Raw genomic sequence first — 72,089 nt, forward strand, 5'->3', positions numbered from 1 at the left:
CCAAGAAAACTGCAATCTCTGTATCAGACAAAAATCTGAAATTTTGGAGAAAATATATGAAATAAAAGCAATAAAACAATTCAAAAAGTTTTGGCCTTGAAAACTTTGATTATTTCTTTATTATATTGGATTCACTCTATGATATCATATAATTTTAACTATCAATATGGCTTATCAATTTTTAGAAGGTTGGAAAGACCTTATCTCCATTCGTTTGAAATACTCAGCACGTTAGTTTCACATTGTATTTTCTTGCTAGACTTTCTTGCCATACCAATTTAGTTAATAAAATTATCCTTAAATATTTATGAACAAACGGGCAGGATATACCTAGAGCAACCATTACTCAACACACCTAAAGACAGCTTTCAAGAAATATTATGCTATAAAATGACACTGAAGAACAAAGCATTCACTCTATGGGAAGTAAGAAATACCTTTCCCTTTATAAGCCTAAGGCCAACAAATACTCAAACATGTTCAATTCCTTTGGAAGAATCTGGAGACATCTAGATGCCCAGATAACTGTTTTGAAGTTGAAGCCAAATAGCTGTATGTTTCAAAAATTCTGAAGAGTGGTGAGATTGCACTTCAAATAGCACCGAAATGGGGAAAAATGTAGAAAGAAATCAATAAAACCTTTTTCAAACATAATTTGTTGGGTGTAGTTAAATAAGCTTTTTTTTCCCCTTGGATCAGTTTCAGTGATTGCATTTTAATGGTGGTTCTGTTCCAGAACTAAAGATGACCCTTCCCAAGGTATAACTTTTCATGCCAGGTTTTGAACTGGTAGCTGTTACGCTCACAAACTAACTGAAATTATTGCCAAGTCTGGCTGAAAAGAAACATTATGTAGCATTGAAGTTATCCGTTTCTGCTTTCCCTGACTGTGTTCAGAAATAGCTAGTAAAGCTGTGCAACATGCTGCATTGGCCAAACCATTTATGAGCCAGTCTGAATGATGCCAAAAGCTTTTGTCTTTGTTTTGTTTTTCCATATCTTCTCTGTGGTAGCTCTGAAAAGTAGTGAGTATTCCCCATTCATCATTAGTTACATATTTAACTAATAGTAATGCTCCTATGGGGTGTTAAGCACTAGGGCAACTTATTAGTTATAGTCCAATCAGAAAACAGAAACCTTTCAGTAATTTGGACAGAGAAAATTTAGTAGAAACAACCATAAACTTTAGCAGGGAATGAGAGTAGTAATGAATTTACTAGTAAGAAATCAAAAGCAACGTCAAGGATATAGGAATGGCGGATTTAAAAATCATCCACTAAACTAGGGATTAGAGTGAGTGCTCAAGGAAGAGCACCCTCCCAAAGGCCAAGATGCAAACTTTGTTGGAGAAGGCATAGCTATGACTCACTGAAAGCAGAGATGTCACCATGGTGCCACATCAGTGGAACTTGATGAAAGTTCACACTCGAGGATGCCATGGAAAACAGTTCAAGAGAAGTTACCTTTCCATTGTCAATCTGAGAGAGTTGCTAGTGAAAGCTGATAACCACAGGGTGTGTTGACTGCCATTCACAAGAGCCAGAAAGAAGCTGTCCAAATTTGAAAAGCCTGGCAATGAAACAGCCTCCCACACAGTAGAAGCCTTATGCTGGTTTTCCATCTCCTTCTTGTAAACTGCTTCATGATTTTCTAAAGTATGTTATGCCATACATTATTTGCAGCAATCTTCTGTTAGGTATAGGTCCATGAAGAATATTGTCATGAAAAACATTGGGCAATTAAAAGTTCTCTCATACACACTCACAGACACACACACACACACACATACATACATCTTGAGAACTTTTAATTCTCAAGTAATATATATATATACACATACATACACACACACACATATATATATAACTATATAGATAGATATACAGACAGATAGATGCTAGGTAGAGGATAGGTAGGCAGATGATAGATGGATGGATAGATAGATAGATAGATAGATAGATAGATAGATAGATAGATAGATAGAGATAGATAGATAGATAGATCCCTATATATTTCGGAGCAGCTGCCATGCCCAATAGTGATAAAGCATTTGCTCTAGGGTATAAGCCATCAATATGGAGTATACAACCAACTGTTTTCATATGGGGTAATTCCCAAAACTTTTTCTGAGGTTTTCAGTTTATCATATAGGTACCATGTGCATAAGAATCTGCATAAATGTCCACCCTGACCTATATTTGTTAGTTATGTCTAGAGTAGGGTGGCCCAATGTATTTTGAGTAGGAGATTTGCCAGAATAGAATTACGACCTCTACTCTTTGGCATGTTGCATTTTGAAATAAGAAATATTACTGCTGTTTTTATTTCCTAATATCTATGAGACTGTGAAATTAAAACCATTAAATATAACATTCCAATCTTCCAATAAACCTTTTAAATACAATTTCCCATCCTTCCAAGATGTAAACTAATAGTTTCTGCTGCAAACTTCTGACAGTTGTCCCACAGTGTGCTAGGTTCACTAGAGGAATCTTCCATATGGGAATATGAAATAAGCAGGAACTCTTTATAAGTTTCCTATTGCTGCTGTGACAATGTGCCACTAATTTGGTGGCTTAAAAAGATTATTATCTCACAGTTTTAGGGATTAGAAGGCTAACGTGAGACTTTTAGGGCTAAAATCAAGGTGCCATCAAAGCTGCATTCCTTCTACAGGCAAAATATGTTTCCAGCTTCTAGCAGTTGCCTGTGTTCCATTGTTTGTGTCCCTTTGCTCCTCCATATTAAAAGCTAGCAGCATATCATCTTCCAATACATCTCTGTCTCTCTTTGTTTCTCTCTCTTTCTTTCTGACTTCTACTTTTGTCATCATGTCTTCTTTCCAACTTTGGCACTCCTGTCTCCCTTTAATAAGGACTCTTGTGCGAAAGCAGTTAATCTGCTATAATCTTCCCATTTCAAGATCTTTAACATCTTTAAAGTCTCTTTTGCATTGTAAGGTAATGTATTAGTCAGGGTTCTCTAGAGGGACAGAACTAATAGGATATACATATATTCAAGGGCAGGAAGCATCCAGGACAGGATAAAGCTATAGACTGGGAGACTAAGCCAGTCTGGCTTTTTCACATTTTTCTGCCTGCTTTGTATTCTAGCTGCACTGTCAGCTGATTAGATGTGCCCCCCCGCCACCCCAGATTAAGGGTGGTTCTGTCTTTCCCAGCCCACTGACTCAAATGTTCATCTCCTTTGGCAACACCCTCACAGACACAATCAGGATCAGCAATTTGCATCCTTCAATCCAATAAAGTTGACATTTAGGATTAACCATCACAAGCCCACCCCTTGTCAACTTGAATCCATATACATCTACTGAGATCATACATAATCTTCAAATAAAGGCAATAATATCATAATTACACCTAACATATACAACCATCTTTCATACAACCAGAAATGCACTAATCCCAAATCCAAATGCTGGTACATAAAGTTAATACTTAAATGCAGATATGAAGTTAATACATCTTATGTCACATGATAAAGAAAAAAGGAAATAAAATGAAAATATTTTCTTAGTACAAATGTATAAATGAACAAAGATGTTTTTAACAAAAGAAGGAGGAAATACTCATGACAATTACAGTTGTCCTCAATTCTGCAACTTGTTATATGGTCGTAACTGATACTGATGACTACCTTCTTCTACTACCATTCTGTATTCCCTTTGCCTTCAGCAAGCACCTCAGCAGGTCGTGTATTATTATTATTATTATTTTTTCCCTCATGGAGTGAACTAATCCTTCATTCCTGAAGGGCTATTTGTAATCCTGCCTGACTTGCGCTGTGGAAGTTCCCCATTGACCTTAATCACAAGGCATGGTAATACTAAGAGTTGTCCCAAGGGATCTCCTGTATTCCATGCATAATCTTCCTTACCTCCATTGTGGAGTAGCAGACTAATTTCATCTTGATAGTCTGGGTCAATAACCCCAGCAAACACTGTAACTCCCTTCTTAGCCTGTTGACTTAAAAGTAGGAGGAGCTCAAAGTGTCCATGGAGCAATCTTAACTTCCAGTTTAATGGAATCCCTGATGTATCTTCTGGTGGCACCATCCCTCCCTCTGGAACTAAGACATCTAGGCCTGCAGAACATAATGTTTCAGGAATAGGAAGCAAAATTTTTGCTAGTAGATCACTAGAAGTGATGGTGAATGGTGCCACTTCCACTTCCACCCGTTGATTCCTGGACCCGTGAATCCTGGCTATAGGACAAATAGTACCAAATATTGAACACTGAATCAAAGCATATATGACCTTCTGGAGATCTTTGCCCCAGCTCTGCAGAATATTGCCACTGCTTGCATTGTAACTATGATGTCAAAAGGCCATTCCACCATTCTATCAATTCAGCTGCTCCAGGATAATGGGGAACATGCTAAAGATCAGTAAATTCCATGAGCACAAGCCCACTACCACACTCCTTTAACCATAAAGTGAGTGCCTTGGTCAGAAGCAACCCTGTGGGAACACCATGATGATGGATAAGTCATTCTGTGAGTCCACATATGGTAGTCTTGGCAGAAGCTTTGCGTGCAGTGTAGCAAAACTATATCTGGAGTAAGGGTCTATTCCAGTGAGGACAAACCTCTGCCCTTTCCATGGTAGGAGATGTCCAATATAATCAACCTGCCACCAGGTAGCTGATTGATTACCCGGAGTATTGGTGCCATATTAAGCGCTCAGTGTTTGTTTCTGCTGCTGGCAAATTGAGCACTCAGCAGTGGACATAGCCAGGTCGGCCTTGGTGAATGGGAAGACATATTGCTGAATCCATGTGTAACCTCCATCGCTGCCAACCTGGCCACTTTATTTTTGGGTCCATTGGGCAAAGGCAGGGGTGGCTGCAAAAAGAGGCTGAGTCGTGTCCACAATACGGGTCATCCTATCCACTTGATAATTAAAATCCTCCTCTGCTGAGTTTACCCACTGGTGAGCACTAACATGGGATACAAATATCTTGTCAATTTTTGACCACTCAGAGAGTTCCATCCACATACCTCTTCCCCAAATTTCTTTGTCATAAATTTTCCAACCATGTTTCTTCCAAGACCATGACCATCCAGCCAAACCATTGGCTACAGCCTATTAATCAGTATGTAATTGTACATCTGGCCTTTTCTATTTCTACGCAAAGTGCACAACCAGGTGCCCTGCTTGAAATTCTGCCCTCCATGAAGATTTCCCTTCACCGCTGTCCTTCAGGGATGTTCTAGAAAGGGACTGTAGTGCTGCAGCTCTCCACTTCTGGGTGCTGCCTGTATATCGTGCAGAACCATCTGTGAAACAGACCCTAGTCTTCTCTTCCTCTGTCAACTGGTTATAGGGAACTCTCCATGAGGCAATCACTGCAGGCTGGGAGAGAGAAGGCAGGGTGGCAGGAGTTGAGGTCATGGGCATTTGAGCCACTTCCTCACGTATCTTACTTGTGCTTTTGGGACCTGCTCGATCCCAATCACATATATACCACTTCCATTTGATGATGGAATGCTGATGTGCAGGACCCACTTTATGGCTAGAGAGGTCAGAAAGCACACAGCTCATGATAGGCGGTTAAGGTTGCTGGTGTCTTGATGACACATAGTCAAATGTTCAGTCTTCACCAAAGCTTAGTAACAGGCCAAGAGCTGTCTCTCCAAAGGAGAGCAGTTGTCTGAAGAAAATGCTGGGCCTTTCTCCAAAATGTTAGAGGGCTTTGCTGTGATTCACCTATGAGATCCTGCCAAAGGCTACAAATAGCATCTCTACCTGCCACTGACATCTCAAGCACCATTGGATCTCCTGGGTCATATGGCCCAAGTGGCAGAGCAGCTTGCACAGCAGCCTGGAACTGTTGCAGAGCCTTCTCCTGTTCGGACCCCACTCAAAACTGGCAGCTTTTAAAGTCACTTGATCATTGGCTGAAGTAACACACCTAAATGAGGAATGTATTGTCTTCAAAATTCAAATAGGCCCACAAGGCATTTTGCCTCTTTCTTGGTTGTAGGAGGGGCTAAATGCAGCAACTTATTCTCCTTAGAAAGGATATCTCCACAGACCCCACACCACCGCACCCATAACGATTTTACTGAGGTAGAAGTTCCATGAATTTTAGTCAGATTCACTTCCCATCCTCTAGCACACAAATATCTCATCAATAACTCCAGCTTATTTGCTAGTTCTTGCTCATTGGATCCAATTAGCATAATGTCATCAGTGTAATTGACCAGTGTGATATTTTGTGGAAGCGAAAACCAATCAAGGGCTCTCTGAATAAGATTATGACACAAAGCCAAAGAGTTTATGTTTCACTGAGGTAGTACAGTAAAGGTATTTTGTTGGTCTTGTCAGTTGAAGGCAAATTGCTTCTGGGGGCCTAATGGACAGGAATGGAGAAAAAGATGTTTGCCAAATCGGTGGCTGCATACCCGTTACCAGATTTGTTAATTTGCTCAAGCAATTAAACCACATCTGGTACAGCACCTTCAACTGGAGTCACCACTTGGTTAAACTTACAGTAATCCACTGTCATTCTCCAAGATTAATCTGTCTTCTCTACAGACCAAATAGGAGAGTTGAACAGGGATGTAGTGGGAATTACCACCCCTGCATTTTTCAAGCCTTCAATGGTGGCACCAATCTCTGCAATCCCTCCAGAGATGCAATATTGTTTGTGACTTACGTTTTTCTATGTAGAGGCAGCTTTCATGACTTCCATTTGGCCTTTTCCACCATTATAACCCTCACCCTACCAGTCAAAAAGCCAGTATGGGGGTTCAACAAGCTGATAAGTATGCCTACGCCGATTATGCATTCTGGCACTCGGAAAATTACCAAAGGATGAATCCAGGGACCCGCTAGACTCATTTTAAGTCAGGCCTGAGCTAAAGCTCAATTAATTACCTGACCTCCACAAGCCCCTACTTTAACTGGAGGACCACAATGATGTTTGGGTCCCCTGGAATCAACATTATCTCGGAGTCAGGGTGTAGTAGTCCCTGAAATGTCTGATCATCTCCCTTTCCCCAGTGCGCAGTTACCCTGATATTAGGCCAGAGGTCTCCTTGGGGCAGGATGGGAGAAAGATTAACAGCATAAATTGTCAGTAGTGTAGTGGGGTCCTTCCTCAAGGGGTCCCTGCATCCCCTTCATTCAACTGGTTCTGGTTCATTTGTAAACTGGCTCAAGTCTGGAAATTGATTGAGGGGCTGTGCTTCTCTATTTTTATGGTTCAAATTATTCTTTTCTTCATCTCATCTGGAAGTTTTCTGCTTATATAAATTAAGTAGGAATGCAGTAGGCTTCCTATCAATTTTACTTCGAGGAAGACCGTAATTAACTGGCTCCTGCCAGAGTTCTACAAGAGTCAGATTATTCTGATTGCTGCTTTGTCTCTGCTGTCTATTATGGTAGCTACACCCACCTTGCCTTTGATGATCAAGTGCCACCATTTGGCCCCTGTCACCTTAGGATCCAATTAATCCCATTGCATTCAAATTTTATAGTTGAGTGACAGTGATTCTTCCTGTTAGATCTGGCACACAGGTACATCTGTACATATCTCTTCAAAGTGCTACCCTCACAAATGTGTTTGGCAAGGAATTTGTCAAGGGTATGTTATTCTGGACCCTCCAAGCTAGGATGAGTAGGTCTAAAGTGACTTATCCACTCCAGCATCCCAATCTCCCTAAACCTTCAGATCCCTTCCTCTACAGTAAACTAAGGAAGAAAAACAGACATATCCAGTTCACTCAGAGTGGGTCATCTTTTAATCCGTATTTCAGCTAATCAAGCAAATAAACTGTTAGAACATTTTCTAACTGCATGAGCTGCAACATTAAATGCAGAATCCCTACTTGGTGGGCCCAAATCAATAAATTCAGCCTGATCCAGCTCTATGTTTCTTCACCATGATTCCACATCCTTAATATATATTCCCATGCCTGTTCTCCATATTTCTGCTTATATAAATTAGAAAACTCAAGCAATTGTTTTCGAGTGTATCACACCTCCTTGTGGGTGACACTCTGGACCTCACCTCTAGGGTCCCACCAGGACTATAGTCTAGTTATAGGTCTACAAGCAAACAAGGGTGTTGGGGGTGGCTCCTGAGGAGAATTGACATTATCTTGCCTGGGAACTGCCTCAGGAGAGGCCATCACTATTGTCTCAAACAGCACAGAGATTATCTCCTCAGTCAAAAGTTGAAAGGCTGGGACAGGCGCAGTGGCTCAAGCCTGTCATCCCAGCACTTTGGGAGGCTGAGGCGGGTGCATCACAAGGTCAGGAGATCGAGACCATCTTGGCTAACATGGTGAAACCCTGTCTCTACTAAACATACAAAAAATTAGCCGTGTGTGGTGGTGGGCACCTGTAGTCCCAGCTACTGGGGAGGCTGAAGCAGGAGAATGGTGTGAACCTGGGAGGCGGAGCTTGCAGTGAGCTGAGATTGTGACACTGCACTCCAGCCTGGGTGACAGAGCAAGACTCCATCTCAAAAAAAAAAAAAAAAAAAGAATTGAAAGGCTGATGGCAGTGTGGATTGGGGGAGGGAACGTTGCCACTACTGGGCATGGGGAACCTGTTTCTTCTGACAAAAAAAAAAATGGTTAATCAGAGTTTGTAAGCTCAGTGTCGCCAGCTTCATCAGGGTCCTCACTACATCCTTATTCCAATTTAGGGTGTCATTCTTTTCCAATTAATGCCTTCACTTTAACAGTAGACATCTAGTGAGGCTGTGTATGTATCTTTCATTGCAGGACAGCCACTTGCATGATAAAAGCTTGTGTCTGTTTTTCCACAATTTCAGCTCTTTTTCTACAGGAGGTAAGATTCTCACTCAGGGCAATCTTAGGAGATTTGAGGCTCAGTATCTTTCTGAAGCTGGGAGTTAGAAGCCCTGAGTTTAGAGCCCGGGGCTCTCTATTCTGTTCCATTGGTCAATGTGTCTGTATTGCCCAGTACCATGCTCTTTTGGTTACTGTAACCTTGTAATATAGTTTGAAGTCAGGTGATGTGATGCCTCTAGCTTTCTTCTTTTTGCTTAGGAATGCTTTTCTTGTTTGTTTGTTTTTTTATATACTTTTTGTTTCATATAAATTTTAAAATAGTTTTAAAAAATTATGTGTAGGATATCATTGGTAGTTTGATAGAAATAGCACTGATTCTGTGAATTGCTTCAGGCAATAAGGTCATTAAAACAATATTGATTCTTTCTATCCATGAGCACAAAATGCTTTTCCCTTTGTTTGGATCATCTATCTTCTCTGATTTCTTTCAGCAGTATTTTGTAGTTCTTGTTGTAGAGCTCTTTCACCTTCCTGATTAGCTGTATTTCTAGGTATTTTATTCTTTTTGTGGTTACCACGGCATTCTTGATTTGGCTCTAAGATTGGACATTGTTGGTGTATAGAAAAGATACATGTTTTTTAAACAGATTATGATTTTTTATTCTATTAGGATAACATATTATATTAATTTATTTTAGGATGTTAAACTAACCTTGTTTAATTATAATAAAACCTAATTACTTTTGATGTATAATCTTTTTTTACGTTACTGGATTTGTGCTGCTAGTTTTTTTGTTAACAATTTTTTTGTCTATATTCATGAGGATTATTGTTCTGTAGTTTTCTCTTTTTAATGTGTTTTTTTCTGTCTTGTGATATTTCTGTCTGGCTCAACTAAAAGGATAATACAGACCTTCAGTTTGGGTGCTTTCCTCCCCTCTTTTTTCTGTAAGACTCCATTAAATATTGATATTAATGCTTCTTTAAATGTTTAGTAGAATTCACCAGAGATACTCCCAATTTCACTTCTATATATGATATTTTTATATTTTCATAAACACATTTGATTAGTTTGATCATAAGTGGATGTTAAAATTTTATTAACTTTTCTTCTATGTACCATGATGTAGTCATTTGTTTTTCCTCCTTTATTCCATAATAATGTGTTGTATTCATTGAAAAATTTTTGAATGTTCCAAATATGGCAATCATTGTGAAAGTATTCTTTTTACAGTGTATTACTATTTATATACAAATGAATTCAGTCAGCTAATATTATATTAAGGATGCTTGTCAGGACTTGAAATAAGATTCATGTGAATCACATACAAGTTTCCCCTTCTCTTTTCTGGAGAGGTTTTTGTATTTGATCTGTATAAATTCTTTCTCACATCTTTGACAAAATCCACCAGCAAAGTTATCTACATATGGAATTTTTATTATAAAAAGGTTTATAATTTCAATTTCTTTCAGGTATGTTGAGCTATTTAAGTTCTGTATTTATTCTTACTTTATTGTTTGTCTTTCAAAATGATCTATTTTATTTAAATTATCAAATTTATTGCTAGAAAGTTGTCTATAAAAACTTCTTATAATCTCATTTATTACATAGAGTCTGTACATATTTACTTTATTTCATTTCTGATATTGGTAACATACGTATCTTTTTAACTGAGCAATCCTGGTAGAGTTTTATTATTTTTAGTAATTGTTTCAAAAACAAATTTTTACTTTAATGAGTATTTATAGTTGTCTATTTTTTACTTAACTTTTATTGTTTTCTTTATTTACTTCTTACTTATATGCACTTCACCATTTTCAGCTTTGCAGAAATTCATGTCATTAATATTATAGCTTTTTTCTTTCTAATACAAATATCTAAAGTTTTAAATGTCCCTCTAAGCTTCCATGTTATACATACCCTATCAATTCAACATCTTATTTTGATTCCTTTTTGTTGCTGAAATTTAGAGGTATCCTTTTTCCCAAAAAGATTGTGTGCACATACTGTCTTACATTTTACTTTTACATATGCAAGAAGCCTGAAAATAGATTGTTTTCATTTTATTTTAAGTCATCTATATATAATACTGTTCCCTTTTCATGTTTTAAGTGTTAGATAATATTTCTAAGCAGCTTTTAACACAGGGAAAAATCTCATAAATGCTATAAAGCTAACATCTTAGTTACAGTGGATGAAACACCAAAATGAATGAAACAAAGTGAGTTTCTTCATGCTTAGATCAAAGCCCTCTCATGGGTCTTTGAATTTCGAGTAGGTATGTAGGTGACCACCAAGAAAATGGAAGGTTATATCTTATTTGATACGTTTTGGTTATTGTTCCAGTAAAAAACCAAGATAAAAGGACCCTTGAGAGAGTGAACAATATTTGCATGTAGAGAAAAGTGAAAAAATGGTTCTTTAGACTGTAAAATTAAAATATTTATCTCTAGATGACTTTTCCTAGAGGATCGTGCAGGTAAGAGATAACAGTTTTTGTAGCATCCTTTATAGTCGTAGAAATAAACAACTTTGTACAATCTATCTTCTTAGGAGAGTCATTGTGTTATTATTAGCACCAACAAGGGAAGCAAATTTTATGCTAGTAAGTTGTCAATCTAAATCACCTACTCCATTTTACCAAGTTGCATTATAACAGACAAGTTACATAATAATACACAGAACCTGCCTCTGTGAGTAATTGGCTTCTTGACAAAGTTCCAGATGATAAATACAGCTAAGTGCCATCAGTGATAAAGTATTATGTTTAAAAAATTAAACTCTAATATATATATAATAAATTATGTAACTTCCAACATGCTTAATTATTATCTTGCCTTCCTTGCTGTATTTATCACCAAATATAAATAGGTTTGACCCTTGACACTTAAGTCAAATGTCTTATGTAGCCTTGTTTTCTTATATATTTTTTGAAGGTCAAATTCAAATTAACTGGCATAGGGTGGGGGAACTGTTAGTTTTCTGTTTTTTTCTTACTATTTTCTGAGATGATTGCTTGTCTCCTTTTTCTTTCTCTTCAGGATTCCAATCCACCACATTTTCCTAGTTTTTAGCTGTAAGAACCGCTTTCCCTCAGTTTTCTTTCCTTAACTCCTCACCCGACAGAAAATCTCTCTGTGTTTTTTAGTGCACAAGAGCTTTGGCTACAGACATTTTCTCTTCTAATTATCTCTATGTTTAAGTGATTTTAGCTAGTGGTTTATGTTTAAATTACATATATGTACAGATACTTCTAAATTAATACTTTACCCAAAACTTTTACTATTATGATTCTACTTTAATATATCTCTGTTATATATCAACTTTGAAGTCATCTCAAACACACAATATCAAAGCCTGTGTTCTTCACTGAATGCCTCTGGTGAATACCAAGGATTTTCACTTGCAATTTTGACTATTCAGAGATCAAATGTCTCCAGACAATCTCTGAGCCCTAGAAATTTATTCCATACATCCCTGTTACTGACTTTTACTTAATTATTTTGTGTTATTAAGATATTATATAAATATTACGTTTTCACTTAAATGTTTAAAACTATGCCTTTCATATTCACTTCTTATATTCATCTAAGATGATATGATAAAATGTATGGAGATTCATTTTCTCTTTAATAACAACCAATTTCTCACCAAAATAATCAAATAGACCATTTTTCCTACTAATCTGCAATGTATTATCTGTCAAATCAAATTTACATATATGAAAAAGTCTAATTTTGGACTGTTTACTATTTCATTTCTTTTTGTCAATACCACACTGTGTTAATTACTAGAACTTCATAATAACTTTGTATTCTGTAAAGATTCACTCCACTAACAACTTGCTCATTTTAACTGCTATTTTAATATTCAGACTAGTTGTCTTCCTACTCTTGATCCTCGTGACATATTATAATCACCTTGTTTTTTCCATAACATGCTATCTCATTATTTTGATAAAAATTATCTTATATTTATAGATCATTATGGCATAATTGCATATATTTGTCAGTGTATCTTCTGTATTTCAATAAATTTAAAATTCAGATACTTAACTCCCTCATTGTATTAAACTTGAATATCTTTATTTTACTCTCACTCTTAATATTTTTTTTTCTGAGTAAGCTATTCTAAGGTGGAAGATAGACACTATCCTATGTCATTTAATGTCCATTTTTATTGTTGGAGAGTCCATAATATATTTTTGACCATAGTGTTTGTTTATCTGTTTTGTTGTTATTCTGCCTGCTGTGAAGATCTTCTCACTTTCTTTAGCATTCAATAATATGTATATAAATGTATGTTTACTTATCCTGCTGTGCTTTTGCACAATGTATTTGGATTTATATTTTCCATAGTCTTAAAAGTAGTTATTATTTCTTTAGGTATTGCATTATTTTCATTCTCTGTCTTCTTTACATCTAAACTTCAATGAATAGATGTTCTAGCCATTTAATGTAATCCTCTATGTCACTTAATAATTATTTTATGTTTGCTACCTTCTGTGTTTCACATGTATATTCAGTATCACTGTTTTTCAGCTATATATATATATATTTAAATTCAGATGTCCTTAGCGTTCTTAACTGTAGTGGTTGCATCTCTAGATTACACAAATTCTCTATTTTCTAACTGAATAAAACAATGAACAAACCAATGAATAAACAAGACGTTGGAATTATGTGAAGCAGGAAAGGCAATTACTGGAAAACAGACCACGCATATCAGAAAAGTAACAAACAAAATTTTAAAAATCTAAAAAATCTAAAATCTTCTCATCACCACATAGCATTTATTCTATAATTAACCACATCATCAGTAGAAAAAAACTCCTCAACAAATGAAAAATAACAGAAATCATAACAAGAGCAAACAAATTCAAAATATAGCTGAAGACAAGAACTAAGATCAGAGCAGAACTGAAGGAGATAGACACACAAAAAATCCTTAAAAAAAAAATCAATGAATCGAGGAGCTTGTGCTTTGAAAACATTAACAAAATAGACATATCTCTAGCCAGACTAATAAAGAAGAAAAGAGAAAAGAATCAAATAAATAAAATAAAAAATGATAAAGTGGATTTCACCACTGATTCCACAGAAATTCAAACTACCATCTGAGAATATTATACAAACCTCTACTCAAATAAACTAGAAATTTTAGAAGAAATGTATAAATTCCTGGACAAATGCACCCTCCCAGGACTAAACTAGGAAGAAGCAGAATTCCTGAATACACCAATAACAAGTTCTGAAATTGAGGCAGTAATTAATAGCCTACCACCACCACCACCACCAACAACAACAACAAAAAAACAGAACCAGATGGATTTATGGCCGAATTCTATCAGAGTTACAAAGAGGAGCTGCTACCATTTCTTCTAAAACTGCTCCAAACACTGGAAAAAGAGAGACTCTTTCCTAACTCATTTTATGAATCCAGCATCATCCTGATTGCAAAACCTGGCAGAGACACAACAAAAAAAGGAATTTCAGGCCAATATCCTTGATGAACATTGATGCAAAAATTCTCAGTGAAATAATGGCAAACTGGATCCAGCAGCACATTAAAAAGCTTATCCAACACAATCAAGTTTGCTTAATCCCTGGGATGCAAGGCTGGTTCAACATATGCAAATCAATAAATGTAATCCATCACATAAACAAAATCAATGACAAAAACCAAACGATTATCTCAATTGATGCCAAAAAGTCCTTTGATAAAATGCAACACTGCTTCATGCTAAAAAACACTCAATACATTAGGTATTAATGGAATGTATCTCAAAATAATGAGCTATTTATGACAAACCCACAGTCATTATCATACTGAATGGAAAAAAGCTGGAAGCATTCTCCTTGAAAATGGCAAAATACAAGGATACCCTCTTTCAGCACTTCTATTCAACATAGTATTGGAAGGTCTGGCCAGGACAATCAGGCAAGAAAAAGAAACAAAGAGTAATTAGGAAGAAAGGAAGTCAAATTATTGATGCTTGCAGATGATATGATTGTATATTTAGCATACTCCATTTTCTCAGCCCCAAAACTCCTTAAGCTGATAAGCAACTTCAGCAAAATCTCAGTATACAAAATCAATGTGCAAACATCACAAGCATTCCTATATAACAAGAACAGACAAACAGAGAGTCAAATCATGAGTGAAATCCCATTCACAATTGTTACAAAGAGAATAAAATACCTAGGAATACAACTTATAAGTGATTTGAAGGATTTATTCAAGGAGAACAAACCACTGCTTAAGAAAATAAGAGAGGATACAAACAAATGAAAGAACATTCCATGCTCATGGATAGGAATAATCAATACTGTAAAAATGGCCATAAGCCCGAAGTGTTTTATAGATTAAATGCTATTCCCGTTAAGCTACCATTGATTTTCTTCACAGAATTAGAAAAAACTACTCTAAATTTCATATGAAACCAAAAAAGAGCCCATATAGCCAAGACAATCCTAAGCAAAGAGAATAACACTGGAGGCATCATGGTACTTGACTTCAAACAATATTACAAGGTCACAGTAACCAAAACAGTATGGTACTGGTACCAAAACACATATATAGACCAATGAAAGAGAACAGAGGCCTCAGAAATTACACCTTGTATCTACAACCATCTGATCTTTGACAAACCTGACAAAAACAAACAACGGGGAAAAATTTTCCCTATTTAATGAATGGTGTTGGGAAAACCATCTAGCCATATGCAGAAAACATAAACTGGGCCCGTTCCTTATACCTTCTACAAAAATTAACTCAAGATGGATTAAAGATTTAAACATATGACCTAAAACCATAAAAATCCAAGAAGAAAACCTGGGCAATACCATTTAGGACATAGGCATGGGAAAAGACTTCATGACTAAAACACCAAAAGCAACAAAACCAAAATTGGCAACAACTTTGCCAACAAAAGCCAAAATTGACAAATGTATCTAATTAAACTGAAGAGCTTCTGCATAGCAAAATAAACTATCATAAGAGTGAACAGGCAACCTACAAAATGGGAAAAAATTTTACCATCTATCCATCTGACAAAGACTCATATTCAGAATCTACAAAGAGCATAAACAAATTTTTAAGAAGAAAAAGCAAACAACCCCATCAAAAACAGACACTTTTCAAAAGAAGACATTTATGTGGTAAACAAACATATGAAAAAAAGCTCATAGTCACTAGTCATTAGAGAAATGCAAATCAAAACCACAATGGGATACCATCTCACTCCAGTTAGAATGGCGTATGTCATTAAAAAGTCAGGAAACAACTGATGCTGGGGAGGATGTGGAGAAATAGGAACACTTTTACACTGTTGGTGGGAGTGTAAATTAAATTAGTTATTAAACTAGTTCAACCATTGTGGAAGACAGTGTGGCAATTCCTCAAGGATCTAGAACTAGAAATACCCCTTGACCCAGCAATCTCATTACTGGGTATATACCCAAAAGATTATAAATCACTTTACTATAAAGACACATGCACATGTATGTTTATTGCAGCACTAGTAACCATAGCAAAGATTTGGAACCCACTGAAATGCCCATCAGTGATAGACTGGATAAAGAAAATGTGACACATGTACACCGTGGGATACTATGCAGCCATAAAGAAAGAATAAGTTCATGTCCTTTCCAGGGACATAGATGAAGCTGGAAATGATCATTCTCAGCAAACTAACACAGGAACAGAAAACTAAACACTGCATGTTCTCACTCATAAGTGGGAGTTAAACAATGAAAACATATAGACAGGGAGAGAAACATCACACACTGAGGCCTTTTGTGGGGTGAGGAGCAAGGGGAGGGATAGCATTAGGAGAAATATCCTAATGTAGATGATGGGTTGATGGGTGCAGCAAAACATCATGGCACATGTATACCTATGTAACAAAGCTACACCTTCTGCACATGTAACCCAGAACTTAAAGTATAATAATAACAAAAATCCTGCAATATTATTTTTATGATTCTAGTAAGAATCATATTATTCATTAAAAAATTAGGGAAAAGTTAGATTTCAGATATATTTGTATTATATTTTTCCCAAATTTAGGCTTATTTGATTTCAGAATTTTAATGAGATTTTAACAGCTTTTTATAACTTATTTGCATTGTTTTAACTTGTGACAAAGAATGTTAAATAAGTTGTTTGTTAGAGATTTCAACACATACCATGATTTGGTCTGCTAATTAGCATTATAGAAGCAGAAGTGCTGAAATTTCATAGATGTGTTATTTATAGAGAATTTAAATTTCTTCAGAGTAAATTTGTTTACTATTAACTGTTCTTTGCAGAAAAAGTATTGCTATAGCTATATTTAATGAGATCCATAAATCATAACTAATGGACTGTGACTCAGATTACCATCAATTTATGATGCTAAGATATGGACTTAGGCATCTATCTTTCTATGACTAGTTAAGTATGGGTTGAAATATTTATAGATGAGAAGCATAGCTTTAATTTTTTAAAACAACAGCAATAGAATGTTATATGTCTCTTTCTTCTGTTTGGTTCATAAATATTGATGTAATAAACACTGCTGATCAAAACTGGGAAATGAAAATATGCAGACAGGAGAGCATGTTAACCTAGAAAACTTAGCTAACAAAAAAACGAAGAAAAGAAAAGGTCTGGGGATGAGGAAGATGAAGACAGAAAAAAAAAATATGTGTATGATTGCTTCACTAATCACATCAGTGCCCTATGCCTAGCCGCTAGTAATACTCAGGTCTTTGCTAGTACACCAAAGCCTACACCACGCTAGCACACAAATTCTTGGATCATCATAATGCTTGCACTCTTAAGAGCTAAAATGTGAATATCTTCAGTTTTGCTAAAAGGAGTGCATTTTAAAACATGACTAATATGATATTTTCTTTTATATATTTTAATATTTTATAATTTTCCCCTATTTTTAGACTTTTCTACCACCATTATAACTAAAGATATGTTCAGCTACTATGACACTTCACCCGAAATCTAAAGTGCTTCATGAGGACAGATCTTATTCCTTCTCTTTCTTTTCCTGTACATGTGATATGATAATTGATTAATGTCTTATTGATAGTTATTTAGATTTTTTCTAGCTTTTTATTTTATTGTCATATTGATTGTACATGGCTAGCTGGTTTGCATGTATATATTGCAGCAATGATGAGAGTGTGGCAAACATTATTGAATAAATGCTTAATATCAAATAAGTACTTTCCTATCTTCTCTTGCAATTAGGGTAACTCCATTCTAAACATCAGACTTAACTTAAAATCTGCTGGGCAGATTTTAAGTAATATACTTTACTTTCTGAGAGATATCATTGGTGTGCTGCTGTTCCATCCTCCTTCTTCTTTCCTGGAATGCAGATTTTAAATCTTCAGATTAATTGGGCATACTGAAAACATGAAGAAACAAGTACAAGGAGAAAAATACAATATACTATTGATGTCACAAAAGAATGAGAGAAAATCTTGAAACTGATCGGAGTTTGAACTAATTTACCAACACTAAATATTGCCTATGTCCAATTATCTGAAGAAAACATAAATTCCTACTTTTTTAGGCATGATTTATCAAGTTTTCAATTCCTTGCTGCCAAAAACATGTCTACATTACGTGGACTATTTATGTAGGATAAATGGTAGCAGATAATTTTCTCATCAAAAAGTGTATATATATACATACACACACACATATATATATATATTTAACTAAACTATAATTATTAGCACCAATTTTTCTACAAAGAGTTATTCAAACTTAATACCCTACCAACAGGAAATGGAAATGCTTGTTTTCTTGCAACATCTCTCTAATATAAAATGACATAGTTTATGTATTCACTATAATTTATTAAGTTCTTACCAGGTGCGTGGCACTGTGCTAATTATATGGATGGGAAATTAAAAATGATATGGTCCATACCTTCCATGTTTCTTATTTTATTTACATAATTTAATATTTTTCTTAATGAATCTTGGAAAACTAGTTTGGCCTTAGTATTTCATATTTTGCGTTATTCCTGTGATTGGGATCAAAGGAGAGTATAGGAAGAAGTTTAAAGAACAGATTCAGGAATTAACTGCTTCGGCTTAGAATCTTGTAGCTACTAATAGTTATGCAGTGATAGGTCATTTAAATTTCATAAGCCTCAGTTTTCTCACCTGCACAGTGGGGATTTTAAGAGTGACTATCACAACGCCTATGAATTTTAAGCATCTAGAAGAGGGTCTGTCTAAAGTTACTTGGTAGTGTCATAAGATTTTAATATATTTTTAAATTTGTATGTATTTTTACACATATTAGAAATCTTATCATACGAATTTTTGTGTAATTGTCTTACTGAAATGTGTACTGCTTACAGAATGTTTGTTGACACCATAGTGTTTCTAAATATTTCCATATTATCTGAAAATAATCATGTTATCTATTTCTTTCCAGTATTTATATTTCTGATCTTTGTCTTGTCTAGTAAAATTAACTAGAATTTTCAGAACAATATTATAAGTATTATGTTACATGGGTACCTAACTGAAATACTGTTTCACCTATTTTAACTCTGTTATTACTGTTAAAAGACACTCATGATACACTGCAATCTTTTTTGCAAAGCCTAATTTATTATCTAGTGAGCTTATTTTTAATCACATTTTTAATAAATTATCAGTTTTCTTTTATATGTTTTAGAACATAAAATTTCTGTTTTCAGAAATAAAATGACTGTTGTATGAAAAGTTTTTATGGCCTTCCTCCAGAATGCTTCCTGCTTATCCATCTTCATATCTGCATCTGTTCTTTCTCCCTCTTTAGATTTTACTACATTTTATTTCTTGTCATTTCTTGCTGTAATTTTTTTACATAGCTTCTATATCTTTAAAAAATGTTGTTCATTATATAGAATTAATAGTTTTAATTCAATTTATTAATTAAATTGTTAATTTAAATTGACTTTTTGTGCAAAATTAATCTTTGCCTACAAAAGGTTAATATTTAGTTCTTCTACATGCACAGTAATATTGTGTGTGAATTTTTTTTCTGAACTGTGTTTAGCAAGGCCTACGTGAGGAAACAAGATCAGTGGAACAGTCTTTTGTCTTTCAGGTATCTATTGCCATTGATACTACTGCATTAAAAGCCTGGTGAAAACTTACTGTATTAAAACATCACTTGAACCTGGGAAGCTGGGATTGCAGTGAGCCGAGATTGTGCTACTGCATTCCAGCCTGGTGACAGAGCGATACTCCGTCTCAAACAAACAAACAAACAAACAAAATGTATTTATCGTACTATTACATAGTTTGACAATTTGTATTCACCTCAGTTTGGCCTGCCTAACTTCAACTGGGCTATCATGCATCTGTAGTCACCTGCTAGGTTCGTTAGGGTTCACTAAAGTGTCTAAAATTGCTTTATCATTTACAACTTAATTTTTCTTCAACAGGCTACCCTCATCTTATTCATATGGTAGTCACCATATTCTAAAGAAGAAGGCTGAATCCCAGTTCAAAGAATTGGGAATTAGACAACACTTTTTGATGAGAGAAATTGCACATGAAGGTACAAGGATAATTGCAGTTATTTTTACAAATAATTTAACCATGTCTTACTCATAAGGGGTAGACTTCGTTTACAGTAGATTTCATTTTGCAACTTTTTTTTTCATTTATTTTCTCATACGTAATTTAAAATATTTGAGTCATGTAGAGTTTCATTTCAAAATAACCAGATAAAATTGTTTATAATTTGGAAATTTTAACACTACTACTTGTTTGATATATAAATGTTGATTTGAGCTTTCCCATATGTTTGAAACACATTACCACATCACTAGTTGTTAGACATTTCAACACCTAAATGCCTGTATAATTTTAATTTGATTAGTCAGTGTGGCAACTAAATACCTGGCCACCCCCCAGGTTTTCATGAGACTACATGCAGATTGTCCAAAAAAAAAAAAAAAGCTAACAGTATTCACATTTGGTTAGTACATACACTGGAACTTGCTGAAGGAGCATACTTTTCTTTTTTTCAGCCAACAGTAAATAAGCATATTTTGTTGATGATTCATAGGTTTTGGGAATGACTGTTTCTACCTCTGTAACCACTAAGTGCGTTCTGAGCTGGTGAGAAGCTATACACTTAAAAATCCCTTTGGACTAATTCCCCTGTCCCTGTTCCCACATCCCAACATTGCCACCAGATGCATCCGACCACACTCCAAATTTCTGTCTAGCAAATATTTGGAACATTATTGGCTGCAATAAAATTTGAATTTAATTTATAGTCCATACATTTGAATTTGTGTCTAAATGCATACATATGCATTTAGAGAAAAAAACTAATAAATTCCATCTTTGATGCCAAGAATAAAATAAAAATATTATTTTTTTCTTTATTATAGTTTAAGTTCTAGGGCATGTGTGCACAGCGTGCAGGATTGTTACAAAGGTATATATGTGCCATGTTGGTTTGCTGCACGCATCAACTCGTCATTCACATTAGCTTTTCCTCCTAATGTTATCCCTCCCCCAGACACCCACCCCCTGACAGGCCCCAGTGTGTGATGTTCCCCGTCCTGTGTCCATGTGTTCTGATTGTTCAACTCTTGCCTATGAGTGAGAACATGTGGTGTTTGGTGTTCTGTCCTTGTGATAGTTTACCAAGAATTATGGTTTCCAGCTTCATCCGTGTCCCTGCAAAGGGCATGAACTCATCCTTTTTTATGGCTGCATAGTATTCCATGGTGTATACATGCCACATCTTCTTAATCCGGTCTATCATTGATGGACTTTTGGGTTGGTTCCAAGTCTTTGCTATCATGGATAGTGCTGCAGTAAACATATGTGTGTATGTGTCTTTATATTAGCATGATTTATAATCCTTTGGGTATATACCCAGTAATGGGATCACTGGGTCAAATGGTATTTATAGTTCTAGATCCTTGAGGAATTGCCACACTGTCTTCCACAAGGTTTGAACTAATTTACACTCCCCTCAACAGGGTAAAAGTATTCCTATTTCTCCACATCTTCTCCAGCATCTGTTGTTTCCTCACTTTTTAAAGAGTGCCATTTTAACTGGTGCGAGATGGTATCTCATTGTGGTTTTAATTTGCATTTCTCTAATGACCAGTTATGATGAGCATTTTTTCATGTGTCTGTTGGCTGCATAAATGTCTTCTTTTAAGAAGTGTCTGTTCACACTCTTTCCACACTTTTTGGTGGATTGTTTGTTTTTCTCTTGTACGTTTGTTTAAGTTCTTTGTAGATTCTGGATATTAGCCCTTTGCCAGATGGGTAGATTGCAAAAATTTTCTCCCATTTCATAAGTTGCCTGTTCATTCTGATGACAGTTCCTTTTGCTGTGCAGAAGCTCTTTAGTTTAATTAGAACCCTTTTGTCAATTTTGGTTTCTGTTGCCATTGCTTTTGGTGTTTTAGTGATGAAGGTTTTGCCCATTCCTATGTCATGAGTGGTATTGCCTAGGTTCTCTTCTAGAGTTTTTATGGTTTTACATCTTACATTTAAGTCTTTAATCCAGCTTGAGTTAATTTTTGTATAAGATGTAAGGAAGGGATCCAGTTTCAGCTTTCTACATATGGCTAGCCAGTTTTCCCAGCACCATTTATTAAACAGGGAATGTTTTCCCCATTGCTTGTTTTTGTCAGGTTTGTCAAAGATCAGATAGTTGTAGATGTGTGGTGTTATTTCTGAGGCCTCTGTCCTGTTCCATTGATCTCTATATCAGTTTTGGTACCAGGACCATGCTGTTTTGGTTATTGTAGCCTTGTAGTATAGTTTGAAGTCAGGTAACATGATGCCTCCAGCTTTTTGCATTTTGGAATGCAATAAAAAGGCAAGTCTAAATCCTGGTGTTTAATTTCACTTTAATGCCTTTTCAGTTACATTAAACAAATCAATATGCAGGACAGAATGTTTCTAACGTATTGTTTTCAATATAATTGAAGAAGATTTAATCTAGTTGTCAGTTGATGGATTGTTAAAATGATTTCTAATGACTCATCATCTTGTGACTTTGGCATATAAATCTAAAGTTTAAAGTATTGTGAGACTTTGCTGCGAAAAGTTACTTAATTTAAATGTAATTTATTTATGTGAAAAATTTTTCAGTGCTTCCACATTATAGCACTTAGAAATTGTCATCCCAATATATAAGCCATGAGAAAAAATTGCTATATCTATATCCTTAGGTGAAGAACTTCCAATATGAAATGTAAACATTTGTAAACTATTTAATTTGTTGTACTTACAATATTTTGATCAATTGTCAACTGATAATAGCAAAGTCTCACAATACTTTAAATTTACATAAAATTTTAAAATTTAGAAAGAATTTTCACATGAATTAGAAAAACTTTAAAGATTTTAAAATTAGAAGACTTTAAAAAATTTAGAAAACTTTTAAAAATTAGGAAAACTTTTCACATAAACTACATTTAAATAAAGTAATTTTTCACAGCAAAGTCTCAAAGTACTTTAAACTTACATAAATTTTAAAATACAAAACTTTAACATAAAGCTTTAAAAATTAGACTTATGAACTCAACAATATAAAGTACATAAAATATTTATGTATATCCGTAGTTTTGTTTCAGAGAAATATGAGATGATAGTCACACTTTCAGGTATAAGTATTACTTCAGGATAGATCCTGTGGTCAAAGTGGAATTGACACATAAATTCAAGGTGAAAAAAAGATATGTTCTAACAATGTTCTAAATAAATGTTTTTCCAGTTTAGTTGTAATCTTGTAGGTTATATTATTGTATTCTTCAAGTGGAATATAATATAAAGTCTAGGAAGAAAAGGGTTAATTGGGGCTGTGCTAATTGAAAGGGAGAGAGACAAATAACAATAGACCTGTCCTTTTCTAATCTCTGTAATTTCTGAAATGCTGCAGATCGTAAGAATGTACTACAATTGATGATGTTTATATTTCTTTCCAATTATCATTATTTTATGAAACCTGATTAAAATATTTTCTTCAAATTCGAATGTTCACAAATTTTATCTTCAATATGTTTATAATTTAGTCATATAAGTTTGTATTCCTGTAGATTGTATTTAAAATTTAAAGTGGTATTAATTTTTTATTGTGTTTGAATACTTTGAGTAAATTTAATTTTAACACTTTAAATCATTTTAAATAATTAAAAATTTAAATTTGTATATTACAATGTCAATAAGTAGTTTTGTTTATAATTTAAATAATGTAGAAGTACAACATCAAATAAGAGCATCCATTTCATGTTAATCTTCATATCTACTTACAAATTCTTACTGTTAAGTTTTTTTGTGTATCATTCTCCATGTTAATGTGCATATAAATGTATCATTTTTATAAAGATATATAAAATTTTATATACTTTATATAAAGATAACATAAAATGTGTATTTTTCAAAAAGCTGAAAATAGTGGATAATATGCACAATGTTTACAGCAATGTTCTAGAATTACAGGAAAAATAGGAGAAGACTCAGGGTCAGTAACAAAGAAAGCACTGAAAAGCAGAATGCTGAGCTAAAGCAGGTGCAGCCATGAGAGTCGAAATTTACCAAAGTGGTTTAACACACCTACAAGGATGGAAGATGAAGACTGCACACCCCAAGCAAGAAGTTGCAACTGAAACATATACAGAAACGCAACTCTTGTATAGAAAATGTTAGGTTAGTCAAGAGCCATAATAATCTATGTTAGAACGAATTTGTATAAGTTCCAAGAGTAAAATGACCAATTAACTATGACAAAAATGTAAATAGCTACATTGCAATATTTATTCAAAAAACACAATTTACTAAAATGTTGGCAAGAAGAAATACAAAATATGAATGGTCATATGGATTAAAAAAATAAATTGTTATTAAGATCTCTCTGTTAGGAATAGAGATCTTCAAAACCAATTCTTCTGAAATTTAATCAAAGAAATTAGAACAATTTTGCAATTATCCTCCAGAGAATGGGAAAAAAATTAAATATTTTCCAACTTGAACTATGAAGTCAAAATTGCAATACTAATAAAGATAAAAAATTGATTGTAAACAAGGAAGCAATAGGCTAGTGTCCCTTGAAAACATAGCAAAAGAGTTGAACTGAAAAGAATAAATTAACTTTTCATTCTTTATAGACAATATAATTTTATAAGTACAAAACTCAGAAGAATCTACAGAAATAAATATTAGAGTAGTGAATGTACTTAATATTGTTACTAATGTTAAATATAAAATAACACTTACAATTTTACACACCACTAGTAAAAACTAAACAAATGATAATTTTACAGAAGCATCAAAAGATGTTAAAGACAATAATTGAGGTTGGGGAACCTCCACCTAGATTTCAAAGGATGTATGGAAATACCTGGATGTCCAGGCAGAACTTTACTGTGGGATGGGGCCCTAATGGAGAACCTCTGCTAGGGCAGTGCAGAAGGGAAATATGGGGTTGAAGCCCCCATACAGAGTTACCATTGGGGTACTCCCTAATACAGCTGTGAGAAGAGGGCCACTATCCTCTAAACCCCAGAATAATAGATCCACTGACAGCTTGCAGCCTGCATCTAGAAAAGCTGTAGACAATGCCAGCCCATGAAAGCAGCTGGCAGAGGAGATTTACCCTATAAAGCCACAGGGGCAGAGCTGCCCAAGACCATTAGAGCTCACCTCTTGTATCAGTGTGACTTGGATGTGAGACATGGAGTCAAAGCAGAACATTTTGGAACTTTAAGGTTTAATGACTGCCTTATTGGATTTTGGACATTGTGGGGCCTGTAGCCCCTTTCTTTTGGCCAATTTTTCCCATTTAGAATAGATGTATTTACCCAATGCCAGTGCCTCCATTGTATCTAGGAAATAACTAACCTGTTTTTGATTTTACAAGTTCATTGGTAGAAGGGACTTGCCTTGTCTCAGATGAGACTTTGCACTTTTGCACTTGTGTTAATGTTGGAATTTGTTAAGACTTTGGGGGACTGTTGGAAGGGCATGTTTTGAAATGTGAGGACATGAGATTTGGGAGGGACTGGAGCAAAATGATATGGTTTGGCTCTGCGTTCCCACCCAAATCTCACATTGAATTATAACCCCTATAATCCTCACATACCAAGGGCAGAACCAGGTGGAGGTAATGAAATCAAGGGGGCAGTTTCCCCCATCCGGTTCTCATGATAATAAGTGAGTCTTATGAGATCTGATGGTTTTATAAGAAACTGACATTTCCCCTGCTAGCACTCAGTTTCCCTTTTGCCACCTTGTGAAGAGATGCCTTCCATCATGATTATAAGTTTCAGAAGGCCTCCCCAGTCATGTGGAACTGTGAGTCAAAAAAACCTCTTTTCTTTATCAATTATATAGTCTCAGGTATTTCTTCATAGTGGTGTGAGAATGGACTAATACACACAGACAATTCAGATGTATAAAAATGACTCCCAAACATATGAAAAATTTCAATTTCCACAGTAAGAGAAATTCTTTAAAATAGCAATTAGATACAATTTGTCAAACATTTGCAAAAAATTCAAACACTTTGTTGGTGAGACTGTAGGGAAATATGTGCCCTCATGCATTGCCATAGAGCAAAAAGTGATTGTATCCCTAATGAAAAAAATTCATTGATAACTAACAAAATTACCTATTCATTTTCCCTTTGAAAAAGCTATATGACTTAGACATTACCTTGTTGATATGCATCTAAAAATATAGAAGTACATGTGCACAAGATTATTAAATGAAGAACTATTTGCAATAAAAATTATTGGATTTTACAATTTGGTATGTTTTTGCAGTGCCTGGTACTGGTTATTCCTTTTCACGTTTAGTGTTTCCTTTAGGAGCTCTTGTAAGGCAGGTTTGGTGGTGACAAAATCTCTCAGAATTTGCTTGTCTGTAAAGGATTTTATTTCTCCTCCACTTTTGAAGCTTAGTTTGGCTGGATATGAAATTCTGGTTTGAAAATTATTTTCTTTAAGAATGTTAAATATTGGCCCCCACTCTTTTCTGGTTTGTAGGGTTTCTGCAGAGCTATCCACTGTTAGTCTGATGGGCTTCCATTTGTGGGAAACCCGACCTTTCTCTCTGAGTGCCCTTCACATTTTTTCCTTTATTTCAACCTTGTTCAATCTGATGATTATGTGTCTTGGGGTTGCTCTTCTCGAGGAGTATCTTTGTGATGTTCACTGAATTTCCTGAACTTGAATGTTGGCCTGCCTTGTTAGGCTGGGGAAGTTCACTAGATGACGGGTTGATGGGTGCAGCAAACCACCATGACACTTGTATACCTATGTAACAAACCTGCACATTCTGCACAGGCACCCTAGAACTTAAAGTATAATAATAGAAAAGATTGGAAACTAAATGTCCAACTTTAGATAATTGATTGCATAAACTATAGTACATCTATATAATTGGATATTAGGTAACTGTACAAAAGAGTGAGACAGAATTTTATAACCTGATAGGAAGTGCCTTCCAGGATATTTCCTTAAATGAAAATTGCAAAATTCAAAGGAAACAAATTGCAGTATGTGACATTTTATGTTTCACCAAAAGAAGAATAATAAAACGTAAATACCTAACTGTAGCTTTTTTTTTTTTTTTTTTTTGCCTTTTTGTTTATCAAAATATTTCTATGGTAATTCAGTAAAACTGCAACTCAGTTACCCCTTTGTAATTATACCAGGAAAGGCTTGTGAACTAATTCTTTTATTTATTCAAGCAGTAGAATAGTAATTTACCAGGAGGACAACTTTTGACAATGGTTCTAAATCAGACTAAGTGTCCAACCCCAGGTGTGCTCCTGCTTTGTCAGGACTCCCTGCTCAACCCCAGGCCTTCAGATCTCTAAAGGGATGGGGCCTTGAGAGTTATTTTTTAAAAGTACTCTAAGCTAGTTAGATGACTAGTTCAGTTTGAAGAAAACTTGTCTAGTGGTCTCTTGCAGGGCTTCTCAGTGTCAGTATACCCTTGAAAAACTTTCAAAAGTGCAGATTTTGTGTCCAACTCCAAGGGATTCTAATTGCTGAATGAGGTGTAGAAATAGTCATTTTTAACAATCTCTCAAGTTGCTTTTGGAACAGGTTGCTAGTGTAACTCACTTTAGGGAGCATTGCTCTGTTCAGGCTTTGGTAAAAAGCAGGCACATGGATAAATAATGGGACAAATGTATGAAGTTTAACTGTTGCTTCTCCAAGGCCAGTTACAAATCAGTCCTCTAAACAATGGATGTACCTATGGCCAATGTGGTACCTATGTCTAGAGACTCCAGTGCTAAAGAGAGAGAGTGAGGGTAAAGGTGACTATAGGGACAGGGTGGGCTTTCTGGCATATCTTATTCTTCCTTTTTTTTTCAACTTTTATATTAAGTTCAGGGGTACATGTGCAGAATGTGCAAGTTTGTTACATAGGTAAATGTGTATAATGGTGGTTTGCTGCACAGCTCATCCCATTACCTACATGTTAAGCTCAGCATCCATTAGCTATTCTTCCTGATGCTCCCCATCCCCCCAGTGCCCTCTGGCAGGCCCCAGAGTGTGTTGCCCCCCACTTGTGTTCATGTGTTCTCATCACTCAGCTCCCACTTATAAGTGAGGATATGTGGTGTTCGGTTTTCTGTTCCTGTGCTAGTTTGCTGAGAATAATGTCTTCCAACTCCATGCATATGCCTGGAAATAACATGATCTTGTTTCTTTTTATGGCTGCATAGTATTCCATTCAATTCTAATTAATTGTCATTGGTTCTATCTTACTGTTTTCATTGTCATATTGATACCTTCTTTCTCTCTCACAGTGAGAATCCTCATATTCAATATACTTCAGTTCAACATCAATACGTACCATATATTGATATATGTACCACATATACGAAAAGTATAGGTACCATATTTTCTTTATCCGGTCTATCATTGATGAGCATTTCGGTTGATTCTAGGTATTTGCTACTGTGAATAGTACTGCAATGAACACAGGCATCCATGTATGTTTATAATATAATGATTTATATTCCTTTGGGTGTATACTCAGTAAGCAGATTGCTGGGTCAAATGGTATTTCTGTCTCTAGAACTTTAAGGTATTGTCACACTGTCTTCCATAATGGTTGAAGTAATTTACACACCCACCAACAGTGTAAAAGCATTTCATTTTCTCAGCAACCTTGTCAGCATCTGTTGCTCTTTGGCCTTTTTATACTAGTCATTCTGACTGGTGTGAGATGGTATCTCATTGTGATTTTGACTTGCATTCCTCTAATGATTAGTAATGTTGAGCTTTCTTTCATATGATGCATCATGTACATCTTCTTTTGAGAAGTGACTATTCAAGTCTTTTGCCCACTCTTTAATGTGGTTTTGTTTGTTTGTTTGTTTCCTGTACATTTGTTTAAGTTACATGGTAGTCTGCGCCAAAAAAAAAAATTAAAGTAAAACAAAAAGCAATAAATTTGCTTACCTACAAAAATTGAGTGATGAACTGGGATAGAAGAAAAGTGTGACAGAGTGATATATTTTTAGTATAACTATTTGCATAACTTTGCCTTTGGAAGCATGTTAAAGTTCTGCATAATTAAAAAAGATTAAAATATTAATAAAAAATAGGAGAAGAAAACTAGAAATAAAATAAAACCAATCAATAACAATACCATTTTAAATGAATAGCAATCCTATAATCCCAGCATTTTGGGAGGCTGAGGCAGGCAGATAACCCAAGGTCAAGAGCAAGAGTTTGAGACCAACCTGGCTAACATGGTGAAACCTTGTCTCTGCTAAAAAAAAAAAAAAAAAGTACAAAAATTAGCCAGGCATGATGGCAGGTGCCTGTAATCCCAGCTACTTGGGAGGCTGAGGCAAGAGAATTGCTTGAACCAGAGAAGTGGAGGTTGCAGTGAGCTGAAATCGCACCATTGCTCTCCAGTCTGGGTGTCACAGTGAGACTCTGTCTCAAAAAATAAATAAATAAATAAATAAATAGCAATATTGGAGGGATCAACAGGGGTTGGAGTACAGGAGAAAACAAATCTTTAATTCTTTTAAATAATTTGTTTTCTTAATTTTAGCATAAGCAAAGCAATTTTTAAACTATTATGAATATAAGATTGAACAAATACATTGATGTTGAAAGTGAAATACATTGAATGTGATGGTTCTCTCTGTGAGAGAGAAGGAAGTTATTAATATAAAAATGAAATGGTAAGATAGAATCAGTGACAAGGAACTAAAATGGAAGAAAGCAGTGTATAAACACATACTTTTGGGACTATGTGTCTTTGTATTTAGACTGGATCTTAGTCTAAAGATCATTAAAAGCTACTAGACCACTTTGAGCAATGACTCTCAGAAACAAGGGAACGATAGGTTTGAGATTAACAAGGAGGATCATGTCATACCAGAGAATATGGCTATATCAGAAAGTGATGAGGACATGTCACAAAAAAACAGAAGTCAAATTGAAGAAAATCCCATTGCCAAACCTGTGACAGTTTGACTATAAAGATAGTTAATTATGATAATAAAATATAAATTATTAAAACTTGGGAAAATCATAAGTGATAATAAAAATAAATGAATAGATGCATTATTTAAGGTGCTCTTGCTTAGAATACTGGATGCCAACTGGTAAAAGTAAAATGAGTCCTGTAGTTGGAAAATCGTCCTGTTTTGTCCATCAAAATTATAAAAAGGTATTCCATCAAGGATCATTAATAAATATGAACTCTATGCAAAAACATTGAGGAGAACTAGAATATTTTATGCTCTTAATGTATATTTCACAAGTTGTATTTATATCAGAAAATATACTAATTATATGCTGGAAAAATTGAACAGCACCACTACTGAGTGATGATACCTCAATTATGGACATCATAGGCCTCCAGATGTGACATTCTGAGAAGGATGTGCAATCACTTATATAACACTCACCCTGAGAATACATAACTTGAATTTAAACACAAGTAAACATCAGGCATAAAAATCCTGAATGAGAAATGTTCTATTTAAAAAAAAGTAAAAACAGTTTTCAAAATATCAATATCATAAAAGACAAACAATTGAGTGCTGATATTTTAAAAAGATTTAAAAATATGGCAACTATATAGTAGATGATTTCAGAGTATATTTGAACTGAAAAGGAAATCTAAAAAGCTATGAAATACACTAACTTATTTCCAAATTGAAATACTAAACACAGTTTAGACAATACTATTCATAATATTAAATGTACACAATGTCCCTAATCTTAGGAAGTAAACACTGAACTATATTAGAAAAAATGATAAAGCAAAAGTGGCAAAATATTAGTAATAGCCAAGACCAGGTAAAAGGTTTACAAGTATTCTTTGTACTACTCATATTGCAACTTTACTGTAAGTTTAAAATCAAAGGCACAGCAGTGAATGTGAAAATAAATTATCAATATGGTTGATTATCTGACAAATAACTCATCCAAAAAATTACAGAACTTCTATAAAGCAATGAGCAAAAATAGAAAACAAATGATCACTACCAAAATAGCATAAGGCTAAAAATTGAAAATGGACTAAAGCCTTGAACAAAAACTTTTTTAAAAGGCTATCTAAATGCTGAATAAACATACAGAAAAAGTGTTGTTAGGAAAATAATACAGTGACATATGCCTACATATCCATCAGAATGACTAAACTGAATAAATCTATTAATAGCAAATGTTAATTAACTTGCAAAGTAACTGAAACATCCATATTCTAATAAGATTGTGCTAATTGGTACAAACATTTTGGAAAGCTGAAATTGCCTACTAAAACTGAAAAGGTAAATTTCTGTGATCTAGAACTTTCACTTGTAAGTATATATACAGCTAAAATGAATACATATTTTCACCAAAAACCTGCATAAGAATGTTATTTAACTTGTTCACACTATTGCTGCAGTGAAAAACTAGAAACTACCCAAAAGTTACTCAACAGCACAATGGGTATATAACTTTTGTGATATGCATACAAGGGAATACTTATTAAACGAAAAGAAAATAAAAAGAAACATAAAAATGCACAATGGTATGAATAATCATAATGTTGAAGGAAATGAGCCAGGCACCAAAGTGTAAGTTCCCTGTGATATAATTGGCATAAAATTTTAAAGAACTGGCAAAATGAATTAATTACGTTAGATATCAGGATAATGGCTACCTAGAGAATAAAACTTGGTATGGGTGGGGCTTGCAAGATTCTTGGTATAGTATATATCTTTATCTGGGTGCCATTTAAATAGATGTGTTCACTTTCTAAAAGGTCAACAAATTTCCTGCTTATAATTTTTCTACTTTATTACATGTTATTATGCAGTTTTCTAGGACTGCTGCAATGAAGTGTCATAGACAACACTGACTAAATAACAAAAGGGTATTCCTTCACAGTTCTGGAGGCCAGAAATCCAAGATTAAGATGTCAACAAGGTTAGTTTCTTCTGAGAACTCTCCTTGGCTTCTGTATGGTTGACTCCTTCCTGTGTCTTCTGTTTTTCCGTGTCCAAATTCTCTCTTCTTAAAAAGATAGCATTCAGATTGGATTAGGACTCACCCTGATGATATGATGATGTCATTGTAACTTAATTACCTTTTTACAAATCCTATCTGCAAAAGCAGTCTCACTACTGAGGGTTAAAACTTCAATATACTAGATTTTTTAGGGGGTCACAATTCAGCCCATCACAGTTATATTTCAATTAAAATATACTTTAACATAAAAATCACCAGGTGTCTGTATTAGTTTGTTCTCTCATTGCTATGAAGAGATACTTGAGACTGGGTAATTTATACACACACATACACACACACACACACACACACAGAGGTTTAATTGACTCACAGTTCTGCAGGCTGCACAGGAGGCACAGCTGGGGAGGCCTCACGAAATGTATAATTATGGGGGAAGGTGAAGGGGAAGCAGGCATGTCTTACATGGCCAGAGAAGGAGTAAGAGAGAGAAGAGAGAGGTGATACACAGTAAACAACTGATTTCACGAAAACTCACTATCATGAGAACAGCAAGGGAAAAATCCACCCCCTTTTCTGATCAGCTCCTACTGAGCCCCTCCTCCAACATGGGGGATTACAGTTCAACATGAGATGTGGGCAGGAACACAAATTCAAATCATATCGGTGTCTTTTTACAAATTTTATTTCCGTAGGTTTTCGGGGAACAGGTGGTATTTGGTTACATGAGTAAGTACTTTAGTAGTGATTTGTGAGATTTTGGTGCACCCATCACCCAAACAGTACACACTGACCCCAATTTGTAACCTTTTATCCCTCATCCCCTTTCCACCCTTTCCCTCTAAGTCCCCAGAATCTGTGGTATCACTCTTATGCCTTTGTTTCCTCAAAACTTAGCTCCCACTTATGAGTGAGAACATACAACGTTTGGTTTTCTGTTCCTGAGTTACTTCACTTAGAATAATAGTCTCCAATTCCATCCAGGTTGCTGCAAATGCCATTAATTCATTCCTTTTTATAGCTGAGTAGTATTCCATTGTGTGTGTTTGTGTGTGTGTGTGTGTTATATATAGTTATATATTGTTATATATAGTGATATGCATTTATATACCACTATATAGTTATATATAGTGATATGCAATTACATATGGTGATATATATATAGTGTATATACATAGTGACATATTGTTATATAGTTACATATATAGTTTTATATATATACACACACATATATATGGCTGAGTAGTTGTCCATTGTGTTTATATATCACAATTTCTTTATCCACTCATATAATGACTTATTTTCCTCTGGGTAGATACGCAGTAGTGGGATTACTGGATCAAATGCTAGTTCTACTTTTTCTTCTTTAAGGAATTTCCACACTGTTGTCCCTAGTGTTTGTACTAGTTTTCATTCCCACCAGCACTGTCGAAGTGTTCCTTTTTCACAGCATAAATGGTGTCTTAAACAGCAAGTTTGGCAATCTGGGAGAAGAGTGTTACAGACAATGGCAGCTATGAAAATATGACTAAGGCAGATCAAGTGCTGCAATTTCAGGGAAAAACAAGGAGTTAGTGGTGATTGGGCAGATGTACAATGGGGACTATGGTAAGAGACAAGACAAAAGAGGGCCAGGAGGTCACACTCTGTAGGGCTTTAAGGAAACATATTTTTGTGTTCTAAATACTTTTCAGGTCACCTGAAACACTGAAATATTATTTATTACAAGATATTTAGTGAATGGCCTCAATAGTGAAGATAACATATCCTAGCCTGACTTAACTTTAATTATAATTACAGTGATTCCAACTCAAGTGTGTCCGACCACTGACCATATTATGTAAAATACTTGGAAAACTAAAATTAAAGAATTTGTAAAGGAGCTTGCTAAAATATTATACTTAGAATAGCTATATATCCACATTATTGGAGGGATACTTAACTTGAAGGCATACATAACTATTAAAAAATAAAGAAACACAATCCACATCTCAGGGGTGTATAGCTGTGAGGTTGCAAATTTGTGCTCCCTATAAACTGCCACAGATGTTGCTATTGGGATAATCTGACATCTTTGGTGGAAGAAAAAGTTCCACTAGTGATGTAGCCAAATAATTAATTGGACATTGCTGAGAGAGTTATCTGCAAAAGTCTGTACCATAAATTTTTAATATAAATTATCATAAAAGAGTCTTCTGTAGTGAGCTGTTTAAAACCTGTAGAAAATAATTTCTGTTGAGTTATTGATATTAGTTTCTTTAAAACAATATTTGTTAAATTCAAGATTTAAATTAATTTATTTGGAATTATAGACTTCTAGAAATAGAAAGAACACTAGGAATATTCCAGTCTAGCTGTTTTATGTTTCAAATCGGGCTGAGAGAAGTGAAATGATATTCCCCAAGGTTACATTAATTGACAAAAATGTTGAAACTAAAACTAAGTTTCCATAGGTTTATTCTCCCTGCTTTTAAGTGGCAGTTCTAAAACCTATTTGGTCTAATAGGAGTATCATATCCCTGAAACTTTCCTGCAGTGTTCACCCAAATTGAAGGTAGAGTTGCGAAAGAGTAGCTACTACAAAAAGGAAAGAACTCAGTCAATTTCCTCTCTTCTCTAGGTAGGAACTCACAGAAGAGTATATTCTCTTAAAGTTCATGAAGTGAAAACAGTAGAAAGAACCGGAATTTATGTAGAGGGAAAAAGTCATTAGATAGTCTTTTATAGTGTCTGTTGAAGTGGTATTTCAAGAATTTTTACAGACATATTTGCATCATTACTTGCCTGAGAATATTAATTCTTTTTCAATCAACATTAATGATGGGGATATAGGTTAAGTTTTCCATAACACAAAATAAAATATAGATTGTATGAAATCTATATTTTATTGAAATTGAATTAATTATTGACAAATGTAATATGCATGTAAATCACCAGGGGAAGTAAAATGCAGAATTCAGGAATTCCACATTCAAAGGCTGCTTCAGTAGGCTTAGTGGTGAAGACAGAATCTTTGTATTTATCACAGGTAACTAAAATAACTGGTTGCTAGACCACATTTTCAGAAAAGCTATTGCAATGCATCTGGATGTCTTTAGGGGCATTTTCTTACCTTCCCTCCTGACTGTTGTTCATTTCATTTGTTTGTGCTTTTGAAAATTTGCTATATTCACTGATCATAGACCAAATCTAACTTTCATCAACGTATTTCCTTCATTATTTTTCTGTCAGTCAAAAAGTATTGCAATATAACTTAAAATGGTCATATTTATTACTAGCACTATCTTTGATAATATGTATTGCAAACCATATAACAATGTATACATATGTACTGTATGACATTTCTACAAAAATTAAATGTAAATGTGATTATCAAGATATCAGTTAATGAAATTAATAATATGCAGCTTTGGCTTCTGACAGGGGACTCAAAAGAGACATTCATTTCAAAATTACTGAAAAGAAACCCTGGCTAAATAGGTGTACTAAGTTAGAGTTTCATCTAAACTATGAATGAAGTCATGTATATTGGAATGTGTGTGTGTGTGTGTGTGTGTGTGTGTGTGTGTGTGTGTTTTAAGGAGAAGATTGAACATTAATAAAATCCAGATTCTGACACAGTAGGTTTCAGGTGAGGCATAAGATTCTGAATTTCTACCACACTCCCAACTGATACCTATATTTCTGATCTGTGAATCATGTTTTGCACAATGATGCTTTAGAGGACATTTCTTTCATTGACATATCATAACTCTGTGTGGTGAATCTATTTATCATACTATATTCACAATAGTGTTCCAGTGGAGTGTTGTTCAATCTACCTATGGAATTCTTTGACAGTGTGCATTGCAGATTTCTTTTGTCAGTTCCTGAAAAATAAAATGTTTTTCACCATCTGAGGTAATATTTTCTTTGTATCCACTTATATATGAGATGCTGTTTTGTATTATTTGGGAACTAATTTCCCTAAATTGAGAATCAATTGACTCTTCAGCTTGCATTCAGCGTGCATTGGTGAATTTTGCAAACCTCACTATTAAACAAATCCTCAGTGATAAGTAAGAAAAATTTAAAACTTTCCTGTTAAACTAAATGCCTCAATTAAGAAAAATGTCCATCATTCCAGAATTGTCTTGTCGAATGGTAAAAAACAAGGGTTTCATATTTTGTATTGTAGAGTAAAATAGGTGGAAAATATTGGAAAGGCATTGTAATTTACTCAAGAGGAAAAAAATAAAATAATACAGAAAATTATCCTTATAGAAGTCCTGAAATGTGGTATTAAAAACCACTCGTATATTTGAGAATGTCCCTAGATATATCAGGTCTTAAGAAATATGCAAATACCACCTCTGTGATAAAGTCAGCATATTATGCCACCTTTCTAGTTAAACTTAGAGATCTGTCTTAATGTCTTGACTCTCACTTCATTATTCTGCTTCCTGCTGTTTCCTGCATGCTAAATATGAAATAACCTTATAATATGACATCCTATGCACCAAATGAAAGGAAAGACACATATACGAAGTAAAGAAAATTATTTTCTGTTCAGTTTGTCCCCCAGACTTATGTGAAATACCTCAGAAAATAAAACAAATTGATTTCCACATTCAGGAAGAGAATATTTCTACTATAATCTGCATCCTTCACATTATGGGTTTCTAGAACCCAGAGCTTGTCTCCACAATTGAACACTAACTGAAGATTGAAAAGTAGGTGCGATTGGAGAGATCTGGCAAGATGACCAAATAGGAACAGCTCCCGTCTGCAGCTCCCAGCTAGACTAACACAGAAGGCAGGTGATTTGTGCATTTCCAACTGAGGTGTCATGTTTATCTCACTGGGACTGGTTAGGCAGTAGGTGCAGTCCACGGAGGGTGAGCAGAAGTAGGGTGGGGTGTCACCTCGCCCAGAAAATGCAAGGAGCAGGGGGCCTCCGTTTCCTGGCCAAGGGAAGTGGTGAGGGATTGTGCTATCTGGCCCAGATTCGATGCCTTTCCCATGGTTTTTGCAGTCTGCAGACCAGGAGATTCCCTCGTGTGCCTACATCACCAGGGCCCTGGGTTTCAAGCATGAAACTGGGCAGCTGTTTGGGGAGACACTGAGCTAGCTGCAGCAGTTTGTTTTTCATACCCCAGTGACACCAGGAACCTCAGCGAGACAGAATCATTCACTTCCCTGGAAAGAGGGCACTTTTGAGAAGTGTCTGTTTATATCATTTGCCCACTTTTTGAATTTTTTTTCTTGTTAATCTGTTTAAGTTCCTTGTAGATTCTGGATGTTAGATCTTTGTCAGATGGATGGATTGCAAAAATTTTCTCCCATTCTATAGGTTGCCTTTTCACTCTGATGATAGTTTATTTTGCTCATCAGAAGCTCTTTAGTTTAATTAGATCCCATTTGTCAATTTTAGTTTGTGTTTCAATTGCTTTTGGTGTTTTAGTCATGAAGTCTTTGCCCATGCCTATGTCCTGAATGGTATTGCCTAGGTTTTCTTCTAGGGTTTTTATGGTTTTAGGTCTTACATTAAAGTCTTTAATACACCTTGGGTTAATTTTTGTATGAGGTGTGTAAGGAAGGGGTCCAGTTTCTGTTTTCTCCATATGGCTAGCTAGTTTCGCCAGTACTATTTATTAAATAAGGAATCCTTTCCCCATTGCTTGTTTTTGTCAGGTTTGTCAAAGGTCAGATGATTGTAGACGTGTGGTGGTATTTCTGAGGTCTCCCTTTTGTTCCATTGGTCTATATATCTGTTCTGGTACCAGTAGTATCATGCTTCGGATACTCTAGTTTAGTAGTATAGTTTGAAGTTAGGTAGAGTTTGATACGTCCAGCTTTGTTCTTTTTGCTTAGGATTGTCTAGGCTATATGGACTCTTTTTTGGTTCCATATGAAATTTAAAGTATTTTTTTTTCCTTAGTTCTGTAAAGAAAGTCAGTGGTAGCTTGATGGGAATAGCATAGAATCTATAAATTACTTTGGGCAGTGTGGCCATTTTCATGATATTGATTGTTTCTATGTATGAGCATGGAATGTTTCTCCATTTTTTGTATCCTTTCTTATTTCCTTGAGCAGTGGTTTGTAGTTCACCTTGAAGAGGTCCTTCACGTCCCTTGCAAGTTGTATTCCTAGGCATTTTATTTTCTTTGTAGCAATTGTGAATGGGAGTTCACTCATGATTTGGCTCTCTACTTGCTATTATTGGTGTATAGAAAAGCTTATGATTTTTACACATTGATTTTGTATTCTGAGTCTTTGCTGAAGTTGTTTATCAGCTTAAAGATTTTTTGGACTGAGATGATGGGGTTGTCTAAATATACAATCATATTTTCTGCAAACAGAGGCAACTTGACTTCCTCTCTTCCTATTTGAACACTAATTCTTTCTTTGTCTTGCCTGATTGCCCTGGCCAGAACTTCCAATACTGTGTTGAATAGGAGCAGTAAGAGACGGCATCCTTGTCTTGTGCCAGTTTTCAAAGGGAATGCTTCAGGTTTTGCCCATTCAGTATGGTATTGGCTATGGGTTTGTCATATATAGCTCTTATTATTTTGAGGTATGTTCCGTCAAAATCTAGTTTATTGAGAGTTTTTAGCATAAAGAGGTGTTGAATTTTATTGAAGGTCTTTTCTGCATCTATTGAGATAATCATGTGGTTTTTATCATTGGTTCTGTTTATGTGATGGGTTAGTTTGTTGATTTGTGTATGTTACACCAGTCTTGCATCCCAGGGATGAATCCAACTTTATCATGGTGGATAAGCTTTTTGATGTGCTGCTGTATTCAGCTATCCAGTATTTTATTGAAGATTTTCGCACTAATGTTCATCTGGAATATTAGCCTGAAATTTTCTGTTTTTCTTGTGTTTCTGCTAGGTTTGGGAATTAGGATGATGCTGGCCTTATAAAATGAGTTAGGGAGGAGTCCCTCTTTTTCTATTATTTGAAAAAGTTTCAGAAGGAATGGTACCAGCTCCTCTCTGTACCTCTGGTAGAATTTGGCTGTGATTCTGTCTGGTCTTGCGCTTATTTTTTAATGGGTAGGCTATTAATTACTGCCTCAATTTCAGAACTTGTTTTTCATCTATTCAGGGAATCAACTTCTTCCTGGTTTAGTCTTGAGAGGGTGAATGTGTTGAAGAATTTACCCATTTCCTCTAGATTTTCTATTCTATTTTCATAGATGTGTTTATAGTATTCTCTGATGGTATTTTGTATATTTGTGGAATCAGTGGTGATATCCCCTTTATCATTTTTTTATTGTGTCTATTTGATTCTTCTCTCTTCTCTCCTTTAGTAGTCTGGCTTGTGGTATATCTATTTACTTAATCTTTTCAAAGAACCAGCACCTGGATTCATTTTTTTAAGGGTTTTTCATGTCTTTATCTCCTTCAGTTCTGCTACAATCTTAGTTATTTCTTGTCTTCTGTTACCTTTTGAATTTGTTTGCCCTTGCTTCTCTAGTTCTTTTAATTGTGATATAAGGTGCCTATTTTAGATCTTTCTCACTTTTTGATGTGGGCATTTATTGCTGTAAATTTCCCTCTTAATACTGCTTTAGCTGTGTTCCAGAGATACTAATACATTGTCTCTTTGTTCTCCTTGGTTTCAAGAACTTCGTTATTTCTGCCTTAATTTTGTTGTTTACCCAATAGCCATTCAGGAGCAGATTTTTCAGTTTCCATGTCGTTGTGTGGATTTGAGTGAGTTTCTTTATCCTGAGTTTTAATCTTATTGCACTGTCGTCTGAGTGACTGTTCCTTATGATTTCCATTCATTTGCATTTGCTGAAGAGTATTTTACTACCAATTATATGGTCAATTTTATAGCAAGTGCTATGTGGTGCTGAGAAGAATGTATATTCTGTTGATTTGGGGTGGAGAGTTCTGTAAATGTCTATAAGGTCTGCTTGGTCCTGAGCTGAGTTCAAGTCCTGAATATCCTTGTTAATTTTCTGTCTCATTGATCTAATATTGACAGTGGGATGTTAAAGTCTCCCACTATTATTGTGTGGGAGTCTAATTCTCTTTGTAGGTCTCTAAGAACTTGTTTTATGACTATGAGTGTGCCTGTACAGTGTGCATATATATTTAGGATGGTTAGCTCTTCTTATTGCATTGACCCCTTCACCATTATGTAATATTATGTAACTCCCTTCTTTGTCTTTTTATCTTTGTTGGTTTAAAGTCTGTTTTACCAGAGACTAGGATTGCAACCTTTTTTTTTTTTTTGCTTTCCATTTGCTTCATAAATCTTCCTCCATCCCTTTATTTTGAGCCTATGTGTGTCTTTGCACATGAGATGAGTCTTTTGAATACAGCACACCGATGGGTTTTGACTCTTTACTCAATTTGCCAGTGTGTGTGTTTTAATTGGGGCATTTAGCCCATTTACAGTTAAATGTAAATTTAAATGTGTGAATTTGATCCTGTCATTATGATGCTAGCTGGCTATTTTGCACATTAGTTGATGAAGTTTCTTCATAGTGTCATTGGTATTTATATTTTGGTGTGTTCTGGCAGTGGCTGCTACCAGTTTTTCCTTTCCATACTTAGTGCTTCCTTAAGAAGCTCTTGTAAGGCAGGCCTGGTGGTGTCAAAATCCCTCAGCATTTGCTTCTCTGTGAAGGATTTTATTTCTCCTTCACTTATGAAGCTTAGTTTGGCTGGGTATGAAATTCTGGGTTGAAAATTATTTTCCTTAAGAATGTTGAATATTGGCCCCCACTCTCTTCTGGATTGCAGGGTTTTTGCAGAGAGATCTGATGTTAGTCTGATGGGCTTCCCTTTGTATGTAACCTGACCTTTCTCTCTGGCTACCCTAACATTTTTCATCATTTCAACCTTGGAGAATCTGACAGTTGTGTGTCTTGGAGTTGCACTTCTCGAGGATTATCTTTTTTTGTGGCGTTCTCTGTATTTCCTGAAGTTTAGTGTTGGCCTGCCTTGCTAGGCTGGGGAAGTTCTCCTGGATCATATCCTGAAGTGTGTTTTACAACTTGGATCCATTCTTGCCCTCACTTTCATGGACCCCACTCTATCGTAGATTTGGTCTTTTCACATAGTCTCATATTTCTTGGAGGCTTTGTTCATTCCTTTTCATTCTTTTTTTTTTTTTCTAATCTTGTCTTCATGCCGTATTTCAGTAAGTTGATCTTCAACTTCTGATATCATTTTTTCCACATGATCGATTTGGCTATTGATACTTGTGTATGCTTCACAAAGTTCTCATGCTGTGTTTTTAAGCTCCATCACGTCATTTAGGTCTTCTCTAAACTAGTTATTCTACTTAGCAGTTCTCGCAAACTTTTGTCAAGGTTCTTAGCTTTGTTGTATTGGGTTAAAACATGCTCCTTTAGCTCAGAAGAGTTTGTTATTACCCACCTTCTGAAGCCTACTTCTGTCAATTTGTCAAACTCATTCTCTGTTCAGTTTTGTACTCTTGCTGGAGAGGAGTTGTGATCATTTGGAGAAGAAGAGGCTTTCTGGTTTTTGGAATGTTTAGCATTTTTGTGCTGGTTTTTACTCATCTTTGTGGATTTATCTACCTTTGATCTTTGAGGCTGATGACCTCAAAGAGCAGGGATGTTGCAAGATGAGAGTGTACAAAAGAGAAAGCAGGAGGTGCCAGACTCCTCTAAACAACAAGTTCTTGCTCAAACTAACAGAGCAAGAACTCATTACCATGGGAAGGGCTCCTAGCCATTCATGAGAGGATCTATCCCCTGTTGTGTTAAACCCCTATGAACCTCAATAGGAAATGCAAAAGGTTCAAGAGGCCAAAGAAGAGGCTTAAAGCCAGCAAATGAGCCATGATTTTTTATTATGCACTTACAGGGAAGACAGTCCAGTAGTGGCAGAATAGACAAGAGAAATGGCCCAGTGGCAGTGGGCCAGACAAGGTGTCCACCTTCCTACCATCCAGTGGCAGTGGGCTGAGCAGGAAAACCTCAACTGCCTGCACATAGCATGTATTTATATAGCATTTTCACTTAATACCCTCCCCTTATCGACATCCAACTGGTAACCTTCATCCAATGCAAAACTCACGGCCCCAATATCCTAATGGCCCATGTTCTAAGAGATGGGACAGGGGTTCAAATGTTTCTTATAGACAAGGAACAATTTTCCAGATTGGCCACCCCCCAATTTCTTACCTCAGAACACATATTCAGATGTTTCTGCCATAGAGGGTCATTCTAAGAGTATGCTTAAATTATTGCTATCAGATATTTTTACCCTATATCCCCGTGATCCAAATACCTCCCATCAAGCCACACCTCCAACATTGAGGATTACATTTTAACATGAGATATAGAGTGGACAAAACAGCCAAACCATATCAATATAATTCTAGAAAGGTCATTAAATTTACTTAGGCTGAAACTTTCAGTTATCCTATAAACTATGTTAAAATGCATTAAAACTTAGCAAAACCTTGTTTTTAAAATTATAGTCTTTTAATCTTTGTCAGATATTGTGAAGCTGATTTTTAAAAACAGATTATTGTATCCATCCTGTTCTCTGCCTTAGTCTCACTGAAGCAGACTCCTTTGAATAGCTCTCTTGAATATCTTTATAACAAGTATTGCAGTCAGTCTTTACACAATAAAGCTTGAGAAAACTCTGACAATTCTTTCCCAACTTTCCACAAAACAATTCCTCACAAGAAAGATTGCTCTATAGGAAACATAGACAAAGTTTAAAACATGATGAAAGAGATTATTGCTCAATGAAGTTTGAAGAACGTACAAAAGAAAAAAGGGCAAGCATAATATTTTGTATTCCTATCCAAGGCTCTTCACCAAGTCTGGCCTCGACTCCTAAAAAAGATGCAAAATTTACCTTTACAATATCTTAGAATTCTAATGACAGAATGTATTTCGGGTTTTTTTGTTTTTGTTTTTGTTTTTTTTCTTTTTGGAACATGATAGATTAATTTGCCAAGCTGGAGAAATTGACTATTTTTTATATAATTGACTAAAACTAGTAAAACCAACAACTGAGAAAAAAAAAAGTCAATATCAGTACCCTACATTCTGAGTTCAGAGAACAGCAAGCTGTGAGATCAGAGCCTGATGAGAAACACTATTTTAGCAGGAGTGTGATTGCATTTCTATCCCACTTGCCTTTTCCAATTTAGGAGAACTACACTTGGGACATAGGGACACAGGTAGTCTTTTGAGGAAGGAAAAATCATGAAGATAAGTTATCCCATTTCTTTTTTCCCTCAAGAAAGGATTATTGACTGACTCTCATTACCAATATGGCATTAGGTGGTCACTGGTGAATTGCTTGTAATTTCTGTGGGTGTCTATGAGGCAGGGCTAATTATTTACTTCCCCAGTAGGATATCTACTTGGCCATTGGGCTTAATGACTTCCACTTATGAGACTAAGTTTAAATGGGATGAGGATGAGCAACAAAGGACTGAGGAAAGATGGTATGGTCAGGCTGAGATTAGTAGGGAAAACCCTCAAATATATGTTTCTGAAAGGTGGCAGAAAATGGATCTTACCTTTGCCAAGTTAGAGTTGTGAAGGATATATGGAACTGGTCTCATATATTTGCTGGGACCACCAGTGTGTGATTTAGAGTTTCAGGCCTGTTAAGAACATCCCACCAGCACCCCTTTCTACATGCCAAACTGAGTAAGTTCACTCTTCTCCATGTCCACTGATGTTTGAGACCGGCGTTTGAGCTTGAGTCAGCAAGGTCTGCTTTTGCCTGTATTTATCGACAGCAAGATCAAATGCAATAACTTAGGTCAGTTTTGATAAGCATAAAGGGAGTGAGTTGGGAAGAAACCTACTATCTTCTATCTTTACATGATTTTTATTATCACTTGCAAAAAAAATAAGGTGATGGCCAAGTGACACACACTCAAATACTAATACAGATAAACATATTTCATTTAATGCTTTCTCCTTCTTCCCAGCCTTTCACCAAGAAAATAAGTCAGTAGAAAAGAGATGTGAGTTTGAAAGAGCCACCTACACCTGTCCCTGAGTGCCCCTTATCCTCTCAGACACACGAGACACGAGTGGAGACACTCATCCAACTTATACTAGCAGCTTTGACTCCAATATGGAACTTATGCTTTATATTGCATTGCAGAAATCTTGTAAACCAAAACTGTCCAGATAATTTAATAATCAAAACCAACTGAAAATTTAAAGGTGTCTACTGTGATATTATTAAGAGAACCCATTACCCAGGTGGTATGGTATGACTGAGGGATTAGTTAAAATGGCAAATAGGTGGTGTTAAATAAATAAATAAAAGACATAGTTTAATATTTATTTCAAAGAATTGAGTGAAATTAGTCAAACTGCTTTATCATCTTATCCCTTATCCTGATTTTCACTAACTATCCTTTATTCACCACTTTCACTTCTACAAATGCAGAAGTACTAGACTACAGGAAATTGGAGAAAGCAAGTGATTTGGATATGTCACATTACATCTCCAAACCTTATTTCCCTCATTTGTAATACGCTAATGACACTTTCCAGCTCCCAGAAAATACAATACTTAAAGTTTGCTGTGGAAAATTTTGTGAGATGAAGACTAGGACATTTCCGAAATATTTTCCTGGGTTTTAGATGGAGAAAAAAGAAACTGATTGACTGTCTGATTGACCACATATGAAGGTGCTGATCAATTCAAATGAGGGGTAATATTTCCCTAGTCTTTCAAAAGCTTCATATAAAATCATGGTCAAAAGTCGCTGCTTCTCTACCCTGTTATTACACACAAAACACCCTCACAGGACACATCACAAAAGGTCCCGGTTACCTCTAGCTCTTTAAGACACTTTGATAGCTAGATCTTCCATTTATTAGATTTCCTCAGATTGCTGCTAAAGGTTAAACCATTATAATGTTAAAACATTCTAAATACTTTTTGTAAAACCACAATTCCCCTACCATTGAACATATTTTCTAACCAGGCATGCTAATCGACTTCTCAAACAATTTAACAATAAAAGAAACAATTTTTTAACGAATGGATAATAAATACCTGGATGATGAAATAATCTGTGCAACAAACCCTCGTGATGCACATTTACCTATGTCACAAACCTGCACGTCCTGCACAATAACTCCTGAACTTAAAATAAAACTGAAAAATAAAATAGAAAATAAACAATTGTAAATGTTGCTTCCCTAGGGAATATCATGTCAGCCCAAAATAACTTACATCTAATTTCCGATATAATTTATTTTATAGACTATATTTATGAGTTAACTAGGTTATTAAGCTAATTTTGAATTGTATCTATAATATCCATCAAGGTTTAATCAGTATGTGTCAGTGAGCCTCTACTAGCATACCAGACACAATATTATGTATCACATGCTATACAAAATGCAGAAAATTCTTGACTTCCTTGAAAAAGCTTATAATCTGTACATGTTTTGTCTTTAAGATTCCTCAGTTCATTAGAGTAAACCAAATGTTTTTACATTCCTATTACATATGAACTAGAAATTTTAAACCTGTTCAGCAAACCTTCTCTTGATTATATTTTATCTAATTCAAATATTTTGACAAACAGAAATAAAATTACAATTTTCATGTGACTTAACACAAGTAGTCTCCAGGCGAGTAACATTTTTAAATTAACTAAATAAATAATAAAAACAAATTATAGCAATATCATATTGGGATAACCACCTTAATTTAGCTATTTTTCAGAATAAACATGGAAGGAAATTACATAAAAATCATTTCTGAAAAAGCTTCCAGTGTTCAATTTTAATCTTTTCATTTTTTTGTTTTTATTTCATACACTTTGTATGACAGTCAGATGAATCTGGATATAGGGATATTTTCCTGAGCTAAGGAAAGATCCATTATGATTACCTATTTTCCTCCTTCACTTCTATTTTAAAATTCTCGTTGGCAGTTACGAACTAGATTACTGATTAATATAATTACTAAAACCTTGCTCTAAGGTATAATGTGAAAAATTTTGAGATTTTCAATATGTTTTAAACATAAAAAGACTCATACAAAAACCAATTATTATGATGATAAAATGCTTGGCTTCAATATCAGTCTCATGTTCTAATGAATATGAGAATTTAATGGAGATGGTAGAGCATATGAATTTTCAACAGGCACTAGAGAAAAAATTGGAAGAAAAGTTATGGTTGATTGAAATTGGTTGGCAGAAACATTCACTTATATGTTCCAAAATTGTAATGTCTAATATTTTACTAGCTAAAATTTGGAAACAAGTGCACTTCACTGGAAATTCTGTGAAATGTTTCAGATATTGCTTCAGATGAACCCTTTGGGAATGATCATCTGTTTAGTATAAAAGTGCAAACAAGTATCTTGCCTTGCAGAGCTCTGATATTTATTTCTGTATGTTAGCAGACTTCAAAACACATTGTTGCTGGCATGCCTGAGAAAGCAACTGAAAAGAATAGACACACTTGTAAAAATTGCCTGAAAGGAAATATTTTATTGACTTTTTACACATGGACACTTACAATGCATAATATGAATAAGAACATAATGTAAGAACATAATGACTACATTAATCAATTTTACTATTTTTCTATTTAAGGGCTGAGATGGGGCAAGTCTACCTAGCAATTTTTAAATAAACTGATAACTTAAAAATGCAAACACTTATATTAAAATAATGGATATGTTCTCATTTTGGAGGGCCCATTAACCTTGCAGATACATATAGTTTTTGCATCGTATGTATTTCAGATGCCATTTGCCCACATACCCCTACTGCAGGAAGGCAAAATATGTGTTAGTCCTAATATTTAATGTGATCTGCACAGGCCTGTTAGAAACCCAAGTATAAAACTGAATGAAAGAAGTCATTCAGTTTTAACACATATTAATAGCCTCAAATAAACTCTCTTGAAATGACTTTGTTTTCTGGAAAATAAAGCTTTTATTTAACCAACTGTTGACAGTGCTTTTTAAATGTAGATATTGGAATCTTTTTTTTTTTTTTGGTATAGAGATTTGTAAATTATAGTAAACTACTGCTGAGTGAATGTATACTATGTCTCACATATTAAACTATATGCCATTCATACATTTTTACAAGAATCGTAGGAATCCTCATGGCATATATTCTAAATTTGTATCTGAGGAAACTGAGGCTTAGAGTTGTTTGATAATTTATTTCAAGGCTCTTATATTAGAATGACAAAAGTTTTCTTACTCCAAAACTTGTTATAATAAAGCCATAAGAACTATTGTTGTAGCCAAGATCCAACGTAAAAAAAAAAAATTGATATTTAACAAATAGAAAAGTAATCATCGAAACCAAGATTTTCTATGAACAACAAGCAAAGGATTTATTTCCTGTAGAAATGTTCTTACAAATAAAAGTTTGAGAATAACAGGCCTCAATTAAAACTCAAATACTGCTAAGGGATAACATATATATTATGTTATCTTTCTGACTGTCAGTTTCTGTATGCATGTAATACATACAGAATTCTTTATAATATGCTTTACATATTATAACACATAAAAATATGTAAAACCTAATAGCCACTAGAAGTGTATGCTATAATATAAGCTTGTCCTACCTGTGGCCAAGGGGCTACATGTGGCCCAGGATGGCTTTGAATGTGGCCCACACAAATTTGTAAACTTTCTTAAAGCATTATGAGGTTTTTTTGTGATTTATTTTTTCTCATCAGCTATCAGTGTTAATGTATTTTATGTGTGACACAAGACAATTCTTCTTCCAAAGTGGCACAGGAAGCCGAAATATTGGACAGTCCTGCAAATACTATAATCTTTAGAAAAAAAAAAAATTAGTTCTTCTTTTTTTTTTTTAACCTTCCTGGGAGAAAGGTGGTTACAAATAAGCTAGTAGCACAAATATAAGAGAGACTGTTTTATTCAGCTTAACATTGTAATTATATGCCTAGGGTAGGGTCATAATACATTGTCAGAATATAATAATAAAATATGCAAAAGCCCAAGAATAAAATATGCAGATGCTCATAATATAACAATAAAATATGCAAATTACCAAATTAAGTGAGAGATTTTAAGAAACATTTCAAAATGTGTGAGAAAAAAGCAGAAATTCTAAGAAATAATATATTGTTAGGAGGCAATTATCCATGCATCTATTGCATTTCTGCACATCGGGTAACCAAAGGCATTGAATGTCAACTTTTTTAGATGACTTTTTTAAGGATATCTATATAGCAAACAGCTTTGGAAGATAGAGATAGTGTCTTCCTCTAGAGCAAAGGGCAGGTTTGCTTACAACCTTGGAAGACGGTGATAGTGTCTCTCTTTGGAAAAACTAATGGCCATTCTTAGTGTTCAGGATAAAGATTGGGATTTTGTAGACTCTTGGGTCCTCTCTTTCAATACAATTTACTGCATCACTGGGTACCACTTGGTTTTATTTCTGTTGGTCTTTGAGAATTGAGATGTTGAAAAGTGACACCAAGATGATGATACTCTAGCTACTCTGATTTCTAAGATTAATAAACTGTTGACTCAGGAGTCCTTGGGTCCTGTCAGATCCAAGAAACTGTGGTAGGCTAACCTGTTAGCTGGTATGTTGGTTAAAATTTTATACTCTTTAAAACATATGACATTTTAACGATGATAATAAGAAAACAAAAAGCAAAAAACATAGCTTTCCAAAAATGAAGAATGAAGGCTCCGTAGATGATTAAAAGAATATGTGGAAAACCCATGACATTCAATAGTCAATATATTGGTGAAATTACATGGTCAAAACAGCAATAAATCATTTCCTTTTATTGTCTGATTCCATTTACCAGGGAGAAGGTTTAATTATTGTAGCTTGAACAGTGCCATTCTTGTACTAACCCTGCTCTATGCAAGTAAGATTACTTGTCAATCTAGCAATCAGCCTCCTGCTTGCCCTATTGCAACAATTAAGATTATACTAGGATATATCTCAGATGGGCAGAAGATTATGACTCCTTATGGGTAATAGTTATGGAAACACAATGAGAAGGAAAGGGGGGAAACTCATCAACTTTGTGAGTATAAATCAAATACATTGTTGTAATTTTCGCTGGTCCACTTAGGAGATGAGAAAAGAAGGCATGCAATGCTTGTTGAGAAGCCATGACAACAGCTGTATTCTTTTGTGGGCCTACCTATCTTGCATTTATTACATCAACTTAGATTAATTTTGAGATGGCAATGGAAGGTCCCCTCCTAGTTGAAATAAGAGAGCTTTGTCTTTCTCAGGGAGTTTTCCCTTAGGCACGTAAACTCACAGGAATGCTCAGAAAAGAAATTGATGAGATTCCAGGTTCTTACTGACCTGGATTGGGTTTATAATGCTAGTAAAGGTTACCCACTGGAGAATAAGAAAGTGATATAAAGAAATCTATAGAAAGTATGTGGTGAGCTCTATTCTAAGAAAACTCCACTGGCCCCTTATGTTAAAAATGGATGAGAACCTAAGAGATAGGACCTTGATAATGGAAAAGTGGATGCCCCACATTAAAGAGGACTAAAAATTAGTTGGTACTGCTTAAGTTAAGCCCAAATCAGCTAAGGCTACTTAGTAAAGGGGGTTCCCAAAGCTAAAATAAATGACTTAAGCAATGATAGCCTTACCACATGATTGAGAGCTTTGGTTACACACAAAACAAATATTTGAAGCCTAAGCCTATTTAGTTGAGCTATGAGCAGTTGTCACAATGTTGGGAACCTTGTTTAATGGAATGACCTGAATCTTCACTATGTCCCCTGATCTCTCTCTCCTTCCTGATGACCTTAGCTGATTTAAGAAGGAGGAAGGAAGGAAGGAAGGAAGGAAGGAAGGAAGGAAGGAAGGAAGGAAGGAAGGAAGGAAGGAAGGAAGTCTGAANAAGGAAGGAAGGAAGGAAGGAAGGAAGGAAGGAAGGAAGGAAGGAAGTCTGAAAAACCTGAGACCAGCAAAACTTTGATATGTCCCTAACTGCTTTTACCACCAGTTTGTTTTATTTCAGGTAAATCTGCAATACCACTTCCCCAGTCATAATAGAGAAAAAAATTGCTTATCACTATGGCACTAGTAAATTTTGAAGGAAATTATATGCCAACACTTAGTGTTGATATTATCAACCATATTTTTGTCCGTGGATCCCCAAATGAGTACTTTAAATGTGCTGGCTGGCAGAAGGAAAGAAATTCATGGTGTTTTCTGACCTACTTCCTACATGAGATAAATGGTTGGAAATCAGCAAGAGGGATACCTGCTGTGTGAGTAACAAATGCAGAGGACTTAAAAGGAACTCCAAAATGAAATCATAATGTTTATTTGAAACATTTAAGTAGAATATTACATATATATTTAAAGGCTATTCTCCGATATTCTTCCATGCTCATTATCTGCAATATTTTCCAAATCAATAGGGGAATGGAATTGAGAGAAATAACTGAGTAGAGGGAAAGAACTTGGTCCATCTCAGAGTGCTTGAGGAGAGAATAATCAATAAATGGACTAGGCTGGAGGCTAGATCATTTTCCAATTTCTTAAGCTATTGATATTTTTAAATGCTGTGTTTCTTATTTACATATAAATAGAAAATAATATTAGACATGATCAGAATCCCCACCAAAATATCCGCTCTTTGGAATGACGTCCCACTTCTTTGAAAATGTCTGTCCACAAGACGTATTAAAAAATCATTATAAATGTGCTAATTTTGTATTGTATAATACTATTAATTTCTTAAAACCAAGAACAATGCCCTTTTTAATATTCAGATTTTGCAAATTTTCAAAACTCTACCAAAATATTAACATTCTATGTACATTATTATACATGCTTTTTTTTTCAAGTAACAAAGGGGCAATTTATGGTAAGGGCCATTTAGGATCCTGGTCAGCTTGATTTACCTCTCTAAAGACAGAGCATGCTGTATCATTTCTCATTTTAGCTGCCATTTTACACTGTCATTGAAATTAAAGTCACTTTTCTCTGTGTTGAAATAGGTAAAAATATTGAGCCAATAGAACACAGTAATATCTAGCCCAGTGTTTTTCAAATATTACCATGCATATGACTCATCTGGGAGCCTTAATAAAATGGAGATTCTAATTTAGTAGGTAGGGAACGACATGTGGTATTGTGCATTTCTAATAAGTTGCCAAGTAATGCCAATGTCCACACACCACACAGCCCTCTCGTTTTCCAGGAAAATAAAAAATAGGTCAAACATTGAGTGACTTCCTCGTAATGGAGGCACACCCGGCAGGAGTAAACATCTGGGCCACTGGAGTCCACCACATCAGACCTCTCTGAACGAGGAATTATCTCATAAATCAAACTAGGAAAGCCTCTAAATCGAAGATGTAAGGATCTTCAAGAAGTAATTCTCATCCCATGCGCATACTCATTTTAAATTTCAAAACAGTGTTCTTTAAAAGCTTTGTCTGCTGCAGGGAACTTCTATTACTCAAAAGCCACAACTACTTTAGTTTCAGCAGTGGTGCTTCACATCTGTCAGTGGTAGATTTATTAAATGTTGCACTATTTAGAAAGAGAGGGACAAACAGATTTAAAAAAAAGAAGAAGAAGGATAAAAACATGTAAAGAGAAGTTTTTCCAGCAGCTTGCTTTTTCAAGAACAAGCTATGGACTTAATATTCAACACTAAAACATGTCTTCCTTCAGGCTTCCTCAAATGCTGGTTGGCTAAATATCAAAGAAATTAATTTTGTTGGGCTGAGATTTGACTTCTGGAAACTCAGTACTCTTAATTAATTTATGATAATCATTGTCTTGAAGAGTTCAAATACCGGAATAATGAAAGCTATTTAAAAATGGTTTGTAATTCATTGCTCATTATTTCTGAAAAATTGTACTTCGTTGTTCACTATTTTTGTTGTTTCAAGAATGTAAAGTTCAAATTTGTGTATTAATACCTTTTTTACTGATATATGCTAAACATAAATTATCTCACATTTTCAAGTGCATACTTTCTTATCTTGATGCACAGGAATTGCCATTTGCCTTTTCTACTTGTTTATTTCTCAGGTGGCACTTAGTAGAATGCTATGAAATTTGTGAGTGGTGAATAAACGACTGTGGACATACTGAGAGTTTAAGTACAAATTGTATGGCCAGTTTCTTATAAATCTGAAATTTCTCAACTTGGCTTTCACATTGTTCTAATACTTCAAGGAATATATATATATACAGCTGCCATCTCTATTATTATACAACCAGTTGCCNGAGTTCAAATACCGGAATAATGAAAGCTATTTAAAAATGGTTTGTAATTCATTGCTCATTATTTCTGAAAAATTGTACTTCGTTGTTCACTATTTTTGTTGTTTCAAGAATGTAAAGTTCAAATTTGTGTATTAATACCTTTTTTACTGATATATGCTAAACATAAATTATCTCACATTTTCAAGTGCATACTTTCTTATCTTGATGCACAGGAATTGCCATTTGCCTTTTCTACTTGTTTATTTCTCAGGTGGCACTTAGTAGAATGCTATGAAATTTGTGAGTGGTGAATAAACGACTGTGGACATACTGAGAGTTTAAGTACAAATTGTATGGCCAGTTTCTTATAAATCTGAAATTTCTCAACTTGGCTTTCACATTGTTCTAATACTTCAAGGAATATATATATATACAGCTGCCATCTCTATTATTATACAACCAGTTGCCGAAAATCATAGGACAGGTGGTTGATGGACCCAGTGGCAATTCTGGAACAAACGTTAAGGGTTAAAATATGTTAGGTCACTTTTCCAAGCTTGATGTTTCCCACTTGGTACAAGCATTTTGAAATGTTATTTTGTCACAAAGTATATCATGTGTTGGAGTCATTCTCTATAGATAGATTTGGTGTTAACGCATTTTAGTTTAACAAATAACTCCATTTGTATGTTCTCTTCATTCTCATGTTTTCATTCTGTACCTCCAGGGTTTTTGGCTATAAATGCAAATTTTGTCATGGTTAACTTTGTATGACTATGCTATATTATTATATATATACAATAGCATAATGTAAATAACTGACTAATTTTTCAGTCCTAATTAATGTCTAGTACATTGCTCACCTTTATTTCTTGTTATTAATTGAAAAGTTGGGATATAAAATCACAGTAAATATCATCCATAACGGCCATATAGTAAAACTTATTTTGAAATGTTATAATGGCATGTGCAGGATAATGTAAACAAATGTTTCTTTTTATTGTAAAAATAAAATATGCCCACAATAGAAAACTTGAAAAATAATGAAAAAGTTACATGAGGATAAATAAAACAAAGCTTGTATTCTATTATCCATTGATAGGATTTATTAGAATTTTATTTCCTTCCTTCCTGTGCCTCCTACCCCAGATGTACAAGCACAGATAGTAAAAATTCATCTGTGCTTTGGGGTTCACTTTCTGCACAAAGATTTGAATAATGATTTTTAAATAATCATTGCAACATGACATGGGAATTATTTACAAGATTGGCTACATTATATTAGGTGAATGAAGAATAAATTCTACAACTATCATCTACACTTAAACATTTCAAAATTTTACATGTAATTACTGCTTACTTTATGTATTAGGTGTTTAGACTTTTGGAATTTTGTTCACGTGATTAATACCGCTAACTTTCTTGGCCAGGAAAGTCATGTCATTTGCTTCCACTGGCATTTAGAAAGACTGATTCTTTCAATTCACCATAAGAGCATTAAGTATTAAATAGTTCCTTAATGTTTTCTGAACATTTGATAATTATGTTATCAATTTTCATATTTGTTGAACTATCTGACATACTAATCATTTTCATATCATTGACATTTCCTAATATCTGTATACCCAAATTGTTATGAAAATATTACATATTTTATTAATTTTCTGGAATATTAAAACATTTGGATTATTTTATACAATATTGTGCTCACATGTTGGTATTGGTGTTTTCTTAAAGAAAAGAATTTTCAACCCAGAATTTCATATCCAGCCAAACTAAGCTGCATAAGTGAAGGAGAAATAAAATTCTTTCCAGACAGGTTGAGGGATTTTTGTCACCACCAGGACCGCCTGGCAAGAGACCTGGAAGGAAGCACTAAATATGGAAAGGAAAAAACAGTACCAGCCACTGCGAAAACACACCAAAATATAAAGACCAATTACACTATGAAGAAACTGCATCAACTAGTGTGCAAAATAACCAGATAGCATTATTATGACAGGATCAAATTCACACATAACAATACTAACCTGGCCGGGCGCGGTGGCTCAAGCCTGTAATCCCAGCACTTTGGGAGGCCGAGACGGGCGGATCACGAGGTCAGGAGATCGAGACCATCCTGGCTAACACGGTGAAACCCCGTCTCTACTAAAAAATACAAAAAAAACTAGCCGGGCGAAGTGGCGGGCGCCTGTGGTCCCAGCTACTCGGGAGGCTGAGGCAGGAGAATGGCGTGAACCCGGGAGGCGGAGCTTGCAGTGAGCTGAGATCCGGCCACCGCACTCCAGCCTGGGCGACAGAGCCAGACTCAGTCTCAAAAAAAAAAAAAACAAAACAATACTAACCTTAAATGTAAATGGGCTAAATACCAAAATTAAAAGACACAGACTGGCAAACGAGATAACGAATCAAGACCCATTGGTGTGCTGTATTCAGAAAACCTATCTTCTGTGCAAAGACACACATAAGGCTCAAAATACAGGGATGGAGAAAAATTACCAAGCAAATGGAAACCAATAAAAATAAAAATAAAAAACCCAGGGGCTTATTTTTTCAATCCTAGTGTCTGACAAAACAGACTTTAAACCAACAAAGATAAAAAAAAAAAAAAAAGAATGGCATTACATAATGGTAAGGGGATCAATTAAACAAGAAGAGCTAACTATACTAAATATATGTGCACCCAATACAGAAGCACCCAGATTTATAAAGCAAGTTCTTAGAGACCTACAAAGAGACTTAGACTCCCACACAGTAATAGTGAGAGGCTTTAACACCCCACTGTCAATATTAGACAGATAAACAAGACAGAAAATTTGCAGGGATATTCAGGACTTGAATTCAGCTCCAGATCTAGTGGACCAAATAGACATCTCCAGAACTCTCCACCCCAAATAAACAGAATATGCATTCTTTTCAGTGCTATATGGCACTTATTCTAAAATCTACCACATAATTGAAAGTAAAACACTCCTCAGCAAACGCAAAAGAATGGAAGTCCTAACAGTCTTTCAGACCACAGTACAATCAAATCAGAGCTCAGGATTAAGAAACTCACTCAAAACCATACAACTACATGAATATTGAACCACCTGCTCCTTAATGACTCCTGGATAAATAATGAAACCAGGCAGAAATCAAGAGGTTCTTTGAAACCAATGAGAACAAAGAGACAACATAGCAGAATATCTAGGACACAGCTAAAGCAGTGTTAAGAGGGAAATTCGGATCACAAGGTCAGGAGATCGAGACCATCCTGCCTAACACAGTGAAATTCCGTCTCTACTAAAAATACAAAAAAAATTAGCCAGGTGTGGTGGTGGGTGCCTGTACTCCCAGCTACTCGGGAGGCTGAGGCAGGAGAATAGCATGAACCCAGGAGGCAGGGCTTGCAGTGAGCCTAGATCACGCCACTGCACTCCAGCCTGGGCGACAGAGCAAGACTCTGTCAAAAAAAAAAAAAAAAAAAAGAGGGAAATTCATAGCACTAAATTCCTATTTTAGAAAGCTAGAAAGATCTCGAATTAGCATTATAACATCACAATTAAAAGAGCTAGAGAAGCAAGAGCAAAGAGCAAACTAATTCAAAAGCTAGCAGAAGACAAGAAATAATTAAGTTCAGAGCACAATTGAAAGAGATAGTGACCCAAAAAACTTTCCAAAAAAATCAATGAGCTGTTTTTTTTGAAAAAAATTAACAAAATAGACCACTAGCTAGATGAATAATGACAAAAAGAGAAAAATCAAATAGACACAATAAAAATGATAAAGGGGATATTACTACTGACCCCACAGAAATAAAAAGTATCATCAGATTATATTATAAACACCTCTATGTGAATAAACTAGAAAATCTAGTAGATTGATCAATTCCTGGACACATACACTGTCCCAAGACTAAACAAGGAAGAGGTTAAATCTCTTAATAGACGAATAACAAGTTCTGAAATTGAGACAATAATTAATAGCCTAACAACCAAAAAAAGCCCAGAACCAAATAGATTCACAGCCAAATTTTACCAGAGCTACAAAGAGGAGCTGGTACCATTTCTTCTGAAACTCTTGCAAATAGCTGAAAAGGAGGGACTGCTCCCTTACTCACATTATGAAATCAGCATCATTCTGATACTAAAACCTGGCAGAGACACGGCAACAACAATCTGATCTTGGACAAATCTGATAAAAACAAACAACGGGGAAAGGATCTCCTGTTCAATAAATGGTGCTGGGAAAACTGGCTAGCCATAAGCAGAAAACTGAAACTGGACTCCTTCCTTACACTTTATACAAAATTTAACTCAAGATGAATTAAAGACTTAAATGTAAAACCCAAAACCATAAAAAGTCTAGAAAACCTAGGCAATACTATTCAGGACATAGACATGGGCAAAAACTTTATGGCGATAACGTCAAAAGAAATTGCAACAAAAGCCAAAATTGACAAATGGGAGCTAATTAAACTAAACAACTTCTGCAGAGAAAAAAAAAATGCTATCATTACGGTGAACAGGAAACCTACAGAATGGGAGAAAAATTTTGCAACCTACCCATCTGACAAAGGTCTAATATCCAGAATTTACAAGGAACTTAAATAAGTGTACAAGAAAAATATAAACAAACCCATCAAAAAATGGGCAAAGCATATGTACTTCTCAAAAGAAGACATTTGTGCAGCCAACAAGCATGTGATAAAAAGCTCAATATCACTGGTCATTAGAGAAATGTAAATCAAAACCACAATGAGATACCATCTCACGCCAGTTAGATGCATACGTATATTTATTACACATTCACACGAATATTTATTGCAGTACTATTAACAATAGCAAATTCACAGAACCCACCCAAATGCCCATCAGTGCTAGAATAAGAAAATATGGTACATATACACCATAGAATTCCATGCAGGCATAAAAAGGAATGAGATCATGTCATTCGAAGGAACATGGATGAAGCTGTCATCCTCAGCAAACTAGCACAGGAACAGACAACAAAACACTGCATGTTCTCTCTCATAAGTAGAACTTGAAAGATGAGAACACATAGACACAGGGAGGGGAACATCATACAACAGGGCCTGTCGGGGGATGGCGCAAAGATAGGGAACTTCAAGGATGGGTTAATGTGTGCAGAAAACTTCTATGGTACACGTATATCTATGAAACAAACCTGCACGCTCTGCACATGTATCCCAGAACTTAATGTAAAATTTATATGTATACATATATATGTATATATATCATATTCTATTAATTTTCTCGACTATTTAAAATATTTTAATTCATACTATACCTTACGCACATATTGGTGTTGGTGTTTCTCACTTATATACATATATATTTAAAATTTTTTACCTATAGCAATTCTAAATGATTATTTGCCCAAGCATAATATGATGTATTTTACATTTCTTCTGTTTATTTATTTAGAATAACATTTCCAAGCCCAGATTAGAAAATATTCATCATCAGTTATTTCTGGCTTGTGTTTTTTTACATTTTGTGATTTACTTTAACTAGAATTTCAATAATTTAGAATAATTTTATTTATTATGGATCATTTCTCTTTTAAAACATGTCTATGTAGTTTTTCAATTATGACAGAATACAGTAGAAAAAAAGGTAGAACATTATATACAGAAGCACATTTCATAAGAACAAATGCAGTGCTCGGTCTTGGAGGGAAAGGAAGCACAGGAGATAAACTCCGCATTCAACTCTACTCTTTCCTCCAGTGCATTATCCAAACCCTGTAGCAAGTAAATAGGGGCCACGCAAAGAAATACATGACTTGGAGGGGAACAAGCAGGGATCAAAGATTGATGTTGACAAAGGTATCTGAGGGAGTAAATAACAAGGAGAATTGGGGCACTGAAAATGAGTTTTAAAGATATGCATGGAACTTGCCTTTGTCCTTGGCCAATTCCTAAACTCTAAGTGCTAAGAGTATGATCCACGAATCTCAGCAAAAAACTGCTGCCCAAAGGTGAGAGATCACTACAGAGATTGCAGATGTTACATAGTTTTGGAAGATATTACAGATTAGTCCCACTAGTGTGGAAAGGTTTAATAAACAGTCAAGACTTTCCAGTCCTTCAGTAATACTCAACCCTTTGTGAGCTCAAGGTGTAGTTCCTCATAGTGGCTGACCGATAATATGAAAAACTACTTTTTTTTTCTTCATCAAAACAATGATGGGGAACAGTGACAAAAAGATGTAAGAAAGTTCCATTCAGCGAAGCTAGAAACCAAAGGAATGATTAAATAATGTTGTCTAGAACTTATGAAGGGTTCTTAAATAATGGAAGTGACTCTTAATTTCAACATGTATCTATTTCTAGATGAATTATCATTGCTATACATAGAATGGTCATTAAGGAATATCCTTCTTTGGCAACTCTACAGATTTCACAACCCACTTTGTGGAAAAGTTTGAGGGCCTCAAGAGTTGCTTTAGAAATTCTTTTTTGTTGTTATATTCCTGATTTCTTTGGAAAAAATAAAAAAGTAAGTGAGAACTAAGTGAGAATGAGGTATTCTGGACTGAATACAGAGAGGTAGAGCCCTAGATAAAGCATTAATTCTCACACTTAAACAGAAAAAAAGAATAACTAAACAAATTGTAAATTAAGGACTTTTCTTGAAGAAGTTGGAGAACTGTAGTTATGGGACAAACAACTAAGCTGAAAGTTGGAGGGAAACAGGCATGTTCAGGGAGAAAGAAGATTGAAGAATTTGCTCACCTGGGCCAGATATTGTAGATCACCATATAACCTCGTAAGAAGATTCAGCCAGGCAATTTTAATAAATTGCTGAGGAGTAAAGTGAAAGTGTAAAACCCCTAAGGAACATGGACATAAAACATTTATATCTTCTTGGGAACTTTTTGTTTTTTGCTTTTGTTTTTGTTTTATTCAGGCGGAGTCTCGCTCTGTTGCCCAGACCGGAGTGCAGTGGCGCGATCTCGGCTCACTGCAACCTCCACCTCCCGAGTTCAAGCGATTCTCCTGCCTCAGCCCCCCAAGTAGCTCTGGGACTTAGGGCGCCCGCCACCACGCCCAGTTAATTTTTTGTACTTTTAGCACACACGGGATTTCAACGTGTTAGTCAGGATGGTCCCGATCTCCTGACCTCGTGATCCGCCCGCCTCGGCCACCCAAAGTGCTGGGATTACAGGCGTGAGTCACCGCGCCTGGCCACTTGGAAACTCTTCCATCTGTGGTACTCGTAGGGAAAGACTGGGGAGGACCCTGAGAAATATTTCCCATCGTTTTGGCTGCGGAAGGAGAACAGCAGCAATTGCTGACTCCATTCCAAACAACGCCCCCATACTTAGCAGGGAACCAACATGTAAATCTCTAGTGGGAAAGAAAAGTAAAAATGGGTTTCTGGGAGCATAAGTGATAATTTTCTGTAGCTGAATGGGAGGACTAGCAGCAACAATCAATATTCTCCCCAGATCTATGCCATCTATCTCTCCTAAGCAACAAAATCCTTATTATGAATGGTCAAGGGCAATAGAATTTAGTTTGATTTTACTGGCAGAAACCTACTGCTGTTATAAGAAGAGAAAAGGAAAATTTTTAAAAAGCTTTTCTAGCCAATGGAACAGTGAGAATATGTGCTAGTCACACCATTGCATCTGAAGGGAAGACAGCAAGGAAGGTTGAATAATAGCTTCCAAAAATAGTCCACATCCTACTCCCAGAACCTGTGACATGCTATCTTACATAGTTTAAGGTACTTTGAAGATGTGGTTTTACAATATTGAGATGGAAGGATTATTCTGGATTTCCTAGGAGGATCAAGTGTTATCCAAAGGAAGGAAGGAGGGTCAGAATTAGATGAAGAAGAGGTATTGATGTAGCCAGAAGATAAAATATGGTATTATGAAGATGGAGGAAGAGCCCACAAACCTAGGAATGGGGGTGGACTCTGGAAAATGCAAAGATTCTCCCCTGGTGCCTTCAGAGGGAACCCAGTTCTGCTGACATCTTGTTTTCATTCCAGAAGATGCAGTTGAGGAATATAATCTTCAGAACTCTAACATAATAAATTGATATCATCTTAAGACACAAAATTTGTGGTAATTTGTAACAGCAGCAATAGGAAATTAATACAGAGCTACCAACCACTTACTGGCAAAATCAAATATTATCAAAAATTCCTCTAGTGAACCTGACATATCACAGTACTGAAATGCTTTTTGCATTAAATTTTGTAACAGTGAATGTCAGGAAAAGGAGATGTGATGACAAAATCAGATGTTAGGATAATACAAGTTGAAGACGAAGAAGTGGACACCAGTTAAGATATTCCCCTAAAATCTTGAAAAGGCAAGGAAACAGATTCTCTCTTAAAGCCTCCAGAATGAAGACAACCCAACTAACTCTTTGATGATTATTTACTTCTGATCTCCAGAATGATAAAATAATAATCTCAATTTATGTTTTTTGTAGTCATTGATTTTGTGGTAATTAATTATGGCTGGTATCAAAAACTCATAACAATAGGCACTTTTGTTACATTATTCCATTCTGTATTGGCCTGTAAGACATCTGCTGAGAAATCTAATGTTGATCTGGGGAAAATTCCCTTAAGTGTTACTTTCCATTTTTCTCTTGCTGTTTTTAGAATTCTCTTTGACTTTGAGTTTTGACAGTGTTACTATCATATGCCTTGGAGAGGACTTTTCTTCAGTTGAACCTATTTGGTATTTCTTCAGGTTTATGTTTGTAGATGTCTACATCTTTCCTACGATTTGGAAAATGTTCAGCTATTATTCTATTAAATAGATTTTACATGCTTTTCCCTATTTTTCTTCTTCTGGAAATCCAGAACTGTAAATAGTTATTCACTTAATGGTGTCCCACATGTCACATACATCTCTTTATTATCCTAAAATATTTTTTCTTCTTTCATTGTTTCTTTGTTTCTCTCTCTTCCTGTTTCTCTCTCTTTTCTGTTTTTTTCTGTGTGTGTCTTACTGGGTTATTTCAAAATACCTGTCTTCAGATTCAAAAGTTATTTCTCCTGCTCTATCTGGTATACTGCTGAAGCTCTCTAATATATTTCTTTTTATTTCAATCTTTGAATTCAGGCTGGGCACGGTGGCTCACATCTGTAGTCCCAGCACTTTTGGAGGCCGAGGCGGGTGGATCACCTGAGGTCAGAAGTTCAAGACCAGCCCAGCCAACACGGTGGAAGCCTGTCTCTACTAAAAATGCAAAAACTACGTGGGCGTGGTGGTGGGCACCTATAATCCCAGCTACTTGGGAGGCTGAGGCAGGAGAATCACTTGAACTCAGGAAGTGGGAGGTTGCAGTGAGCTGAGATCACACCACTACGCTCCAGCTTGGGCGACAGAGTAGGACTCCAACTCAAAGAAAAAAAAAAAAAAACTTTGAATTATTCATGGAAGATTGTTTGTTGTTCTTCTAAAATTATCGATATCTTCTTGTTGAATTTCTCATTTACGTTCTTTATCTTGACTTTTTGTATTGTATTTTGTGTTCTCTTGTATCTCACAGAGTTATTTTAAAATAATTATTTCAAATTTATTTTTATGTGTTTTTATAGATTTTCTTTCCTTAGAGTCTGTAACTAGAATTTATTCCTTCTTTGAAGATATCATGTTTTCTTGCTTTTCCATGTTTCTTGTGTCTCTATGTGAATATAAGTACAGCCGGTGTAATAGTTACTTCTTTCAATTTTATAAAGAATATTTGGTAGGAAAAGGCATTTTCCTGTAGATATATCTACTGTCATTTGGGTAGGGTTTTTTGGTTTTAGATTAAAGGAGTCTCGGTTTTGTTGTTTTTAAATTATTTCTTCACCCACAATCAATGTCAGTGGTGTCTGTGAGTTCCTCAGTGGCTTAGGCTGTGGTGTTTTGTTTGTTTTTTTTTTTTCCTGAGGCTGTGCATGGTATTATTGGGGACAAGGACACTAGGCAGCCCATCTTCAGGGCCCTGGCAGGGTGTGCACATAAGAATTTGAGATCCCTACCACTGGGCAGTTCACTAGTTTTGATCATGGTGGGCCCCAGATCCTTGGACCACTGATCCTTGGCCCCAGATCCTTGGACCACTGTACAGTATGCACAAGCTTGAGGCCACCTCGCCACTGATATGGGCACAGTTACCAAAAGTGGTGTCAACAGGCCCCAGTCAGGCCAGTCATCAAATACCTGAGTCCTACATGTGGATGCCAGCAGTTGAGGTGGTGGGCCCTGGATGTGCATGTCCTTGGATCCCTTGTGGCTCTCATGGGTGCATATTGACACCACAACTAGCAGTATTTGGGTTGCTTTCAGTGATGTTGGCAATGAGTAGGTAACTCTCAGATTCTGGGGAACATGTGTTTCAGCTTTGTATGTACTGAGGGAAGCCTCCTGGTGTGCTGACTGTTCCCTGGTGTGTAGGGCATTGTGTGCTGGGGATTTGACTGCACCTCGAATTCTAACTGGTGTCATGACACTGCAGCCCTCTGGGTGGATGTGGGGAGATATCATCAGAATCCTACAACTATAAAGACGCAGGGCCTATTGGGCTCCAGGGAAGGATATAGTCTGGTGGTGGCTTTGCTCTTAAAATGGCACCATGCTACAGCAGCCTGAGTTCTAAGGGGTGAAAAGACCCAACATAAATTTCTTTTCTGAAACAGTGCAGGCACATGGAGTCCAGGCAGCACCCTATACTGGGCTCAAAGCCTGTGAGGGCTGAGGGGGCTTTCCTGTAACAAGTATTGCAGATATCTGTGATGGAAATGTGCACTTGTGGGGATTTTCTGCTTGCCTGTTTCCTGTGATCTTGAGTCTCTCTGGCATCTAAATAGATCCCAACTTGCTTCTTCGCTTTCCTCTCTGCACTACTGACTCAAGTTCCTGTACCTCAGAGGGTCTTTGTCACATTTTTGCAACACTCTAATTCTGCAATATCATAATGTTGAATAGCAACATTATTCCTTCGATGTTCTATTTAACGTAAATTATCTATTTTTTTGTTTTATTTCTTCTTTGCAGAAGAGGTAACTGCTGGGTGCCTCTAGTCAGCCATCTTGATGATGCCTTCTACACCTGTATTTTGATGAATAAAATTTGTTTATTACAAAACACTTATCTGGGATGTGGCATGCATTCTGATAGAAATTGAGAGAGAAAGGGAGAAAGTTAGGAAGAATACAGAAAGAGAAAGACCAGACAGTCCAATGCGGTAGAGGTCTTAGTAGAAATAGCTGAGACAGGGAAATTTAAATACCATTCTCCCATAAAAAAAGACAGGTATCTCTGGAGAAACCACTAATTTTAGGGCTGTGATAGCAGATACACAAGCTAAGTTTGGAGCAGGTTCTAGGGATTTTATTTAAGATGGCAACTTGTGAGAAAGAGATAGGACCTACGTGAAGTAGCTCCCAGTATAAAATCTTGCCCAGCTTTAGCAAACAAATAAATACCTATAGTATTGTACAATAACCAAAAAATAAAATATATATCCATGAGTCCATACTGTCATACGTGAATGATTGAATATGTAAAATAAATGTGGAATAAGGAGTCACATCCTCCTTATTGAAGAAGTTTAAATAATAAAAATAGAAAAAGAAGTAAGAAACAGAAAATCAGCATTAGAAATACCAGAATAATCATTGCTCTCAGGCAAGATCCACTGACAAATGCCAAATAAATGCATGAAACTGTGATAAACAGGATATTTGTGTATACTTATATTAGTGTCTTCCAAATATTCGTGAATTACCATGATGGTTTTGATATATGCCCACAAGTTATTTAATACCCTTTCTTTCAGGAAATGGAACTTCATTTTCCTCCACCTAAATGTGATCTAGGTTTCATCACTTTCTTCTGACGAATTTGTCTTTGGAAAGGAAACCACAGTAATTCTGTAGTACAGAAACTTGGCAGACACCACTTTAGCCATAAAGAAAGGTTTTCATCACCAGTCATATGCTATGTTGATAGTATGTGCTCACCAGTACAATACAAAGAAAGGGCATTCATCTGTGTGATAGTTTTTCTCAAAATTATAACCTTAAATCTAATCATGAGAAAATGTCAGACAATCCAAAAGTGAGCAGCATTTTAAAAATACTAGGCCAGTATATTTCAAACCTGTAAAGTTCATGAAGAACAAGGAATGTCTGAAAAATTGTCATGGAATGAAAATGACTAAGGGAACATGATGATGAAATACAGTTTATTATCCTGGATTGGATCCTGAATCAGGAAACAAAGGACATAACGGGGGGGGGGGGGAAAAACTGGCCAAATTCAAATATGTCTGTAATTTAGTAAATAGTACTGTATTAATATTAGATTCTGAGTTTTGATAAATGTACCATGGTTATATAAGACTTTGACTTTATATATAAGCTGTTTGAAAATATAGAGGAGCTCTCTGAACTATTTTTATAGCTTTCTTGTAAATCTAAAATTATTTCTAAGTAAAATTGTTTTTAAAAGTAAAAAAGAAACCCTATTAAGTTTCTGTTACTTTTGTTTTCCACTCAGTTGTTCACTAATATTTCATATTTTTTTCATGAGACTTAAATATCAATTCTGCTTTCTTTCTTTGCTTTATTGTCTCTCTTTTTTAAATTTAGTGGTCTGTTTTGAGCTGTGTGAAACAACAGCCAGTGTGGGAAGTCAACATACTTAATCAGAGCTTTGCCTCAAGGCCAAGGCACCCTGTTGTCAGGAAACTTGTATGGATTTCCTTTGTTCATAAACTTTTCCAATCATATTTCCTGTTGTTTACATCCAGAATACGTAAGCTTCTTTTACTCTGAAAGGTCCAACATTTATAGAAGTAACTTAATTTTATCTCTGCTTGAAAATACCCTAATTCTTGACTGAGCTAATATCTTTCAATAATATCTTGTTAAACACAGCAAGCTACAGTCAATATTCAGTAGTGCATCAACTTTTTTCTATCTTTTTTTTTTTGAGACGAAGTTTTGCTCTGTCGCCCGGGCTGGAGTGCAGTGGCCGGATCTCAGCTCACTGCAAGCTCCGCCTCCCGGGTTCACGCCATTCTCCTGCCTCAGCTTCCTGAGTAGCTGGGACCACAGGCGCCCGCCACCTCGCCTGGCTAATTTTTTGTATTTTTTAGTAGAGACGGAGTTTCACCGTGTTAGCCAGGATGGTCTCGATCTCCTGACCTCGGGGTCTGCCCATCTCGGCCTCCCAAAGTGCTGGGATTACAGGCTTGAGCCACCGCGTCCGGCCTTCTATCTTTTTTTTAGAGTTACCAGCTAAGCACTTGGTTTTCAAATTACTGTAATGAGTACAATTACTAAATATTTTGTTACTGATTATGGTGACCTCCTTCTTTTCAGTTTTCCAAATCAGTTTATTTGCTCTGCAGAACCATATACTAAACTAATATCACATATTTTCATACGTTGGTTTGTTGTTATGGCAATATCTATCTTTTAGTATCAATTTACATGTAAGTACTTTTAGGCTACATTGTTCTAACACGTACACCCAGAACTTTAGATGGTATAAATTTAAAAAAAAGTTGGTTCATTCTTCACATTACCATCCGAAGTGTGGCTTCCAAAGAATGTTATGTGTTACTTCATCTCTAACTACGAAATACGTGTGTGTATATATATATTAACGTATAATTTGTAATACATATTTCAATATAATATATATTATCTAGACCTATATTAAATCAATATTATATAACAATATAATATATGAAAACATACATTGTAATGTAATATATTACATGTAAATTATATTATATATTTAATTTACAAATATAACATAATATATAAACATTAAATGTAATCTATGTATTATATATAGATTATATCACATATAAAATTTTGTATATTAAATACAAATATTAAATACAAAATTTTATATGAGGAGGGAGAGATCACACACCTGCAAAAACCATGCACTGAAAATAATAGCTGCTGACTTTACATTCCTAGAAGTCAATTACATGATCATATCTAATGAAAAGGGAGGCTGGCAAGCAAGGTCTGTCTAGCTCTGTGAAGAAAAGTGTTGTTGACACGAGAGTTATTGTTTGTTTTGATTCCTAGAACAACAGCATTTGGCTGAAAAATATTGAGCTTTTGTCAAAGATTTTGTGAATGTTTTACATTTTGAAACAAATTTTACATAAAGAAATACTTCTTAAACATCAAGTCAGTATTCAATAATTCCACTGAGTTCTTTAAATCTGTGGAAACACTGAAAATAACGTAAGTACATATAGTCACCTACGGTACAAATAGAAATACATGTAGGTATGTGTACATGCAAAAATGCTGTTTTATTTAATAAACTTCAAAGTAATTATTTAATATTGAAATCACTCCATAGAAACTTTTAAAATAAAATCTACTTTTTCAATTTGAGAACATTTAGAAAAAACAGAAGTCTAAATTGTACGTTTGTGATCAACTATTTATGTATATTATATGAAATTTAATGTAACAAATTTTAAAATACATTTATTTATTGGTTGTTATAAAAAGTTTGACCACACTATTACATAAAACATAATAAAGCACACATTGTCAACTTAAATAAAACTTATGGGCTAGGAATTAAACAGTACATTTTAAGACAATAAAATCCAACCAAATAGTAAATCTGTATGTATGATATCCTTGAAAGTTATTTAGTATCTACTTGTAGTAGTTTTTTCTAATTCTGTGAAGAAAGTCAATGGTAGCTTGATGGGGATAACATTGAATCTGAAAATTACTTTGGGCAGTATAGCTGTTTTCACGATATTGATTTTTCCAATCCATGAGTATGGGATGATTTTCCATTTGTTTGTGTCCTCTCTTATTTCCTTAAGCAGTGGTTTGTAGTTCTCCTTGAAGAGGTCCTTTACATCCCTTGTAAGTTGTATTCCTAGGTGTTTTATTCTCTTTTTAGCAACTGTGAATGGGAGTTCACTCATTATTTGGATGTCTGTCTGTCTGTTACTGGTGTATAGGAATGCTTGTGAGTTTTGCACATTGATTTTGTATCATGAGACTTTGCTGAAGTTGATTATCTGATTAAGGAGATTTGGGGCTGAGACGATGGGGTTTTCTAAATATACAATCATGTCATCTGCAAACAGAGACAATTTGACTTCCACTCTTTGTATTTGAATACCCTTTATTTTATTCTCTTGCCTGATTGCCCTGGCCAGAACTTTCAATACCATATTGAATAGGAGTGGTAAGAGAAGGCATCTTGTCTTGTGCCAGTTTTCAAAGAGAATTCTTCCAGCTTTTGCCCATTCAGTATGATATTGTCTGTGGGTTTGTCATGAATAGCTCTTATTATTTTGAGATATGTTCCATCAATACCTAGGGGTTTTTAGCATGAAAGGCTGTTAAATTTTATCAAAGGCCTTTTCTACATCTATTGAGATAATCATGTGATTTTCATCATTGGTTCTGTTTATGTGATGGATTATGTATATTGATTTGTGTAGGTTGAACTAGCCTTGTATCTCAGGGATAAAGCCGACTTGATTGTGGTGGATAAGCTTTTTGATGTGCTGTTTGATTCAGTTTGCCAGTATTTTATTAAGGCTTTTCACATCAATGTTCATCAGGAATATTGGCCTGAAATTTTCTGTTTTTGTTGTGTCTCTTTCAGGTTTTGGAATCAGGATGATGCTGGCCTCATACAATGAGTTAGGGAGGAGTCCCTCTGTTTCTACTGCTTGAAATTGTTTCAGAAGCACTGGTACCAGCTCCTCTTTGTACCTGTGGTAGAATTTGCCTGTGAATCCATCTGGTCCTGTGTTTTTTCGTTGTTGTTTGTTTTTTTGTTTTTTGTTTGTTGTTTATTTTTGGTTGGCAGGCGATTAATTACTGCCTCAATTTCAGAACTTGCTATTGGCCTATTCAGGGATTTGACTTCTTCCTGGTTTAGTTTTGGGAGAGTGTATGTGTCCAGGAATTTATCCATTTCTTCTAGATTTTCTAGTTTATTTGTGTGGAGGAGTTTACAGTTTTGTCTGATGGTAGTTTGTTTTTCTGTAGAATCAGTGGTGATAGTCACTTTATCATTTTTTAATGTGTCTATTTGATTATTCTCTCTTGTTTTCCTTATTAGACTGGATAATGGTCTATCTATTTTGTTATTCTTTTCAAAAAGAAGCTCCTGGGTTTGTTGATTTTTTAAGGGCTTTTCGCGCCTCTGTCTCCTTCAGTTCTGCTCTCATCTTAGTTATTTCTTGTCTTCTACTAGCTTTTGAATTTGTTTGCTCTTGTGTATCTAGTTCTTTTAATTGTGACATTAGGGTGTTGATTTTAGATCTTTCCTGTTTTCTCATGTGGGCATTTATTGCCATAAGTTTCCCTCTAAACACTGCTTTAGCTGTGCCCCAGAGATTTGGGTACATTGCATCTTCATTCTCATTGGTTTCATAGAACTTATTTATTCTGCCTTAATTTTGTTATTTTTCTGGTAGTCATTCAGGAGCTGGTTGTTCATTTTCCATGTAGTTGTGTGGTTTTGAGTGAGTTTCTTAATCTTGAGTTCTAATTTGATTGCACTGTGGTCTTACAGACAGTTTTTGTGACTTCCATTCTTTTGCGTTTGTTAAGGAATGTTTTACATCCAATTATTTGGTCAATTTTAGAATAATTGTAAGGTGATTCTGAGAAGAATGCATATTCGTTGATTTAGGGTGGAGAGTTCTGTAGATGTCTATTAGGTCCACTTGATCCAGAGCTGAGTTCAAGTTCTGAATATCCTTGTTAATTTTCTTTCTCGTTGATCTGCCAAATACTGACAGTGGTGTGTTAAAGTCCCCCACTATTATTGTGTGGGAGTCTAAGTCTCTTTGTAGGTCTCTAAGAACTTGCTTTATGAATCTGAGTGCTTCTGTACTGGGTGCATATATATTTAGAATAGTTAATTTTCTTGTTGCATTGATCCCTTTACCATTATGTAATGTCCTTCTTTGTCTCTTTTATCTTTGTTGGTTTAAAGTCTGTTTTATCAGAGACTAGGATTGAAACCCCTGTTTTTTTGTTGTTTGTTTGTTTCTTTGTTTGTTTTTCTTTCCATTTGCTTGGTAAATATTCCTCCATCACTTTATTTTGAGCCTATGTGTGTCTTTGATCATGAGATGGGTCTCCTGAATACAGCAGACTGATGGGTCTTGACTCATAAATGAGTCATTTTACTCATGACTAGTAAATTCATCCAATTTACTAGTCTGTGTCTTTTAATTGGGGCATTTATCCCATTAATATTTAAAGTTAATATTGCTGTGTGTGAATTTGATCTTGTCATTTTGTTGCTAGATGGTTATTTTGGCTGTTAGTTGGTGCAGCTTCTTCATAGTGTCAGTGGTCTTTACAATTTGGTATGTTTTTGCAGTGACTGATACCAGTTTTTCCCTTCCATGTTTAGTGGTTCCTTCAGGATCTCTTGTAAGTCAGGCCTGGAGGTGACAAAATCTCTCAGCATTTGTTTGTATGTAAAGGATTTTATTTCTCCTTTGATTATGAAGCTTAGTTTGATCGGATGTGAAATTCTGGGTTGAAAATTTATTTCTTGAAGTATGTTGAATATTGGCCCCTGTAGCAGTTTGGTTAGGGTGGTGGGAGAAATTATAAGAAGAAATTATAGGGAAAGATTCAAACCTTCTTGGAAGGCCAGGAGGTTTTGCAAAAGCTTTGAAAGATAATTTGGCCAAAGGCAGCCAAATTCTCTTCTCTGGAGCCTGATAGCAAAAGGTAGATAACAAGGAGGTGTGTGGCTTTATTCATCCACACATAGGACTGCTGGCTCCAGGAGGGTGACCACATTAATTATCCACAAGCTGTGTTGATTCAAAGCCTTCGTCATTGAATCTGTACTAAATAAATGCCTGCGGTGTCAGCTGGTCAGGGCTGTGGCTATTGTGACCCTTTATGGCACCATCCTTGGTGTCTGTGAGTGACCCAGTCCCCTAGCCTCACAGCCAGGCAAAAAAACCTGTGTCTGTGTACATTTTATCGTTCATTGCTCAGCCAGAGTCTGTCGGACAGACCTAGCAGCTGGTTCTCCATGAGGGGAATTATGCAAAGGATCATGATGGAGCTCTCAAAAGTGAAGGTGAAGAGGCTACACAGTCAGTAAGTCAATATGTCATTGGTACCAACTCAGGATTTCAAGTTTGAGGGAATTGTTCAGGCTAGGGTTTCATCATGGGACAACAGTTATCAGCAGAACAGAAGCAGTATAAAAAAGTATTGAAACAATTGCTTAAAGCTAGCAGAGCCTTGGTTTCACAGGATTAATTAAGGGACCTAATGCAAACTGTTGTTTCCCATAACCCATGGTTCCTGGAAGAAGGTACACTAGATGTAGAGCTCTGGGAACAAGTGGGGAGAAATCTTAAACATCATCTTGCACAAGGGCAACAGGTCCCAGTAACATATCTAATGTTATGGGCCTTAGTTAGGGCTTCTCTGTCCCTGCTATACATAGATGAGCCTAAAAGGGAGAGGGAGGAGGAACCATCACCTACCTTACTGCCTCCGCCCTCATGCTGTTACCAGACAAAAATAACAAAGAGGAAATGGAGTTTTTGCCTGAGTCCCCTCCTCCAATAAATTGGAAAAAAAGACAAGGGATACACTACAGCTATGGGACCCTGTCTTAGGCAAGTGGTATTAGAAGGGAAGCTCTTGGCTTGCCCAGTAATGCAAAATTGACAAGGCAATCAGGTATATGAACCCGTTTATTTTAATGCTTATAAAGAGATAAGAAAAAGCGTTAAAGAAAATGAAGCAGCTAGCCCATTTACGAAAGTAATAAGGGAAGCCATGGAAGACAACTTCCATATGACCCCATGGGACTGGTCAGTGCTAGCTAAAATAACTTTGGAGCCCAGCCAATACCTCCTCTGGAGGGCAGAATATGACGAGTTATGTGAACAAGCCAACCATAATCAAGTGGCTGGGCAAGACATAAAAACTGCTATGCTCCAGGGGAGGGGTCTCTATGCTGATGTACAACTGCAACTAAATTTTGATCCCCAGGTCTATGCCCAAGTGTCTTTGTGTGCTCTCAGGACTTGGGATCGAATTCCCAAAAGCGAAGTTCAACAGGGATCTCTTATAAATGTTCAACAAGGGCCTCAGAAGCCATTTGTTGAATTTATCAATCAGGTAACCCAAGCAATTAAAAGACAAATTAGTCATGCTTAGGCCACTGATATCTTATCATTGCAATTGGTTTATGAAAATGCTAATGTTAACTGCTGGCAAGCAATGCAGACAATCAGAGGAAAGGCAGCCACAGTAAGGGAACTTATAGGAGCATGTCAACTGGCAGGGACTGAAACACACAAAGCTAAAATACTGGCTATGGAAATAAGGCCTCCTAAAGTGAAAAGGAAGAGAAACCCAAATTGTTTTCTATGTGGAGAGCAAGGTCATATGAAGTGGGAATGCCCCAATAATAGAGACTTAGGTCTCTCAGGAAAAGAACTCCTTTCTATATGCCCACAATGTGAAAAGGGGAAACATTGGGCAAATCAATGCTGGTCCCAATTTGGTAAAAACGGCAATCTGATAAGTACTCAGGTGGGAAACTTCATGAGGGGCTGGCCCCAGGCCCCATT

The sequence above is a fragment of the Theropithecus gelada genome, chromosome 7b (assembly GCF_003255815.1).
Source record: "Theropithecus gelada isolate Dixy chromosome 7b, Tgel_1.0, whole genome shotgun sequence".
In the NCBI taxonomy this organism is placed as follows: domain Eukaryota; kingdom Metazoa; phylum Chordata; class Mammalia; order Primates; family Cercopithecidae; genus Theropithecus; species Theropithecus gelada.